General features: G+C 30.2%; 7 protein-coding genes across 7 annotated transcripts; 4 read left to right on the forward strand and 3 right to left on the reverse strand.

Moving 5' to 3' along the window:
- Positions 1-5866: 5866 nt before the first annotated feature.
- LOC107629396 (spermidine copper dependent amine oxidase 2) lies at positions 5867-11497 on the reverse strand. Its single transcript, XM_088509776.1, has 12 exons — positions 10999-11497; positions 10295-10404; positions 9824-10129; positions 9258-9370; positions 8790-9120; positions 8448-8663; positions 8120-8356; positions 7822-8007; positions 7504-7644; positions 6987-7255; positions 6818-6899; positions 5867-6238 (listed from the first exon to the last, which is right to left on the reverse strand). The coding sequence occupies exons 1-12, from the start codon at positions 11231-11233 to the stop codon at positions 6101-6103; spliced, it is 2364 nt and encodes a 787-aa protein (XP_088365902.1). The 5' UTR covers positions 11234-11497; the 3' UTR covers positions 5867-6100.
- Positions 11498-27436: 15939 nt separating this feature from the next.
- Positions 27437-28544, forward strand: LOC107629395 (Octicosapeptide/Phox/Bem1p family protein). The gene is made up of 2 exons (XM_016332175.3): positions 27437-27736; positions 27833-28544. Exons 1-2 carry the CDS (start codon positions 27595-27597, stop codon positions 28285-28287), a joined length of 597 nt encoding a protein of 198 aa, XP_016187661.1. The 5' UTR covers positions 27437-27594; the 3' UTR covers positions 28288-28544.
- Positions 28545-31551: 3007 nt separating this feature from the next.
- LOC148569646 (transcription termination factor) lies at positions 31552-33488 on the reverse strand. The gene is made up of 2 exons (XM_088509432.1): positions 33296-33488; positions 31552-32082 (listed from the first exon to the last, which is right to left on the reverse strand). The coding sequence occupies exons 1-2, from the start codon at positions 33437-33439 to the stop codon at positions 31927-31929; spliced, it is 300 nt and encodes a 99-aa protein (XP_088365558.1). The 5' UTR covers positions 33440-33488; the 3' UTR covers positions 31552-31926.
- Positions 33489-35422: 1934 nt separating this feature from the next.
- Positions 35423-41682, forward strand: LOC107629392 (C2 calcium/lipid-binding and GRAM domain containing protein). The gene is made up of 9 exons (XM_016332173.3): positions 35423-36481; positions 37092-38264; positions 38410-38592; positions 38698-38981; positions 39074-39190; positions 39390-39652; positions 39743-39911; positions 40127-40399; positions 41166-41682. The coding sequence occupies exons 1-9, from the start codon at positions 36106-36108 to the stop codon at positions 41376-41378; spliced, it is 3051 nt and encodes a 1016-aa protein (XP_016187659.1). The 5' UTR covers positions 35423-36105; the 3' UTR covers positions 41379-41682.
- A 1177-nt stretch (positions 41683-42859) lies between these two features.
- Positions 42860-46376, forward strand: LOC107629394 (plant intracellular Ras-group-related LRR protein 9). The gene is made up of 3 exons (XM_016332174.2): positions 42860-43800; positions 44872-45038; positions 45234-46376. Exons 1-3 carry the CDS (start codon positions 43039-43041, stop codon positions 45883-45885), a joined length of 1581 nt encoding a protein of 526 aa, XP_016187660.1. The 5' UTR covers positions 42860-43038; the 3' UTR covers positions 45886-46376.
- Positions 46377-51621: 5245 nt separating this feature from the next.
- Positions 51622-54497, forward strand: LOC107629391 (serine/threonine-protein kinase STY13). Its single transcript, XM_016332172.3, has 6 exons — positions 51622-52318; positions 52646-52778; positions 52921-53116; positions 53546-53670; positions 53758-53916; positions 54023-54497. The coding sequence occupies exons 1-6, from the start codon at positions 52179-52181 to the stop codon at positions 54335-54337; spliced, it is 1068 nt and encodes a 355-aa protein (XP_016187658.1). The 5' UTR covers positions 51622-52178; the 3' UTR covers positions 54338-54497.
- Positions 54498-54790: 293 nt separating this feature from the next.
- On the reverse strand, positions 54791-57368 carry LOC107629390 (pentatricopeptide repeat-containing protein At1g08070, chloroplastic). Its single transcript, XM_016332171.3, has 3 exons — positions 56896-57368; positions 56295-56603; positions 54791-56223 (listed from the first exon to the last, which is right to left on the reverse strand). The coding sequence occupies exons 1-3, from the start codon at positions 57306-57308 to the stop codon at positions 54837-54839; spliced, it is 2109 nt and encodes a 702-aa protein (XP_016187657.1). The 5' UTR covers positions 57309-57368; the 3' UTR covers positions 54791-54836.
- Between the last annotated feature and the right edge of the window lie 14721 nt (positions 57369-72089).

Below are 72089 nucleotides of genomic sequence, written 5' to 3' on the forward strand. Positions count from 1 at the left end.
AATCTAATGACTCTCAATTATCAACTTCACGTGAAGTCGACTGCACCTAAGTTTCTATCATAAATTAATTCAACTAAACAATCACACAATAAACAACATTCCATAAACATTGTCATTATATTTGCTACTGTAGGTAGTGTGTCTAATCGACTAAAATGATTGGACTAGATTTTAATTTCTAAGATATTATTATAGACAAGAAACAAAGATGCTTAAGACAGCTATGATAACATGCATGTTCACACTTCAAAGCATATTATTATTATTCTCTAATTATCACAAAGGTTCTGCCGCCAAAACCTTTATATATATAGTAGTGTATAGTCATTAGTCAAAATCATTAATAATTGGATTTGTAAGCAAGATTAGAGGCAAGAACACATTGGTATTATGTTAAAAGAAGATTCAAGGCAATATCATGATGATGATTATTAAACCACTACTACTAAACCCTTAATTATGGAGAATGTGGAATATTCTTAGCTTCTTCCTACTTTTTATTATTATGTTGTGTGGAAACTGAATTAAATCATAACTCTACCTAGCATATATGTAGGAAGATAATCATACTCCATGAATGTTGCTTATAATAAGTATCATCTATCAATGCCGACGTACCACCAATTTTTTTTTTTAATTCTTATTCAAATCTTATTACCATTAGAAAATTAATTTTAATGAATTAATATTAGTTAATTTTTTGTAAAATTATTTTTTAAGTTTTGTTTTTTGAGAATTGAGAACCTAGGATTAGAATTTAAAATTTAAAATTTAAAATTTAAAATAAAAAATAATTTTAAAAATTTAGCTTTGTTAATTAATTTTCTAGTTGAATTCATTAAAATATATATAAACAAATATTTTTCTCTTTAATTAGAGTAAAACACTTCATTAAACTAAGTACCAACCTATATTACACAAGCCAACAAGTTATAGTTCAAATGGCATAGTCCCCCCATACTCATCTAAGAGATTGTGGGTTCGAGTCTCCCTATCTTTGGTAAAAAAAAAATTATATTTTACACAAAAATCTCAAAACGAATAACATTATGTCTTTATTTATATTTCTATATAAATTGAATTCAATTTATATATTCTAATACTAAATCAAACAACATGATTCAAATTAGTAAGGTTTTATATAAATCAATGTTAATAGATTGTTTATCTAGGAATGAAATTCGGAATGTATTAAATCAATAATAAATCGAATCAAGTTGATTCGATTTATTGAATATGCTATCTCAATAATAAATTAAATCTACGATTTACTATTCCACAGCAAGTATGGCTTTCTCTTAATCTTTTTTTTTTTTTTTTTTTTTGGTTCCTACACAATTTAAAAACTATTTAACTAAATTCAAAGCTACAAAGAAAAAAAAAAAAAAAAAAGAAGAGGAATTTACTTATCACATTAACAAACATGCATTGGGTATAACAAGCACCACTTTGATTCATCATCATAAAAAGCAAAAGTATGGGATTGAAAACGTAAAACGTGGGGAGAAAAGAGTAAGAAAGATATGAAAAATCAACCATATATTATATTATATAATATATAGTTTACACCAAAAGAAAAGAGTTGAAGTTGAATATGTAATACATGAGGTTTCTTGGTCAACTAAAAGTGCATAGCCGACAAGTGATATTGGAATACTTTTGCCGAAATAGTCTTTGAAATTGAAATTTTAAGTTTCTGACTAATGTATGTATCATTACAAAGGAACACTAAAAGGACATTGTCTGTTTCATTGTCTCATACTTGAAATAATAATGAAATCAACTGAGAAAAAAAATAAAATAAAATAAATAATGATCATGATAATGTTGTAATAAATTATAATATCTTAAAAAAGGTTATCACTATAAAAACTAGTGTTATTAGATAGAAAAATCCAAGATTTGATTTTTTTTTCTCTAAATATTGATCTTTTAATATATGTTAGAGATATAACCATTAATATTGCCTTCTCCCATCGGTTTAAACTTTTGGGATGAATTGTTTTATAACATGGTATCAGAGCTCTATGTCTAAAAAGTCAATAGTTCGATCCTTGGTAAACCCCAAAAATAAAAAAAATAGCATAAGGCAAATACAAGAAAAAAAAAAAGGCCTATCCAAAATTAAACAAATCCAAAAAGTTTAAGATTTTGGAATGAGTGATTTATAACTATATATATATACTTGAAACTCATAATAAATATGTATTATGATTTTAATTAAAGTTGTTCTTTTTTCCTTGGATATAGTGGTCAAATCCTTTTCAAAGAGATTCCTCTATGATGTTCAGAGGTGAAATTAAAAAAGCAAGGCTTCTTTAGTTGGAACTTTGCAGCCTCAAAGTTAAATTCTGATGGCACTGCCAATAGTGAAAAAGCTAAGGTAATAAAATAAAATTTGGGTAGAAATAATTTATATATGCATTCTCTTTTGTCGGAAAAAATTAGCATATCAAATACTGTGCGTCTCATTGGAACTTCTACTTTATTGGTTATGCTCATGTTGGAAGAAAAATACTTGAGAAATAATAATAATAATAATAATAATAATAATAATAATAATAATAATAATAATAATAATAATAATAATAACAACAACAACGCATGGTGATTGACCTTAAATCTTTGAGAAATAATTTTTGAACAAATTTTTATATACAATGTTAGTTAATATTCACTTCATTAACTTTAGATTGTAATATGATTCTCATTTTAACACCTTAATTAGTTCTTTTCCTTTTGGAAAAGTATATGGAACCAACTCCAAATCAGTCAAGAATAGAACAACTTAATTAATTATAAGTATAGTAATTAATTTTATTTATTTATGATTTAAAATATTAGTTATTAAATATTTCACCACATTCAAATTAGGAGAAGATACATTCAGTATCATTGCAACGTGATTCACGGAACTGATTCAATTAGCTTCTGTCTCTTCACCCTCATTCCTTCTCCAAATGCCTAAAACATGATAAATCAAAAAATAGATTCAGAACCATCCAATTTACAAAGAAAAGAAACATCCTAATACCTAGCATAAACACCATCTACGTAGAAGTTTTAGATTCATCCAGAGACATTTTGCTGGTTTTTGGCTGAAACCATCTTAGTTCCTAGCATTATTGTTTCCTTTTTTGTTCTTCATACTTATACTTATATTAATTTATTAATGAACTAATATATGATCACTATTTCAATAATTTTGGATGTGCAAATAATACAAATTAAATTTAAAACCTTTTAATTTGTTTCTAGAAGCAATGTAGATGGAACCCTACAAAGGGATATGATGGGAATGGAAGGCAATGTCAAAAAGAATTATTCTAATTGTCATTGGGAATGATGGATCTTTAGGCCAAAGACCTAAAATAATATAATTGCTACAACAAGGTCTTTAGACATTTGATGATATAGATTGCAATGAAATTAAAAAAAAAAAAAAAAAAAAGAATAGAAAACACATTTATCATATAGTCCCTAGAATCATTGCAAAATATCTCTATAACGATTGTGTTTGACATTTTGTGACTCTTTAACATGGTGAAAATCTTGAATGAAGGCTACTTTTACCGAATGAAAAATGGCTTTTTTCGTTCAAAAGTGTGAAACTCCCAATAAGGAAAAAAGGCATATATTCCATCAATTCTTTTGTCTCTGACAGATTAATTCTTAGTTTGTCGGGTTAGAGGATACAGTGAAAAACAAAAAAAAAAGTTTTATTCTAAATTTCTAATAAATAACATAAGAATTAAAAAAATTCAGTGTAAAAAAGTATTATATGATAAAGATATTTATTACATTATGAACCAAGTGAATTAATTTCTTCCTCTGTTTCAAAATTATGTGAATGAAATACACATTTTTCTTTAAAAAATGGAGTAACAAAATGGTATTTATAACATTATTAAAAAAAAGGAGCAAAATTATCCATAACTAAGAAAAATGCACATTTCGTTAATCATTATTTAATCATTATGTTTAAGTTAATGATATTATTGAAAAAAAAAAGCTAATTAACAATGTCTTAATAAGAATAATAAAAGTTCCACACAAAGATGATAACATTATTCATAATGAAATAAAATATTTTTAATATATTAATTTTACTATTGGAGTTGTAATTTTAATGTTTTAGAATTCAATTTAATAGGGCATTCCCTCTAAATAAAAATCCACCAAATAAAAAATTAGACCCCTGAAAGATAAAGAACTTTAATATTTCTATTTCTTCTGTTTTTATCATTTTGGGGGGTCAAAAACTTGAAAGTACATAAAGCATTTCTTAATTTGAAAGTCTTAATAATGTCTTCTCATAAAAGATAAGTTACCTGTTTGACATCCTTAGAAAATGTGTTTTTCATTGATTGCGCTTTCTTATTACCATAATTCATCACGAAACTATTCTAATAACAATTTAGTGAGTTATTATTATTATTATATATATATTATATATATAGGAAGAGTTTCAAGTATACTGAAAATATTGGTGTTTCAGTTGTTTTAACTGTTGATCTTTATTATAAAAAATATATATAATATATATTAATTAAAATCAACGGTTAAAACAACTAGAACACCAGTATTCTCAGTACACTTGAAATTTTTCCATATATATATGATATAAACAATTCAGTGAGTTGACAAGAGTGCCTATCTAGTTTCACCAAACTCTTCTTAATGATTTCCTTGTTTTACAAAGTCAAATGGAAGTTGAATGTTATAGAGGGTACATGTTTGAATTACCAACGAAATCCAAATTATTTAATAATTAAACATTTTTATGATCCATCATGATAAAATCTAATTTAATATCAAGGTGTATTATATCAATTGAAAAACGATTTGAATAAGGATATGACTTGGTTCACACAATATGAACAAAAATATAACATGTGAAATAATAAATTTAATTTTGATGTACTAATAGCGTGATGATTTACAAAGTCATTTAATCTGATTTATGCATTAGATGACTTTTTAAGTAGTGAGTTTGAAAATTAGTTAATTTTGTTGATGTAACAATACATGATTAATTATTTGTATAAAAACCCTTTTACATTAATAGTCCATAAAAATTAATTTCTTAAAATAATTATTTATAGTGTAACATTTCATATGTAAGATAATTTTGGTATCCTTTCTCTTCTTTTTCTTCTTATATTTTTCTTTTCTTTTCTTTTTTTTTTTTCCGTTGCTCACGATATTTTTCAACCCGACAGGTTAAGGACTAATCCGTCGCGAATCTAAACTATATCTAAGGATCTACCGCTAGCCAATGAATTACTGTATACACAAGACGTGGTTCGATCTTCCGGTATTTTTTTAATCTTTTGACTTTGATACTTTTTCAATGTTTGGTTTTGGACTGGATACCCAAAGCTTAAAACCTTTCATTTCTGTTTGGTCTTTATGATTTTGGTCCAATTATATTTTTGGGAGGTGGTGTTCGGGTTTTGGGCTTACATATTTTTCCTAAGGTCTAGATAATTATGGAAGTTAAGAACCTCAAAGACCAGGTCCAAAAAAAAAACCTCAAAGACCCAAGCCCCAAAAATCCTCAAAAACCCAAAATTAAACCCATTTCATTATTTTAATTCAGCACATCTAAACAACCCAAGACAAAAATAAAATAAAAGACACATCTAATCAACTATAAAAAATTTTGACAAAAAAAAAAAACAATTATAAAAATTCAAAAGAACTCTAACACAAAAGCATTAGAAGTTTAGAAATTAGAACGCAAGTCCAAAAAAAAAAAAAAAGAAGAGAGAAATTAGAACCTAAATTTTGGAATCTTAATCAAATTTCCCAATTTTTCCCAGTTCGAATCTCAGCAGAGGCATAGATTTGAGCATCTTATCTATACAGCCTTAAAAACATGAAATTTATTTTAGATTCAAAGGTATCATTTGTTTTTTCAACCAAATTAGAACTTCAAATATCTACTTTCATTTTCAACCCACATAGCTTTTAATACTGTTCTAAGTTCAAATATATATAATCTGCTCAACCTGAAGTTTCAAGGTTTCAGTATATGGCAAAATTACAACACCTTGTGTTTCTCTATTTTCAGCAGCACAAAGAGGCATAACTTTCATCACAACTTTGAAGCTAAGCCACTCTGAATTGGCTTGGTAGCACCACTACTATCCTTGATGTCATTATCTTTAGAATCCAATTCACAGGGACTTGGAGGCACATCCACTGCTGGTGAACAATTGAAGAATCCATGAGGCTGCACACAAAACAAAAAAGGACATTAAATACTCAAGTGTATTAATAAACACTAGGGTGCCTACTGATTCACTCTTTTATTCAATAAATATATGTAAAAGTAATAAAAATGGAGTTAGTTGAGATAACAAGTTGTTTATAACTTAGCTAAGAAGTCTTAGGTTGACGAAAAAAATTATAAATTATATATAATGAATGGTATTTTAAGAAAGAAAATTGTTCACCAACCCCTTTTATATTCCCATTATATATAGTATAGATATAGATGATTTACTCTTTTATTCAATAAATATATGTAAAAAATAATAAAACCGAGTTAGTTGAGATAACAAGTTGTTTATATAACTTTACTAAGAGGTCTTAGGTTGAAATAACAAAAAACATTAAAAAGTTATATATAATGAAAGGTATTTTAGAAAAGAAAGTTGTACATCAACCCGTTTCATATTCTCATTATATATAGTATAGAGTAGAAGTATAGATAACATTAACAATATTTATATGATGGAAAACTCTTTCTATATCAAGCATTGTCCCCAGATAAATAATAACTATGCCGAATTGACAATGAGATAATTACCATGAGCATAAAACCAATGCGCTCCACTGGCATAACAGGCCAATCTTCTAAACGAGGAACATGTGTGACTCCAAATACATACCTGATGATCAAAGACAAAACGTGAAATTAGATAGCTTGACAAACTATCTTATTTTTAACCAACATAAGTGAGAGAGAGAGAGAGGACCAGAGAACTATGTCAGCTTCTTCCAAAGGTCTGTTCTGCTGAACCCATGTAGCTAGCCCTTCGCCGATGCGCGGATTTTGGTTCGGAAATTCTCCTCCAGGAAACATTTCGTCGCGTGAGTATGTTGTTACCCAAAGATTATGCTTCAAGAAGGCAGCTCTTCTTAAAAACATGGCCTCAGGACCTCCTAATGGTAAGCAGTTTGTGCCGGGTACTAGCTTGAATCCTGTCAACTGTCCAGTTCTATTGCCTGTTCTTGTGTTCCTTACCTGAATGAATATCAAAAAAGGTAAAACAGTTAGAACCATGCTTAATGCAATAATAAAGTCCAAGTCTTGTGTTATAAGCAAAGCTCATAACAAGATAGAGCCATGGTAAATATTTTTAAGATTATTGAAATTTCCAGTGGCAAGTTTGCAGATAACCATGGCAATTTGATACGAACCGGTAATTTGATAAAGCATTAAATAATTAGCATTACTAGTAAGGAGTTGGCAGTGAAAGAGTGACGGCTTACAATCCAATGTCGAGCAGTCAAAGGCTCACAATCACGCATCGCTTCCAGCTCAGATTTGAGCAACGTTTCTTCAGCAAAAAATGCATTATTATGAACATTATGGTCACCAACTTCCTCAACTTTCATGTTGACCTCCACTACCTACCAAACAAATTGACAGAGTAACAACGTGAACTTGGAAATGAAATTTTATGCTACAAAGTGGTAAACTTGGCATCTTTAGACTCAAGGGATGGCCAATGCAGATTACGTATAAGAGTTTCAACATTGTTAACCAAATCCCAAGATAGGTAAAATTAGTAATTCTATTGAAATTACTTGATTCAAAGCTTCACCAGGTTTAGAATCAACAGCCATGTCCATGCGAGCAACAAAGAAGTGTTGATGAACCGGAGCATATAGACCTGGAGCAATCATGGTTCCATATTTTCGAAGCTCTCCAGGCATCAATGCTCCTAAGCTGAGAATTCCAGTAAGCTTAACTTCGGCTTCAATCTTTCCATCCTAGAGCAACAAAAACCATCACTTTCAACAATGTTTAAAGAGTGATCACTTGATATTAGTGAATTTGTGCAACAAGAAAAAGGCAAATCAAACTATGTGATATTCTACTTGCCTGATAAAAATGCCAAAAAAATGCATACTCATAGTTAGCCACCGTGCATATAAACGATACTGAAAGCCTTCTAGACCTTCGAACTTCTGCTAAGCCAGTTCTCCAGTCTTGATGCTTCCAAAGAATTCCATGATCCTCTTCATGCAAACATATACAATTTTCAATTGTCTCCACTCCACCAGTGAAATTTGTGAAGTGAGCATCAAAATATTTGATGTAGCCCAAACAATCACAACCCTGAAACAACAAACTTAGACTTCAGAAAAATGGGAATACAATGGGAAAGTGTAAGACGTCAAATAATAAGAACAAATATGCGATCTGAAACCTTCTTGAGAGAATGTGCATTTTTCCCCAAGCCATCTTCCCCAGCATCAAAAGCATTTTTTCTGTAGTGTGGATCGTTCGGATCTCCATAGGGTACAACCATCTCTACAAAGCTCAGCCTATGTGCTACAGGCCTTCGCCCTCGACTACCATCAACATATGCAACAGAATATATAACCAAACCCTCTTTGGGTGTGAATCCAACACGGAAATTCCACTGTTAATGGGAAAAGAACAAGAGACTAGTTATGTACTTAGTTGTACCTTCTGTAATTAATGTTTAAGATAATAAAACCCTATTGATATTCTCAAGGTAATTAAAATAATGCAATTCAATATCTACCTTCTGCCACTCTACATATTGTCCATTGACACGAAAGCTTGGACCTTCAGGTTGACTAATTTGCAAGGGCTTGACATCACTTCTATCAGAGCCACCTCGTGTTTCACCAGGAGTATAGTTCCTCAAGGGATCAACAGGTGGCAGAGGAACAAGTTTGCGGTCTTCAAACTCTATCACCACCATATTTCGCAGATCAACTAGAACATGAATTCCCTCAACTGGGCGAGCATAGCCATTTTCCATAGGGCAGTCACTCTCGGATCGACAAAATATAAGTGGTTTGGCAAGTCTTCTGCTTGGAGCATCAACTTCACTGTGATAACCAGTGCACCTGCAACAGAATTATGTAGAATAAAGTTTCAACAGTATTTTCATAAATAAAAATAAGACAGAGAAACTTCAAAGATAAACAACTGCAATTTCTCCAAAAAGGAGTTCTGCAAACAATAGACATGCAAGTAAAATTACCAGGGATCAACCATTACAAGCTCCATGTCTTCAATACCCCTTTTCTTCATAGCTTCTATAAATGGAGGATAATCTTTAACAACAGCCTCACATTCTGCATATTCCACAGCATCCTGAAAAGAGAGAGTTAAATATCATGAAATTTTAAACTGTATGGTAACAACTTAACAAACTTACATAGATAATTAAAGTGCAGATATATGCATGTAATGGCAACTATGATCGAGATGATTTGCACCATATTCTTCTCCTGACTAATATACCCACCAAAATTTTAAAAGGCTAATAAAAATAATAATTTTTTTATTAAACAAGTTTTTTTAAAAAATATATTAAAATGGTAGCAGGCACTACCATCATATGATGGTAAAAAGTCCTCTATTATGATCTGCTATCCAATAAAGCTACAGAAGATGAAGCAAGGTAAAAGCATGACATCTCACTAAAGGGAATTCTTTCATTCATAAAGTATTTCCTGTGCTTGTTTCGCAAAGTACCTTGGCCAAAATTCACAAGTGCAACTCAAATGATACAAAGGGAGCAATTTATTTTTAAGGCGTACATACCATTGGAGGCTGAACATCAGGAATAACATGTGAAGAAATGACTTTTCCTCGATGATGACCACCTCGAGTTACAGCATGTACTTGTGATAATTCAACGATCCATATACTCGTTTCATTTGATTTCCTATTGTAAACAACAAGTCTAGCACATCTTGGAGGGAGTTTGGTAGGAATCACAGGGCCTCCTTTGGTTCTAGGAAGTAATGATGGCTGGAAAGGTGGAAAGAAATAAGCATCTGCCAGTGCAACAATGTGTTTATCCGGTTCCCTCAAAACTGCTTCAATGAAGCGCATACTGTCCCTAACCTGTAAGAAACAAATTCAATTTTTTGGAGATAGTAGGGGTTCATCGGCAATCATAATCACTACTTCAAGATGCACAGAGAGGAATTTAATTTCCCAATAATGCAAAAACAACACTAAGATATCCTCTTCCACAAACAATTCAAACAAACTAATTCGGTTGATAACCTCGGGAGTGGCTCCAGCAGCCCTCACAGTTGCCACAGCCACAGAGATTTCGGCAGCAGATAAAGGGTCCAAAGGGTGGCTTGACTGTGCCCTTGGCATTGCCGTGATTCCTGTGCAACATTAAAGAAAATAGAATACAAGAAACACTGTCAACTAATTATTCTTTTCTGAATGAAAGAAATCAGAAACATTTTACAATAAGCTGCACTATCAGTATATGAAACAGCACTGTTATACAAACAAAGTTGCGTGATAACAAATAAGAAATGTTTTACAAAACATTATCAACTAACTGGAAAAAAAAATCATGAAAATCGATCATGAGCAAGTCCAATCAATCAATAGGAACATCACCCGTCAATGCAAACATTTCCATAAACCCAAGCACACTACGTAGATAGAGACACATGCAAGCACATATAAAACAATCCTCGATCACATGAATAAAATCTAAAGCAGAAAATAAAGATCCCAGTAGATACAGTAAGACCATACTTAACTCAATTACTATGTATTTAGATTACTTGCTTCTATTCAAGACAAGAACAGCTTAATTTAACTTAATTTAATTCAAAAACTTATAAGTTCTACAAAGTATAAATCATCTACCACTAAGAGCTATATACGATTATACGATCTGATTCTAGGAGAATAAATCCAAAATAAATAAATAAATATTTAAAATATAAAAAAAAGGACGGCACCTTTGGCAGTAGGGGCATTGGTGGAAGTTGATTCAGGGAGAGAATCCATTGAGCGAATCAACGAGACCTTGTTAGTGGTGGTGGTGTTGTTACTGTTGCGGCGGCGATCGTCCTGAGGTGGCGGCGCAGTCCATTCCGGCGCGGCGGCGGAGGAGGCGGCGGCGGAGGGAGGACAGCATGGCGGTGGTGAGAGTGAGAGTGATAGTGGCGTCGCCTTTTGCGAAGCTGGGGCCATTGAAGAGGGTTGGCGAGCTGTCCGACGATTCCAGCGGAGTAGTGTTCCAGTGACATACAGCACAGGAACCGCTTCTTCTGCTCTCTCTTCTTCTTCTTCTCCACCGCGCCACCCACTCACTGATCCAGTGATAGCAATCAACTACGGAGAAGCTTCTTGCTGAGCTGTAATTTCCAAAGGGATGCTGGAACAACCGTGGAAATGGAACCACAACCTCCTCCTTTCTCTCTCTATATATATAAACCGTGCCAATTGGATCCACGTGCCTTCTTTATTATTTTTTAGAGAGAAAGTCTAGGGCTAATATTTTTGTTGAAATTTGGCCAGTACTTAATTATTAAAAAAAATGATTAATTCTACACCATTAGATATCATCTCATACATTAAAAATATTGATGATGATTAATTGATGGTTAAATATAATAAATTCTGCTACCCCTGACATTCCTCTTTTATATTTTTAATATCTATTTTATACCAATAATTAATTTAATATATATATATATACACACACGACTATGTGACATATACACTAAAATTAGCTACTAAAATCAATCATTAGTATTAAATCTATTCTAAAATATAAATAAATATTAAAAATAAATTAAACTATATATATATATAGTATAGTTAAAATATTTTATATTATTTGAATTATAATCATGTTATATGTTATATATACATAAAAAAAATAAATAATTAAATAAATTATTATAAATTTGTATAAGCATTTATATTTATATTTTAATATATATTTTATAAATATAATTAATTTAATTAATTTGATGACTGGTTTTTTATAAGCACCTTGCATGAAACATTCGAGTTATAATAATATTACATGGTTTTGTATGAAAATATGTATCTAATATTTTATAAAAAGTATAATATTATAAATAAATTTATTATTTATTATTTTTATGATATATTTAATTATAAAATATGTGAGTGAATATATATAACTCTACACAATACATAATTGATGGATTTAATTTTTATTATGTGTAATTTTATATTAATTTAAAATTAATTAAATTCTCAATTTTTTTATTTTATCAACCTTCTTTAATTCAGAGAAATCTGATGAATGATAAAAAGATTAAAAAAAAAAAGAAAAAAAAAACTCCTATTTCATTATTATTGTTAATTTGATATATGAATTAAAAATACTCAAAGAAATTGAAAATATATTTCAATTTAAACTATTCTCTATTTAATTATTCACTTTAACTTAATAGTTATTATTCCTAATAAATTATGTAGACAAATAATATATTTATAAATTAATTTAGACTAATTAAATAATCAATTTATTTGTCTGTATATATAATAATTTATTAATACGATGAATTAATTTTTGATTTATCGAACTAAAAATATCGTAAACAAAATGTGAAGAGAAAAATTCAAAATAGTCCCTAACAATTACCTCAAAAGACGAGGCCCTTGACAAAAAAAAATTCAATTCGATCCCTGAATAATTATTTCGAAAGGACAACGAGGTCTTTGTGTCAAAAAAAATTAATGTTGTTTTTTTGGCACAAGGACTAATCAATTCCCAAAAAAATATTAAAAACCGAATTGGATGGATTTTTTTTTTTTTTTGAGACTTCGTTGTCTTTTCAAGATAATTATTAGAAACCGGATGGAATATTCAATCAAATGTGAACGATCACATGAAGTATGGGGGTAATGGATAAGGGTAAGATTGGAATAGTGATTTGGAGATCGAGAAAAGTAGGTGGATGGTGGCTTATCAGTGGGGCCCAATACGATAAGTAGGTGCATGTTGTTTTTTGATAGGAGCTTCTACTTTTGATACTAAGCCCACATCAGTTACAGCAAAAATATTCATAATTAAATCACATTTTCTATTTAATGATTTTGACCCAATTAACTTTTCTGTTAATGAGAATATCAATGATGGCTTGAAGAATCAAGTCATTCTAATGATGATTTTGATATCAATGTTTAATAATAAGTTTCCTAATAACATATTATTTTGATACACATCTTAAAGCTTATTATAATGCAACTAGCAGGGTGGGTCACAACTAAACTAATTTATACTTCAACCTGATTTTGATGCAATTATTGGTATTGAAAATCTGTATATATCATACCCCAAATGTACAAGACATTTGTGAAAGTGATTAAGCAAAGTTGGATGGATACAAATGATATTGTTTAGTGACATCATTAATTAATTGTTTAATTATGGGGCATTAATTAAGATAGTATTCTTTGCATTTGCAAGCAAGCTTGTCCCACCATATGAGTCACCATGAAAAATATTACGTGAGGCACTAAGCTAGAAGGTGGTGGAACCTGATAGAAGTATCCGAGAGATATTTAATTATTTCATTAAAAAACTATACAATAATTTTTCTTGGCAGAGTCTCATTATTATTTGAAAGTGAGTCATCATGGCCCATTTCACTGTCCTACCCAGTGCCAGTGTTCCACCCCCACTTTTTATGTGGGGCATTTATCTGGGGTAATTAAATAGAGTAACTGTTAACCAACTTGGAATGATCGAGTGGTCAGTTCATTCGTTTGTCTAAATAAGTGTCGGAGATTCGAATATCGCCTGCTACTAAGGGTGAAAACAGGTCAGGTCAGGCCAGACTTTGTTTTTAACAGGTCTAATCTGTCACCTACTAATTTTTTTTTACAAAAATAAAAATATTATTTAAAAAAATATTTTTTAATAAACATATTTATATATATTCATTCGTTTGTCTAAATAAATGTTAGGAGTTTGAATCTCGCCTGTTACATGTAGTAATTCTCAAAAACCACTCTGACTTTCAAGTTAGTTTATAATATCAAAAAACAGCGAAATTCACGTTATGCTTCCGAGATTCACGCGGCAAGTATGAAGGTGTATGACGGATCTTTTTTTTGGATCAGTTACGCCGATTTTGACCAAGTGGTTCCGAAGTATAACGTTGCGTCTGAGTTATTTAGGTACAAATCAGTAACCATAATTTTAATAGGAATTTTCCTTATTTGTATTAATTCATTTTTAATTTAAATAAAATTAAAAATATATACATTTCTCAGCCAATCTCACGCTATATAAGTGTTTGTCTCTTAGTAACCACTTCAATTTTAAAAAGCATGTACATACACTTGAAGTTAGATCTTTATTTTTTGAGTTTATAAATAGAAAGAAATTTTATATTGTACATATACCTTCTCATTATCAAATAGTTAATACATTAAGAAAGTCTCTGTCTTTTACTTTTATTTCATAAATACAACGATAAATTGAGGATACAAGATAATTTGTATCTCAGATTGAGGTGGTGTTAAGAATTTAATAAATCAATTAAGATTAATAGCTAAAAGAGATAAGTTAGTTATTTAATCAGGTGAAACATGGCACTACACTACTTATGCATACATGTATGTGTGCGCAGGTACCCATACACATTCTTGAAATAATGTATTTATTTTTATGAACAGAATATAGAAATATGGGAACAGTGAATATTTAAAAAGTGTTTGATCAAAGAGACATCAACATTGAATATGGTGTTTCTGGAACAGTTAATTTCTTCATTTGTGTGTCTACTTTTAAACGAAGGACAATGATAGACACAGAATTAGAGAACGTGAATACGGATTTTCAAATAATTTTTATTCTTTTTGTTTATGGATATTTTTTATTATTCTATTATTATCTTTTTTATTCTCTTACGAAAAAACTCTAATTTCAATAATTTGAGCTTTTTTTTTACATTGGTCATTCTCAAAGAGGTATTCTTTTCTCTCTGTTCTTTCTCTTTCTGTGTGTTCTTTTTTTTTTTTGGCTTCTTTTTCTTTTAATTAGGATAAAAAGACCAAATTCAGTACCTGTTAAATATTCTAATTTACATAATAAAAAATAAAAAATATAAAATTAAGGAAATATAAAAATAAATTATACCAAAAAAATTTTAAATGTTGGTTGACTTCGGTGGACTTGATAAGCAACGAAGAAGACATATATGACAACATATTCCTCTAATCCCTTGATTGATGGAGAAGAAAGTGAACCTATGAGATCAGAATTTCAGGTTTTAGATGTTAGAAGATGAGAAAGAAGATAAACTAAATTGGTAGAAGTATAATTTAGCAAGTATAGCAGTATCATTTTTTCACCGTCCTTCAACAACTGCAAAAGGGTTATGTGGTAAGGAAGGAATGAGAAACAGAGACATAGATAAAGAGGGTACGAGAGATATGTCTATTTTAGTCATTTTTCATAATATTTTTGTCTTGTCCATATGTATTTAAATATAATATTAGAATGTATATTATATTTAAATACGATACACAAAAAATAATTTTAAGTAATTCTATTCTATTATCTCTATTTAGTGTTATGTTCTGTCCTGTTTACAAAACTCGACGGGACTTACAAGAAACTCTAACATTTAAATTAGTCTAAGTTCAAGAGATATAAGAATTAGGTTAGATATCATATATTTACGATAAAATATTACCCCTATTTATAGTGTTAGATGAGTAAATCTGAATAAATTGAAAAGATTTATGTTATCTCATTCTAAATTTGTGTTAAATCTTTAATGAACATTATTTAAATGAATTTCTTTCTATATCAGGATGTTTCTCTAAAGGTGTCTTTGAACTAAAAATAACACCTAAATTCAATTTTAAAATTGGATTATTAGATACTACAAATAATCTTCATCGAAAAAATCTAAACTCTCTTACAAAATATTTATTAATTAATTAACCAAGGTGGATTAGTGACTTGTTAAGCCAATGGTTTTAAATTTATTTTCTTAAAAGAAAAAAAAAAGGAAAAAAAACTTATTATTCCACCAAAGGTATGTGTTAGTACACAACTGGGCAGGTTATTTATGCAATTTTAAAGACAATAACTCCAAATTGCTTTTGTTACATGTCAAGTGACAACTCAGAAAGAGTCAAAGAAGGGAAGTGGGTATCTTTTTCCAAAGGGAAAGGGATATCCACAAGTATGAAACGTGAATGGCTTCTTTTCATTAAGTGTTGGTAGTTGATAACCCATTTGAGCTATATTCACAAAAGTTGAAAACTTTGAAGCATCACGATCCATTTTCCCCTTTTCATTTGCATAAAGGACCCTACCATTAAAGTTACATTGTGCTTCTTATCGTACTATCAAGCTTCTTTGGAGTAAAAATGTTGGTAAAATTATAAAAAAAAAAAAATCTAACCACTTTTGAATTAAAATAATAAGTTTATACTTAATAAAAATGATAAAATTAATGATAATTAAATTTTTATTTTATTATTTTATTTACTTTAAAAGATTTTTTTAATATTATAAATTATGTAATTGATCTATTTTTTTAATCTTCCACAATCATTATTTAATTTTAAAAAGAAAATTAATCTCCGTAAGTTCTATTTTAGGGTAAACTATATCTTTTGTCCTTGAAGTTTAACAAAGGTTTTAAAAATATCTATAAATTTTATTTTGTTTTAATTTTGTTTTAAAAGTTTTCGATTTGCATCAAATATACTCCTGACGGCTAATTTTTCAAAAAAATTTAAAATGGATTTAACAACAATTTCATAAGAACAACCCCCAACACAAGCAAATCAAGTATAATTTTCATGCATTATTGTTAGATTAGTCTTAAATTTTTTGAAAATTTAGGCGTCAAGAGTATATTTGATGCAAATCGAAAGCTTTTAGAAAAAAATTAAAACAAAATAAAATTTAGAAATGTTTTTAAAACTTTTGCCAAATTTTAAGGACAAAAAATATACTTTACCATTTATTTTAATTTAAACATTTTTTGTGTTATCACATTATAATTATGTTTTGAATGCCATTTTATAAATTTTTTTTTTACTTATTTGTTATAATAGTTTTCTTATATATCACATATAATTATACTCGATTCATTTTTTATAAATTTTTTTCTTGGGTTAATAGTTAAATAAATTCATAAAAAATGGAACATTCTTTAAATTGTTCTTTGAAATATTTTTTTTCAATCACATTGCTCTTTTAAAAATTATAAATTAATCATATTTGTCATTCGGTCACTTCATTAACAATTTCTGTGAACAATTAATGATATAGAATGTTAATTGATAATGAATGTAATATTTGACATATCTAATTGAATGTTGACTAGATAGTAGATATATTTATAAAAATATATTAATTTAGTACATTTTTTCAATTACATATATAAATCATATTCCTAATATAACCTAACAACTAAATTGATGGATTTTCATAAATATATTTAGTCAGCGTTCAATTAAACATGTTAGGTGTTATGTATATTTTCAATTAGCATTTCACATTATTAATTATTGACGAAAACTGTTAGTGGAATAATTGAAGAACAAATATGATTAAGTCGTAATTTTTGAAGGACCAATTTAATTGAAAAAATCTTTCAAAAACAAATTTAAAAAATATCTATCTTTCATGGACTAATTTAACTATTAGCCCTTATTTTTTTAACCTTCCATTATTATTTTTACAATGTTAAAATCATAGACAAAAGTTGATTTATATGCAAACCTACAAAGAGATATAGGTAAAAATATGTGCCCTTTTTATTTTTTAAAAAATTGAAAACTATATGAAAAAATGTAAAAGTTCCATATATGTCAATTTATTGAATTAGTTTAAAATTATTCTGTTTTAGTGTTACATTAACCATCACTTAAGATAATCTCGCATTATACTTAACACATGAACATAAATTGAGACAAATTCAATAATAACTAATACACTACCCCTATCACTATATTATTTTACAACTCCATGCATTAAATTGGATTTTAAATTTTAAAAATTAAAATACTCATGCTTGCATCTTCAAATACTAAAGCACAATTAATATTCAATGGACTCAAATTGGATTCCAAAATTTATAATCATAACTTACATTAATCTTTGAGCTAATTTCTGTTAAAAATGTATTAATTTAATACATTAACTTATTATTATTTAGATTCCTCAGACAAATTTTATATGATCAAAGATTTATTAGAATTCTGGAAGTTTGATTGTTACTCTCATAGTTGTAGAATTTTTAAATTAAACTTGTTATTATCGTTGTTGTGAGGATATTAGGAAGACAATCAAATTTTTAGGAGGTCTAATAAGTCTTAGTCATATGAAATCTAGGTAAATAGTATAAATCTTAGCAAATTAATGCGCAAAATTAATACATTATTTACAAAAATCAGTTCAGAAGCATAAATTATTATTATAAATTTTAAAGACCGAATTGAGTTAATTATAATTTTAGGAATCAATTTAAGTAAGATTTTAAATTTTAAAAGTCAAATTAAGTATTAATTCACTAAAGGCTGCGTTTGTTTTTGAGAACAGGACAGGACAAGACACTGATGGACAGAGACACAAAATTTTGTGTTCTTGTATTCTATTTGGTGATAAACTAGAACAAATTATGAAAATCTAATTTATTTACATTTTTTTTCATTCAAAAAATTTGAGATGAAAAATATAATTATGAAAAATTAACAAAAATAATAAAAAATAAGTTATGTTCCTTGTTAGTGTCTCCGTGTCCTTTCTATCGGATGAACACAAAATATATTAATTCATTGTCTCTGGATACACTGTCTTTATTCATACCTTCTTTATCAAATATGATTTTGTGTCTTAATGTCCTGTCTTTATAAACAAACACAGTCTTAAAAGTGTGACATTTTTTTGTACTTAAACAAACCACGATATATCTTTTTAATTTCATTTCGAATCATTTAAAAAGGCAATCATAGGACCTTGCTGTGGTCACTAAAAAGTAGAACAAGAAACATGTAACGACAAATCTGACGATGGCATGGCATTCTTATCCAATAAGAGAATTATAACTTAAATTATTATTTAAAAAAAAAAGAAAAAAGAAAAGGAAAAGAGAAAAAGAACTTGCTCTATAGTGTACTTGTAAGGTTATATAATTACGGCATTATTATCATATAAAAATTGCATGGCGTTATATAATAATTGTTATATGCGTTGTCCTCAACTAACTTTGAATAAAAAAATTCTAAAATGGCTCAACAATTCCATTACGCAATTTAATTAGTGATTTGATTACATATACAATTCAAAGATGTCTGACAAGTTGACCTTATAATAATATTAATAATTCATGTCAAGAAAATATATAATATTAATATTAGGGGGTCTACATGGCCCCGGCCCGATCTAAAGACCCGGTTCGATCTCGAACACTTTAGGGACTAATTTAGTGTGATTTTATCGGGTCTAAGATCGGATAAGAGTCTCAAAAATAGATCCGGTTATTATTTCGGGTCGGGTCCGGGCTATAGCTCGCGGCACCCGAACTCGGCCCGGTGGTCCGTCATCATACACAATTAATATTTTGTGTTATTAGTGATGGATGATGGCTATTCTTATGTGGAATTTAAATATTGTAAACCTTAATATTTTGTGTTATTAGTCATTATAAGATTATAAGTTAATTTTTATGTTTAAAATGAATAAGACTTTAGACTAATGCATAATATTGCGTTATTTGTATTGATTTAAATATTTGGTGTTATTAGACAATATTAGTATTGATTATGGTTATGCTTTAATTTTAGAGAAATGTTAGTTCTTGTTATATCTTTTTAAGTGAATTTTACTATGTGAATTGTGAAATAATGGTTGAAAATTAGGTGATTTTTATATGCTAAAGACCCGATTTTCATCCGGTTTTCACCCGATCCGAAGATACGTATGTTTCATTGGGTGTAGGATCGAGTTAAGATCTAAAAATTAGGCCCGATCTATATTTTGGGTCGAGTCTAGATTAAGCCAAACCCGATATAGTCCGGTCCATGTACATCCCTAATTATTTAATACGATTATTAATGGTAAGGTCAATCACCAAAACATTTTTAACTCGTGGCAGTATAACTGATCGGTTAATTATAAAGCAGGTTATTAACTAAACAGAACTTGCTTATTTATTTTATTTATTCGAAAAATAATATTATATATTCAAATTTTTTTGTTAATTAAATTTAATTAAACTGATCTAATAATTATAACTAATATTATTTTAAATATTATTGTTTAACTTGGTTGAATTTCATAAAAAAAACTTGAATGTCATTACTCTTTTTTTGAAAAATCTATTGTCAACAATAATGAGGAAGAGTGAGTTTTGGTTTCACAATTTGGGCCCAGAGAGGAATGGGATGTGAGTGTTATGGGCTTTTATGATTGGTCTTTTTAGTAATCGGTAATTTCATTAATTTGATATATGAGTGTATTTTTAATGGGCCATTCTGGGCCTATTAACATACTATTTGATTATACTCTCAAATCTAAATTACATATTGGCCCAAGGTCCATCAACATGCATTATGCTCTTCTCACCGTTGAAGAACTTGCCTAAGAACTACTAACGAACAAACTTGATTTGAGTTTGTTCCAATTTCTACCAAGCCCAAGATGAAGGAGGCCCAAGTCCCCCCTTGCTACATTACCCAAGAGATTTTGGGCTGACTTCGGGTCTGAACAAGTTGCCAAAGACATCTACAAAAATCGAGTATAATTTAACAGACTTGAGTCAGGGGAGTGGTCACCTCATTCATTCGCTTAAACAATTATAGAATTCGAAAGATGAGTGTTAGGGGTCAGTAATTTTTGTGTTTTGTAACCATTAATTGGCCATCAATAATGTTTTTAATGGTGTGAGATTACATCAATTAGCCATCCAATGATGAAAAATCACTCACTTTTCTTTTGATGGTTAAGTGCTGGCCACAAAACATAAAAGTTGCTAGCCCCCTAGACTTTCTCACCATACCATCTTATGCATGCAATAACTCATTGGTCAACGACGAATTCTTTTAAGTCCATTTATTTTTATCCATCTAAAGTAACGTCTCGAAATAAGTACATACAAAAACTATTTTAGCATATTAAAACTTACAAGAAATACAATATTTTTTATACCTGAAATGAAATTCAAACTTTCAGCAAGACTAACCACATAGTTATTGATAAGTTATTTTTATTATTGAAGAGTATAATACTTTTCTCTTACACATACATTATTGTCTCTCATGTCGTTTTCAACAGAGTTTGTGTCTGATTCATGCATGTCCATGGGCGATCAAAATGGGAAATCAATGTCTTTTCATCAAATACATTGGCAAATAGCAAGTGAAATCTTTAGCCCTTGTACAAAATCACTGAAGTGGATAAGATTAAACACAAAATCCAAAACCAGACTATTTAATTATTCATGATTATTTGTATACTTGATTTGCTTCTCGGATGTGTCCCATTCCATCCAATTTCAATTCCAAACATAAGATGTGATGTATTATTATATTGCTTACACATCATTATATTAAACCATACTTTATCTAAATAGAAATTATATTAACACAAACAAAAGATACAAGATATTTCCAAGTATCCTTCATAAACTAACACAAACCATAATTCTGATTCAGTGGTAGTATTCAATTCTTACACTAAAATGTTAGTGACCGCTATGAATACAAACAAAATCTTGAAAGTAATGTCAATAAGCAACAAATAAATATCTTATATTATATATATTATATTCTCCTTGTTGTGGCACAAAGTTAAAAGCTCTCAGCCTGTCACTTTTTTATTCCCTTGATTCAATTATATTTTGGATAAGAAGTTAGAAGTTAAGAGCTTTTGGGATAATGTTTTTGGATAAGGGGTTTGAAACCTTATAGTTAGCAAAATGAACAAATTAAATATATAAAAGTGAATACCTCATTGGACTCTGATAATTATCTCGAAAGGACAACGAAATCCCTAAAAAAAAATATCCAATCCATTTTTTGATATTTTTTTGGGATTGATTAGCTTTTGTGTCAAAAAAAAACAACATTGATTTTTTTTTTGTACAGAGACCTTATTATCCTTTCGAGGTAATTATCAATGATCAAATTAAAATTTTTTGTCAAAAATCTCCTTGTATTTGAAAGTAATTGTCGGGTTATTTTAATTTTTTTTTCAATATATAACCACCTTTGTCCTAGGATTTAACAACAGTATAGAGAATGAGACAACATTATGGGAGTTTCAGATACAGTTTCCTAGGTCACAAATAATTTTAGATCTTGGGAAAATGTATGTATATATCTTCACATAAATTGTGGGTTGTGCAAGTGCAATGCACATAATTTTACACGTGGCATATGCATGCGTGGCAAATCCTATGCTCTCCACTTGCTCACCACTATAGGAACAAATCATTGCAACAATAGTACAATTTAACAATAATGTATATTTTTTAAAAATATAAGATAAGAACATTTTAATTTTTTTAAGGATAAAATATTTTTATCTTTAATATTTGTTAAAAATTTTAAATTTGATTTTATTTTAATTTTGTTCTAAAAATTTTTATTTTTATTAAATATATTTTTGACAACTAATTTTTAAAAAAAAATTGAAGATGAATTTAGCAACAAATTTATAAAAATAATCTTTAAGACAAATAAATTAGACATAAGTATTATATATTACTTCTTGATTAGTTCTAAACTTTTTAAAAATTTATCTGTTAGCAGTATATTTAATACAAATAAAAAATTTTAAATGTAAAATTGAAATAAAAGAAAATTTAAGAATATTTTTTAAAATTTTTAATAAATTTCAGAAATAAAAAATATATTTTATCTTTTTTTAATATATTAAATGTATAAAAATTTTTAAAAATAAATGTTAGTTTAATTTGTATTCTATTCTAAAAATTTTATTTATACTAGTATTCTAATATTATTAACCAATATCCTTAACATCATGACCCAGTAGCTTTCTAATTAATATTGAATTATTCTATTACTTATTATAATTCCACAAAATCTTTAATTAAATATTTATAATTTAAAATTTATAATAAAATTCTTCTATTAAATAAAAAATTAGTTAGAATCTAATTAACTACCTGTTTTAATTGTTAGTGCAGAATTAGCCTAATATTAATGGCAGTGTCTTGGTCTTGGGATGTGAAACTGAAATTGAGTGAGGGGCTGGACAACCTTAGACGGCGGAATGTGGGGCCCAGCCAGTTACACGTGTTGCAATTTCCAACTTGCAAGTTTCTTATTTTTATTTTTATTAAGGAAAAGTATAGGGTACCAACATATTATCTGCCAATTTCTGCCAACTCTTATTTATAATTGTGTTTCATGGAAGTGTGTTCGTGAATGTGTCTAATAATTAATATATTTTAAATACATATATAAAAAGACACATTCAGAAAATATATCTATAAAGACACTTCTATTAAACACAGTTATAAAAAAGACATTTTTATTATACACATCCACGAACACACTTCCATGAAATACAATTATAAATAAGAGTTGGCAGATATGCTGTTGGTAACGTAGCGGAACTGTTTTATTAAATATAACTTTGACAATTAATTTTTAAAAAATTTAAGATCAATTCAGCAATAATTTTACAAAAATAATTTTATATACAAACAAAACAGATATAATTATTATGTATTATTACTGAATTAGTCTGTTAAAAATATATTTTAAACAAATAAAAAAAATTTGAAATAAAATTTAAATAAAATAAAACGTAAAAATATTTTTAAAATTTTTAATAAATTTAAAAAATAAAAAATATATTTTATTCTTTAAAATATTTATAATATTTAAAAATATTAATATTTTTAGTGATAATTATATAATTACACTCAAAATACATATAAAATCACAATAATATAATGGTGGCTAATTTTTTTATTTATAAAAAAATTTATTATTATATTATAAAAATACTCAAATAGTATTTGTTGAAGTTGTTTTTTATTTATAAAATGTTAAACATAATGATAGACATGTATCATTGACTTTTTCAATTATTGAAGGTTTAATTTGAATTTTCAAATGCATCTAATCTAACCTAATTGTTTATACGAATATATGGAGTTATATATAGGGGATATATATACCATTAAAATAACATCCTTATATTAAAGGAAAGGAATATTGTTGTTACTCTTAAATAGATAATATAACTTATTTAAAAGGTTTTTGGTTTTTCCTTTTAAAAAAGTACAAGAACTCAACACAATGCAACTAGATAAAAAAAAAAAAAGAGTTTTTGTTTTTAATATAAATTGTATTTATAATAAAATTTTATCAAATCAAAAATAAATATTATAAAAAATAAAGTTAAATTAACTATATTTTTTATATATTAAGCAAATGTTAGTGTAATATTCAATTATTAAATTTTATGATATTTTAAAAATTTTTGAAAGCATGATAATATAATTTTTGTGTATTAACATTATGTTCTTTGCGTATTGTATATTTAAATATTAAAAATACACTATGTTTTTTGTAAGAATTTCGCTAGGGAGCCAACGGTGTATTTGTACAATGTGTACAGTGGATTATTTATTTGGCTTAATATAAATTAAAAAATAAATAAAATACTACTAATTTCTTAAGCACAATACACCCATACTATCCAGAATAACCATCCAGTACCAGGGATAATAAACATCTGATATCCTACTAAATCAAATATCCCTAAACCTCCATTGTACGTATTGTATTGTACAGATACTCCATTAACTCCCTATACTTTCTCTTTTTGTAAATTGTTATCTCAAAATTTAAAAAAATATCATAAAATTTAATAATTAAGTATTATACTAAAATTCGGTTAACATCTAAAAAGATTAGTGGTAGAATTATCCACTCCATATATCACATGTTCTGCTGGAGGAAAACACACCTGTAAAATTCACATTATTTTCTTTTTCAGAAAGGAAATAGAATGTGGTGATTATATTCTTTCAAGCAGAATCATTTTCAACCTAACGTGCCAATAGAATATTGCCTAATAATCATGTTTTTGTAAAGAATTTGTCGTAAGTCATAGGTTTTATAGGACATTTGTGGTCACAAAACCAAGTCTAATTGTTGTTTTATATATATATATATATATATATATATATATATATATATATGGAATTTATAGTTACTATCATGATGATAGTTACAGTGGTTACACAAATTTTATAATACTTAAAAAATATTGTTAAATTAAAATTAAAATTGTAAATTAAAATAATATTTTTTTATATTTTTAAATACTCTTTACTTTTATCTTTTAAATTTAAAAGTATTTTTAAATATTAAATAATATTTTTAAATGTTACTAAAATTATATAGTCATAACAACTATAATAATAACCACTATAATGTGATATATATATATGTGGGTAATAAAGAGAAATTGATCAAAATATTTTTTCCGATAAAAATATAAATGTTTAGCTTATAAACTATAATATTGCACACTATTAAATGGCTCCACTTTATTTCTGTAATAATGAAATTTTTATTAATTTATTTAAATTTTTAATATTTTCAAAAAAATCACATGTACATTTTTTGAGCTCAAATTAAAGAAGAAAACTAAATTCCAATAAGATTTGGATTGTGTTTGGAAATATTCAAAAGATTACAATCATTTTAATAATCACTTAAATTTATAACTATTTTTATACAACGAATTGTGTATGTAAGAATTAATTGATATTTAAGCTAAAAAAGTGATTCTAAATTTAGGGTTAATTATTTTCCTTCATAGAGACAAAGACCTCTATTTAATTAGTTGTTTGTTTTCGGCCTTGATGTCCCGCATTTAATCCATTAAAAAAAAAAAAAAATCCAAATCGGGTTCTGAGATTATCTAAATTACTTTTTCATACCCCTACATAAGAGATATAAAAAAAAAAAAAAAAAAACAAGTAAAAATTAAGGGAAAATATATATATATTGAAATGTAGGAGAAAATCTATGTGTGTCTGATCTAGTTGTGTAGCAAATATTGGCTAAAAAAGAAAATAATAAATGGCTGTTTTCGAAAAGGTTGACATAATTAAACAAATACTATACGTTTTCAATTATGATTTATATTTTAGGTTAAATCATAATTATGTTACTTCTTTATGAATTTCACGTTGAATTATTTAATTAATTATTTATTTTTAAATGGTGTGTTGAATTTAGTCTTTATGTTAGGAAACTTTTATATTATTAGTTAGAAAAAAAAAAGCTTGAAAAATTGAACATTATATAAAATATTTATGAATATATTTTAGTAAGAAAGAATACAAAAGGTAGATATCTTTAAAAGATATTCTAATATTTAAATTAGTAAGTATTTTAAGATATATAACAATTTTATGAGTATAAAATGTTAATGAATAATTTATAAAAATATAGATATTAATATATAAAAAATGTTTTTTATATGTATAAGATTGATGAATAATATTGATGATGTTATGATTGTTTGGTTATTAAGATATAAATAATAATTATTAAACTTGTTGATTACAAAATTAAAGTCAATAGAAATAAAATTAAGTTATGACTTATAACGATAAATTAAGATCAAATTATAGCGTAATAGATCATATTTTTAAAATTTTGAATAAATTTTAAAAATAAAAAATATTTTATTCTGAAATAAAATAAAATGTTAGATGATTGTCTACAAATTAGTACAAAATTATAATTAAGATAGTAAAATTTTATAATAAAACTTATAAATTCAATGGTAATTATTTTAATATTTTGTCAATGAGTAATAGCTCAAATGACATAGTCTCTCCATACTCAATTAAAAAATTGCGAGTTCGAGTCTCATATCTTTGGTAAAAAAAAAAATATTTTGTTATTTTACTAATTTTTTGATAATTTGTTTCTGGAAATTTCGACATAATAATAGTAGGCAGTTTAGGGTGTAAATAAGCTGAGTATCAATTTGTGGGCGCCACATGGCGGGCCTCAACAAGCATAACGCCAAAACGGGCCACCCCCTCCCAACTTCTTCGGTTACCCACCCCATCCCTTAAGACTTAGACCATTTTTTTTTATTTTGCATTATTTTATTTTTTCTATTTTTTATTTTCTATTTTCTTTTTTGACTGAATTTCTGGCCTTCTTTCTAGGAAAGCAAAAAAGAAAAAGAATATCCGCATATAACCACGCTTAACAAGCACTCCAAGTCTCCAAGTCTCCAATGACCAAGGCGGTTTTATTATTTATTTTAAATTTTTAATTATTATTAATTATTGTAATAAATAAATAAATAATATTAGCGCGTGGGCTTCCCTCGCTTTCCTGGCCCTATAAATTAACCTCAAAATCACTTCCCAGGGTTTTCAAGCACCAAGCCTCCAACCCTCTAAAGCCAGAGGAACACAAAAGCTTCCTTCTCTTCCTCTCTTCTCTTCTAAAAAGGTTCTTCTCAGTTTTCTGTTTCTAGAATCTTCTAAGCTTCTTCTGTTTCCCAACTAACTGAGTAGCAAGCCATGGAAACGAGTCCTGGCCGTACGATTAAGCTCCTCTGCAGCTACGGCGGCAAGATCCTCCCACGCGCTACCGACGGCGAGCTCCGTTACATCGGTGGCCACACCAGAGTCCTCACCGTGGACCGTTCCATTTGCTTCTCAGGTTCGTTTTCTAGCGTTGTTTCTCTCTCAAATTTCAGTGTTCGTCTTTTTTTTTTCTATGATTGTTAGTTAACTGTTTCTGTTTCGCGTTGTGCAGACTTGTTGGTAAAGCTAGGAGAGTTGTGCGGTTCGTCTGTGACGTTACGGTGTCAATTGCCGAACGGAGACTTAGAAACCTTGATCTCCGTCACCAACGACGAAGATCTGACGCACATAATCGAAGAATATGACCGCGCTTCGTCGAAACTACCTCATCCGTTGAAGATCAGAGCCGTGCTGTTTCCGCCAAAATCGTCTAAGAAGGTTTCTCCGGCGACGTCGTCTCCGTCGTTGTCTTCCTCTGCTTCATCCAGCGCCAGTCACTCGCCAGCAAGATCTCCGTACACCTCCGCAGAATCGCTGCCGCATGTGGCGGCGTATCGCGTCGTCCGCCAAAGCCGTCCTGTCCCGATCCGTAACGGATCGGCGAAAGCGTGTTGCTACAACGGCCAGCTAGAAGGAAGCCCTAGGTTTCTTTATTACGGATCTCGCTTCAGTAATTACTGCCATTGAAGCGGAAGCTTTAGAGTTATGCACAGTAAATACAAGGATTAAGGAACAATATCCAAATACGAACCTGATTCTTCAATATATATGACGATGATGATGAAAAATACCAAAGGACTCGAGAAAAATTAGGGAAAAAAATGAATGAAAAGAGGAAAACATAGAGAGAGATGAGTTAAGAAGAATTTTATTTAGTTTTAAGTTTGATAAAATTTTGGATCTGGTTGAGGTTCTAATTTTTTAAACGAGCTTCAGTTCTTTTCTTCCTTGGGCTTCATTGGCTTTGGAACTATTATTTGTCCCTGAACCAGTCAGGGGTCCGTTACCGTAACCGTAAACAGCCATCTAATTCGGACACAATTTTTTGTGACGTGTCCTATGCGTTCCGCTTTTGGTGGTTTTCCTTCCGTTTAACGACGCTCGTTGATGTGAATTCATTATTTGATTATTTACCGGTAAGCTTTTCCTCAACTAAATGCAATTATTCCGTTCGTTTAATCATGTGATTTTTGTTTGCTTTTGTTTAGTTTATTTGTTTCAAGTATTTAATTTATTGTTTCTGTGATTATCGTTGTTTGTGAACTGATTATGTTAATATTCGTTGCAATTTGCAGGTCAATAATCGCGTTTGGTGTGTTTGAAGGGGCGGATATTGATGCTTGTGGCGTTTGGGAAGAGGACAAAAGAGGATTGAACCTTCAAGAAATTGTTAGGGCAACTTGTCCCACAGCTGCAAGCTTAGTAGATTATGGAACTTTAAAAAAATGCATAAAAAGACACACAGGGAATCAATGTGGACACCACACCAGCCATCAAGATACCATAAGCTTATAATTTTGGATTAGAATAAGATATAAATTTTGTGAGATAATAAATTAAAAAAATTGGTATTAGTTAATGATGAAATTGATGAACGAAATGAATAGTGGAGGTGGTGCCCGGTGGAGTAAGTCAGCAAGGGTGGGTTACTTGACAACTTGACCTCAACTGCATTATCATTGCTGGGGCATATTCCTTTGGTGGGTTCACACTTAAATAGTTAAATCTACCCCTACTCTTTTATAAAGATTGGACTATAAATAAATCAAATCATGGAGAAAGCATTGAAGAAGGAACATGAACATAACCCCTCCATGTTTTCCGGATAAAGAAAGATATCGGAATTGACGAAAGTAACCAAGCTATTGGGATTCAGAGGCTCCAAAATAAGCTTTTGTTATAAATTACACATTGAGTTTTGCTAAGGCCCAACAAGCCAACAATTCAAGGGAGAGCGGTGAAAGAAAATATACTATTTCTTTCCACAAGGGATCTCAAGGACCAAGTACCTAAAATAAATAAAATAAAAAAAAAACACAAGGGCACATGTGGGAATACATTATTTTTACTTTCCACGAAGAGGGGAGGATTTTTGGCTTAGTTATTCTTCCGTGCAGGACTTTCGGATAAATTTATTAAATATTTTAATGATGTGATTAGAATACTCTGTACATAAAGGTATTTACTTAATTATTTAATACTCTTCTAATATATTAATTTTAAAGAGACGTCTATGATCGCTATGGTCATCATACTTAGATTATCTATTAAATCGTCTTCCTTTTGCTACTCATGACAACACCCTCAAGGAGCTACTATTATTCATTGTGTTCAATTTTTCTTTTAATTAATAATAATACCATATCTCACTATTTAAATTTTAAAGAATAATTGGATATATATTTTTATTAAGATTTTAATTGAGTTTATGAATAATAATTTATTCTAGTTATTAATATTTAGTATAAAATTAATTTTAATGGCTAAATTAGTAAGCTAAATATTGATACTTACACACATAAAATTATGTCATATGTGTATGTTTATTTGAGATAAGAATTTAGTTATTTTTATAAGTATAGCAAGCATTATAATGAAAGGCACGTCAATAGAGGTGACCAAATTTTAAATCATTTTTATGAAATTCATATGACTATTACTTTTCAAATTTATTATTATTATTATTATTATTATTATTATTATTATTGAATCTACTCTTCTAAGAATGGGATTGGTTATGGAGATGAAGGAAAAATGTGAGTGAGGGGACAAAACTAAATAAAATTAAATATTAAGAATATTTTAAAAAAAATTATAAATTTTAAAAACAAAAAATATATTTTATCCTAATATTAAAAATTTGAAATGAGAAAAAAAAAAAGTTGGCTTGTGGAGTCAAATGGATATATTGGATATTTCTCTCAATGTGAAACTATTATTGATCTTGAGGCTATTGTTTACAATGGAGGAGATATATCCTTTTGTGTGGAGATGTTGATCCTTTCAGTTTTTGAGTTAATACGTGGAAGCATGGGTGCCTGAACCCTTATGGGAAGGCCTAATAAGTTAAACCCAAGTCTATTCAGCATTGCTTCATAGTTCATATCCAAAATGTCAAATGTGTGTTCACAAATCACATTTAACGATTGAATTGTCTTCTCCATGTTTTATTTAGTATTTATTTATTTATTTAGTCTTGATTAAATTGACATCTAAATTCTACTATCACTAGTAGATTAATAGGTATTAACATACTTATTTATTTTTATTATTGTTCATGTGTGAGAAAATAATCAATATAAAATTAGTCAAGTTGACAAGTCTTTTTAATTTTGTATATATATAAGATGAATTTTTTTTTCTTTTGAAGAAAAAGACCAAAACATGAATGAGATACCAAAGGGAACAATTAAGTGTTTCTTTTGATTTCGTTCTTACCCGAAAGGATTCTTGTCAAATAAATAAAAATAACAAAAATCATAGCAACTCCATCATAGTAAGGACAACAATGGCAAAAGGATTAGTTTGAAATATCAAATATTCAAAACAAGGAGCTTCCCTCAAAACAACCTTCTCAGTTTGTTTTTGCACCATTCCATTTTAAAATTACGAAATGGACTAGTATGGGAAGATGGTTTGGTTTTAAAAAAGCGCAAACTTATCCAAACAAGGTAGGGTGAAGTAAGCCTACACAGCCGTGTAGTTTAGGTACTTTGATTTTTCGAGTAATCCCCAAAGTGACAGATCAATGACTAATAGATTGCAGTATGCATAAGGCAGAATTTGAATCTCTAGCACTTGCTTAAGCGAACTAGTAAACTAACCATTAGACTAATCAAATTTTATAGGATTACTTTTCTTTTATAAGTGAGAAAATTGATAAAAAAAAAAAAAAAAAAAAGAATTTAATCAACTTTGACTCAGATAGCAAAATTTCACACATCTTAAAAATTATAAACTCAATGGGAATTAATCTTTTATTTTATTACTTTAATCAATAGTAGAACAAGTATGCTACTTCAGTATTCTCAGTTCATTGGTGTTTGATTAAGCATAAGAAAGAGCATATAAATATAGACAATGCTATGATGCATGCACCAAGATAATTCTAAGGGCTTAAATCTTAACATAATCTAATATCAAAAACCCCAATTAAATCTACACTGAACTTCTTACTCTTAGTGCATCAAACAAGAAGTCCAACTTGGTAAATTTTTAACCCATTCTCTAAAAACATAGCAGAAAGTATGATATGAATGTGATCCACTTCTTGGTACAATGATTTGTTCGGGTCCAATCAACATTGATGAAATGCAAACATGATCTTCAACCGGTTTCTTGCTCGAATTCTTCACCCTCTGATTCGTCAGCATTGTCCGCGTCATCATCATCAGCATCATTGTCAAAGTCTTCTTTATCGTTCTCGTTAGTTGTCTTCCCAATCACAACCAGGTTGCTGTTCATCTTCCTGATTTCATTGCACTGAACATTGATATGAATGATGAGTAAGACGACAAATGCTAATCCATTTTGGAGAAAATCAGAAGCGTAGCGCTCAATGAAAATTTACTTGCTATTAAAGATAAAACAAAAATAAAACACCCTAAAGCCTAAATCCTAAGCTATAAACCTAAACTCTAAATCATAACCCTAAATCCTAAATTCTAAATTTGAACTATTGATATAAATTATAATAAATGAAGAGCTAAGATTTGTTTAATAAACAAGAAGTGCATCACTCTTTGCTTAGTAAAGTGCGTTTAAGGATGAGTCGTCGAGTAAGACACCAGAGAGAAAAAACAAAAAGAAGAAACTCCCCTGTACCTTGATGCCCATTTAACCTCAGAACATGTCATTTATCTTTTCAAGGAAAAGATCTATCAATTATGGAAGCACGAGATTCTTATTTCAAATTCTGGCATATACGTATGATATGCGGAATACAGATAAGATACCCAATAGATATTATCTCTGTAACAATTCTCCGCAAATGCAATGTAAGCATTGGGTTAGGCAATAATGATATGGCCCAACATGCCGAAACCGGCGGTCACCCCATCAGTAGTAGGAGATGTAAGGATGGATACATAGAATTAATATTCTCAAAATTGGCATTCTATTTGTGTTAATATACAACTAACAAAAATCGATTGCATTACCAGACTTAACACATTCATGAATACTTGGCAGTATAGTATGCACTGCATTGGTTCATACCATACTTAAATTGATAATACACAATGAGTGTGGGTGACTTACCACTAATACTACACATATCTAAGAACTAATTCAAATATCAAAATAATCAAAACTAAAGCATAGTCTATAGGTAAATAAAAGAGCCAAATTGAAGCAAATAGGTAAATGCTAATGTGGCAAAAGAGCATCATAATTCATAGCATACAATCAGACATAAATTTCATATATAAATAAATAATCTTCAGAAGTCAGAACCTAAAGCATACATGTAATTCCTATTGCACCCTAATTTATGAATTAACAACCAAATCATCCAAATTCCTAATTCAAATGCAGAATCATACAAATCTAATTGCTTCCGTTATCACTTATCATTGACATTGTCAACAATTTAGAATCTAAAAACTATTCATTTACGAAATTAATCCGCCAAATGGAAAAAACCCTAAAAGAAGGGGGGGGGGGTTTAGGGTAAATAGAAGGAGGGAGAAAACACCTTCTCTTCAAAATCGGATTCTTCCATGGTGAGGAGGAGCTCCTCGTTGTGGGGGAGAGGCCATTGAGAGGGAAGGAGATACGACGTCGGAATATTCCTCGTCGATAACGGATACTGAGTCATATACGCCGGAAACTGCATCATCCTCTCTCTCTCTCTCTCTTCTTTTTATTATTATTTTTAAAAATATTTTCTTTTGGTCTCTTTTTTTTGGATAAAATGTTTTCTTCTCTTTCTTTTTGGACATTGGCCCATTTCTAATATAAAAACTTCAGACTAAAAGTTTCCGCTTAAGAAATTTTTTGTGTTGGGCTTTTAAGCCCTGTTCTAATACCAAAAAGACCAGCATTTTTTGGTGTTATTTTCACTCTAATATTATATATTTTTTTTAAGCAACACCAATCCGTTTGAAATTATTTTTATTTTATTAAAATTTTTAATTTTAAATTAAAAAATTAAACATATAAAATATAATTAATGTAACTAATTTTTTGTGTGTCATATGATAGTTGATGTATTTATTATAATACAGAATATTAAACTAATGTACCTTTGGTAATAGCTAAACTACATATTTTGGTACCTCTACACTATTTCTATATATTTATACTTAAGCCAAAGGACTACTTTCATCACCCTTTTGTTAACTAACTGATCTAATTAGGACTGTACACGAATCAGATAAGATCGAATCGGATTGGATATAATCTAAAATTCTATCCGATTCGCACTGTACTCATTGAATCGGATCGGATATGATATCCGCATTTTTTCAGGTCAGATCTGATCCGATCCGATATGCGGATCAGATCGGATCGGATATCGGGTATATCTGCATAATTAAAAAAAAACTATTTTAAGATTCTATTTGGCTATTTTTACAAAAAAATATCCATAAAATTCATTTTTCACCTGTTTGAGTATATTTACTCCTAAAATATTATCAATAAAAGTTTTCTTGAATAAAAAAAAAGGAGTGCTAGGGAGACAGTAACTTTTGTGATTTATAGACATCAAATAGCCATCAATGATGATATCAATGGTGTGAGATTTCATCCAATGACTCACTTTTTTCTACTGGTTACATGCTGGCCAAAATTTAATAAAATTGCTGGCCCTCTAGACTTTTCTTTAAAATAATAACACAAGATTTAAGTTTAATTATTCTAAGTTGAAGTACAATATAAAAAATTAAAACAAGATATCATAAAATTCATAAAATAACATACTAAAATTCATATTACATGAGGGTTTACTTTTTTAAACTATGCTATTTATATGAAACATGCAGATATGCGGATTTGCAGATCGAATTCGCGAATATCACTGCTAAATCCGCAATTCGATCCTATCATAGTGTGGATCGGATAATATCCGCAAAATTCGAATCGGATGCGGATAATTACCGCGGTTATGCGAATATTATCTGATCCATGTACAACTCTAGATTTAATATCAATTTAGAGGAATAGACTAATCTTTATAGAAAATATTTAGTTTGCCACTTTTCTACTATTTAGACAGAAACTTAATTAAAATGTCAAATTAAAAAAAAAAACAACTCATATATACAAATTATTAAAATAGTTATGTCTATAAATACATATTAAAATATAAAATAATATATACGAAAAAACGTAAATATATAAAATTTATTTGATAATTAATTTTTAGTATATATTTTTGAAAAAAAGAAGAGAAGAATAATTTTATCACAAATATGGTTAAAATCAAGAGAATAAACTAAAAAAAATATTGTGTAGATTCAAATTATATATGATGATATAATATATAAGAGTATTTATAAGTGTTAAAAAATCGAAATAATAAAAGCGTAATATTATATAATAAATATTTAAATATATTAAATAATTATAATAAATACTAGTTTTTTTTTTTATCAAAGATAGGAGATTCGAACCCGCAACCTCTTAATTAAGTATGGAAAAACTATGTCATTTGAACTATAATTCATTGGCATAATAAATACTAGTTGATTATAATATATTTTAACAAATATAATAAATTATTTATTAAAAAAGTATTGCTTTTTGAACAAAGGGTATGGTTAGAAGTTAGCACTTAGCAGTTACTTATTCAAAAGCAATTAATTTAGATTTGAATTTTGAAGCATACCCAAAAATTCTCTTTCTTCCATCTAGAAAAAACACAAGGTTGCCTCAGATCTTTCTCAACTCTTCTGGTTTTGGAATTTTGAATGTTCCTCACCTGAGAAAGTTCTTGCTTTCCAACCCTTTATTTTTATTTTTATTTTTATTTTTTTTGTGTACTTTGATGAATGATGATCAAAGCAATTAGAAATTAGAATCTATGACAAGACTTGCACTTATCCCATTTTGTCTTCTATCTACTTCATCTTTTGTGACACCCACCGCAACCCCATCAAACCAAAACCTTATTTAAGCAACATTTGTCTTAACAAGTAACGAGGAAACCATCTTACATAAGTAAATGTCTAACAAGGAGCTTCCATTTTTTGGCCTAAACTTGAAGTAACTCACTTTCTCAATTCTCAAACAAAACGTGTCATTTCCCTTCATTGTACACGAGTTCTTCTCTCTCATGGCTTCCACCCCAAGATTCCCTCCTTCCTTCCCACCACTTCACCGAATCAAAAAACCAATCTTTTTTACAAACACTGAAACCCCATCAAACCCTTTTGTCCAATTAAGCTTCCCTATGCTATTTGCTTTATGGTTTATATGCCTTGCAAGTTGTAAAGTTTCAAGCTTTTGAATTTTGATGTATACAATACAATACAATATGATAATATAATATAATAAGATATTATGGGGAGGTTGTGTGTTTGTGTATTGGAAGCAAAAGATCTTCCAGTGAATGAGTCTTATGTGAAGCTCAAGCTTGGGAAGTTGAAGTCTAAGACTACAAGGATAGTGAGGAACACTTGCAACCCAATTTGGAATGAGGAGTTTGCTTTGAAGGTGCATGATTTGGAGCAAGTGCTTCTTGTCTCTGTTGTTAGTAATACTCATCATGGTGGTGGTGATGAATCAAGGGTCATCAATGGTGGTTCTGTGGAACTTGTGGTTGGTGAAGTGAGGGTTCTTGTTGGTTCTATTGCTTCTGCTGATAAACAAACCTTGCCCCCAACTTGGTTCAATCTTCAAAGTCCTAATAGTGGGAAATTTTTCAACAAATATTGCGGTTTGTTCCCTTCACAATATATGTTACTTGCATAGACATTGATATGTTCATAACTTATTATAACTCCGTGTAACTTATTATGTTAGTTATGAATAGATTAAGTTATGAATGTGCCAAATTTTGTTTCTCTACATTGAGTTATAAGACTGCATTTAGATACTGTATTTGAGACAGAAACAACAAAACTTCTGTTTCTGTGCTTCAAATATCTTTGAAAAACTAAGGCATGGAAGCAATGGGGTGGAGATTGTAAACTATCTGCAATTTTCTTATGCATTTGGTTTATGCGAATTTTCTTATGTATTTGGAGATTGTAAGTATGTTGAAGCTATATTACTGTAGTGTTAAACAAAACTAGAGCAGTGATCTTTGTTAACTTTCACCCTGTGCTCCCTTTTAGTCTTATGGTTCATATTTTTCATGCCATGTCTAGAATTTCAACTATTGGAATTGTATTGGAGAAGAGATAATGACATATATCTGCATGAAAAAACCATGAGCTGCATTTCACATTCTTATCTTATTTTAATTTTTATATTGTTTATTGTTTTGGTTCCTCACAGATTAAACATATCAAACTGATTTTCAGCTTAATGTGTTATATAATCAGGGAAAATTCTACTTACCATATCTCTTCATAGTAAAAGCCATTTCAACCACACACATTCACAAAACTTGAGTGTTGCAACTGAAGACTCAAAAGACTTGGAATCTCCACAAATTTCATCTAACAAAATGGGTGAAACTAAAAAGTTGCTGAAGGTTATTGCTAACCGTTTAGATAGGATCTTCAACAAGAAAGATGGAAGTTCATCAAAAGCTGAGGATTCTCCCGAAACATCCACTATTTTATCTGATTCTGAAGATTTTGTAGAAGGTTTATCTTCTCCTTGTAGCTTTGAAGAGGCAATTGCACTAATGGAATCCGGAGATAACAAACAGGAGATGCCAGATAACTTGCCGGGCGGTGTTCTGGTGGATCAGGTTTATGTAGTATCTCCATATGATCTCAATGCATTTCTTTTCGCACCGAATTCACAGTTTAGGAAAGATTTGGCAGAACTGCAGGGGACAACAAATATGCAAGAAGGGCCTTGGACATGGAAACATGGGGACACATCTTGTTTAATGCGAGTTGTTTCGTATACAAAAGCAGCTTCGAAGCTAGTTAAGGCTGTTAATGCCACTGAAGAGCAAAGCTATGTTAGAGTGAGTAAGGATGAATTTGCAGTACTTGTTAGTGTAAGCACACCTGAGGTTCCATATGGGAGCACATTTCGGGTTGAATTGCTTTACAAGATAATGCCGGGTGGCGAATTATCTTCTGGAGAGAAATCGTCACATCTTGTGATATCATGGGGCATGATGTTCCTGCAGAGCACAATGATGAAAGGAATGATAGAAGGGGGAACTAGACAAGGATTGAAGGAGAGTTTTGATCAGTTCTCCGACCTACTCGCTCGAAATTTCAAGGTGCTAGATTTGGCAGACTTATCAGACAAGGAACATGTGTTGGCAACTTTGCAGACAGAGGACCCTTGGAATTGGTGGATGGCAATCAAATACTTTTTGAATTTCACGGTAGTTTCCACTTTGTTTATGTTGTTATATGTTTTGCTGCATATTTCGCGGTGCAGTCCGAGGGAACCTCGCGGCTTGGAATTCAAGGGACTTGAATTGCCAGATAGCTTTGGAGAGCTTGTTACAAGTGCAATTTTGATCATTCAGTTGCATCGCGTTTACAATATGGTTGTTCACTTTGTGCAGGCTAGATTTCAGATGGGTAAGCACATTGTTTGAAACTACTTTTATGAAGTATAGGAGTTAACTCGAGAGTTTGATAACCTTGTTGTCATGCTTGTTATCAGTTATCACTACTAATTGATTTGCTATGAAGGTTTAACTATTGATCTAATTTGTTGTAACAGGAACTGATCATGGCCTAAAAGCCAATGGGGATGGTTGGGTTGTTACAGTGGCTTTAATTGAGGCGGTCGACTTGGCATCCTTGGAGTCCACAGGGTTGTCGGACCCCTATGTAATTTTAACCTGCAATGGACAAACAAGGTCAAGCTCAGTGAAGCTTCAAACATCTGATCCTCAATGGAATGGTTTGCATTAACTTGGTACTTATTACATGCATGAAATTTTTCCTTTCTAGATGAGTATATTTTTACCAGTGTTTCTCTATTGGTTTTTTGTTCAAATTTATGCAGAGATATTAGAGTTTGATGCTATGGAAGAACCACCATCGGTTTTAGATGTGGAAGTTTTCGATTTTGATGGTCCATTTGACCAGGATGTTTCGCTAGGACATGCCGAGATCAATTTTCTAAAGCACACATCGACAGAATTGGCCGACATGTGGATTGTGCTTGAAGGAAAGCTCGCTAAGTCCGCACAATCGAAGTTGCATCTGAGGATTTTCTTGGACAATAATAAAGGAGTCGAAACGATTAAGGAATATTTGGAGAAAATGGAAAAGGAAGTAGGAAGAAAGGTATAAGAACTAGGAATTGGTTTCTCATTTTTGGTGTTATGGATCATGAGAATCCTTTCTTGTATGTGTGACTAATAATGGATGGATTGCAGTTGAATCTTCAATCGCCTCAACGAAATTCTACATTCCAGAAACTGTTTGGTTTGCCTCCAGAAGAATTTCTAATCAAAGAATTCACATGTTACCTGAAGAGAAAAATGCCTTTACAGGTATGTAGTTAGCATAAGAGCATGCTTTTAGAGTTTTAGTAACGCTTTCCAAATATGTAATACCTCAAACTGAAGAATTGTTAGAATAATCGTGTGCCGATGAACTAACATATTACTATACTCCTTGATATTATAATAAGTGGAAATCTTTAGAGTTAGTTTCTCTGGATTTGTACATGTAATACTTTTGTAACTGCAGGGAAGGATGTTTCTTTCAGCTAGGATTCTTGGGTTTTATGCCAATCTTTTTGGACATAAAACCAAATTTTTCTTCCTTTGGGAAGACATAGAGGACATACAAGTTCATCCTCCAACATGGGCATCAGTAGGAAGCCCTATACTGGTCATAATTCTGCGGAAAGGTCGAGGAATCGATGCAAGGCATGGCGCAAAGTCTATAGACGAAGAAGGAAGGCTTAGGTTCCATTTTCAGTCATTTGCATCGTTCGGTGTGGCCTCCAGGTATTATTGACATGAAACTGTTTCTAGTAATGTAGACTGAACTTAGGGAAGTTATCCAATAACATTTCTTTTTCCGTTCCTTGTTAAAAGAACGATTCGAGCCTTGTGGAGAGCAAGAACACTGCCCTACCAGAAAGAACAAGTTATGGAAGAGCATGAAGAACAAGAAGAACGCTTTGTAATTCCTGAAGACTCTGAATATGTCATGGACAATGAAGGAAAAGGATCCAAGATATATTCTGCAGAATTTCCAATCAAGGTAAGCATCAATTGCTTGTGCCACAAACAATACCATATAACTTGCATGGTATTTTGATTTGATGAAATTGAAGGATGATAGAGAAGATTTTGTTCTTATGACTTCAAACTTGATCCAATATCAGTATATAATTGTAATAATCAAAGTTTCTTTTTGATGATTTGGCATTACATGATTGGATGATACTTCGAATTGTTGTGTTACTCTTTGCACAGATGAGATCAATGATGGGAATTTTTGATGGAGGAAGCTTGGAACATAGAATTATGCAGAGAGCAGGTTGTATGAACTATGAAACTACTTCGTGGGAGCCGATAAAGCCGGACGTCTTTGAAAGGCGCGTTTCGTACAGATTCAATCGTCAAATGTCGGTTTTCGGCGGCGATGTCACATGCACACAACAGAAGTTTCCAAATGCAGACACTGGAGGTTGGATTGTGAATGAGGTTATGACTCTTCATGGTGTCCCATTTGCTGATCACTTCCATGTATGTATTCTAAACTTGGAAACAATTGTATTACATGAATTTAATTTTGATGCATTGTTAGCCGATTAGATATCGCTACGTAGACAAATAGTTAATCATCACATCTATGATCTTAAAAAGCAACTACTTCTATCTACGTGACAACACCTGATTGAATTACATTAGCAACCAATCAGATGTTGTCACGTAAGTAGGATATTTAATTTTCACATTTATTATCTCAAATAGAACATTTGATTGAATGTTAAGAAAGTTTTAGGCTAAGAATGTATAGAAATTAAGACTCGGTTTGGTAAAACATTTTAGAGAAGTAAAAAGTACAAACTCTTCATTTTGTGTTTTTGGTAAATAAAAAAGATCGTGTGCTTCTGCATGTAATTTTTAAGAGTTAAAGTGGGTTTCGAAAGCATCTAAAAGGAGGTAATTTTTAAAGTTTGTTTATGTTTATTAAAATTAAAAAAAGTCTAATATAATATTAATAAATATTAAAATTTACCTTTATTTATGTCTATTATGTTTTTTCTTTTTAATTTTAGAAGTCATTTTACCAAAATATAATTATTGTTGCTTGTGCGTATTGAATAATGTTTTTAGTTTGATTTACCAAATATAGATGTTACCGTTTTCAAAAAGCTCTTTTCAAAAACTATAAGTTTTACTAAACCGATCCTAAGTTCTAACTGTATTCATCTTTTTGTACATATTTTTAATTGTTCCATAAAGGATACCTGATTACAATTATCTTTTTTTCCCCTCTCTTTTGTAGATAAATTTTAGGTACGAAATTGAGAAATGTGGTATTGATGAAAGTGGTTGCAAGTGTGATATATACATTGGAATTGTGTGGCTCAAGAGCTCTGATTTTCAGCAAAGGATAGATAGGAACATATCAACCAAGTTTACCATTAGAATGAAGGAAATATTTGAACAGGTTCAGAAAGAGATCTTGTTAATGTCTCAGAATTTTAATGGACATTAGCACTCCCTAATTAAATATATGATGCTAACACTGAAAAAATAATAATAATAATAATAAAGGCTAACGAGTTTAATATATAAAGTTTAGAGTTTAATTTTGATGCACTGAGATTGTAAAATATTTAATAACATTGTACAATCACATCTGTTTACTTTTGCTGATGTGACATACGTAATTTGATGCACGTAAAATTATTTTACGGTGTATCAAGATTAAATTCTAATATATAAGGGATACAAAATTGTGAATATATCAAAGATATTGACAATCTGTATTATTGTATTATCTTATTCTCTTTGGATCAGAATTATGTTTAAAATTATCAAGGGGGCGTATTATGAAAGAAGCTTGTTCCCACGGCCAAAAAGATAAGCTTGTTTCAAATCATATTATTTTCATTCTATGCTCTTTAAATAATCGCATCTCATTCAATTATCCATTTATCTTGGATGTGTTTGGTTTTCGTCCTAGCACAAAAAAGAATAGGAATATCAGAAAGTGAAGTCTATATTGTGTTTATGTAGCTGTTGTTTTAAGATACTGAGACACAGAGATCGAGAGATTGAGAATCATTATTTTGTTTGTTGGTTCAGAGACTGGTACTAAAATTTCTGTCTCTGTCTCCAAAATTTCAGTATCTCCAAAAAATAAAGACACATGAGACTAAAATTTTTAGAGGTGGAGATGGGACTAAAATTTGTAGAGATGGAAATTGAAACTTTAATAACATTTTATATATAAAATATCCTAATTTCAATTAATTAATTCTAATTTTACTCTTTATGCAAATTAAATTAGAGTTTCATTTTTGTTTTAATTTCTATCTTCTATTTTGCACCAAATAGAATACTGAGATTTATTTCAATTTCTGTCTCTTAGTCTCAGTCTTTTCGTCTCTATCTCTCCACCAAACGCTTTACAGAATAGTAAGGCGAATATATCTCTAAAAAAAAGATTATAGTCCTTAGGTTTGGCCGTAATTCTGTTTTGGTCCTTAAGTTTTAAAGTGTTTTATTTGAAGTCAAAATTAAATAATTAACAAAATGTCCTACATAACAACAGTACAAGAACAAAATCGATAATCTGGAGAACAAGTACAAGCTCTAGAGACATAAAATCAATCATTGATATATCAATACATTTATTTATTATTTTATTATAATATAAATAAAATATTTTCTATAAAACTAAAGAAAATGATAAATAAATGTATTGATGCATCAATGGTTGATTTTGTGCCTCTGGAGCTTGTACTTGTTCTCCAGATTATCGATTTTGTTTTTGAACTGTTGTTATGTAGGACATTTTGTTAATTATTTAATTTTCACCTCACTGTGGGACTAAATTGATACTAAATAAAACTTTTTTGGATTCAAATAGAACACTTTAAACCTTAAGGACCAAAACAGAATTACGCCCAAACCTAGGACCAATTTAGTACTTTACCCATGAATTTATAATTTTTAAAAGAATAAATTATTAAAGAAGCGTGAGAAGGCAGCCATTAAGTAATTTAAATAATAAAAAAGAAAACAATTATAATAAGAGAAGAAAACGAAGGGGAAGCGGAATTCCCAATTCACAACACAGTAAACACACTGGACTCAACTCACTTCTTCAAACTCAGAAACTGAGAGAAAAGAATTGAAGAAGAAAATCGATGGATCCAAATCCAACTAACTTCCCAATCCTCTCTTACGTCATGTCTCGTCTCCCTTCTCTGACTCCCAAAACCGCCGCAGATTCCAATAACAACCTTGACGACCTCGAGCAGCCGCCTCCACTCTCCGATGCTGCTGCTGCTTCTTCTGTGGGCCCACTCGGCACACAATTATTGGGCCAGATGCCCAACCTTGACGACGCTAACCTCCTCGCCTCCATGGGCCGTGCAATCTCCGACGTCGCTCAGGCCCGATCGGTTCTCAATCTAATTGGCGACCGCCCTACTCACGAGGAAGTCGACGCCGCCAGGGCCGACCTTGCTGACCTGGAGGCCAGGCTGTCACGCCAGCTGGAGGAGATCGTTCTGGAGCCCAGGCCCGCTGACGTGGATATCCACACTTGGCGGGCCCGGCAGGCCGAGAGGGAGCTCAAGTGCAGGGAGGAAGCGGAGAAGGAGAGGCGTGTCGTCAAGTCGGTCATACAGCTCGATGAGATGCACGATGCGTACGAGAGGCTTCTTGCTGACGCCGAGAAGCGACTCGTTAGGATCTACGGCGGTGCCGGAGATGCCGCCGATGACGCCGGTGTTGCTGCTGCTGGTGATGAGCTGAACGAAGAGGTTGCGGAAATACTGCAGGAAGCTTACGGGAAAGGGATGGAGAGGGTGGATCTTTCTGGCCGGCGGTTGCGGTTGTTGCCGGAGGCGTTTGGGAGGATTTCCGGCCTTGTGGTGCTTGATGCATCCGCCAATCAGCTTTCGGTAAGATTCATACGATTGAATGAATTTATTTATTTATTTATTTTGTTTCAATATTTGATTCTTTTGTGTATGATCAAGAAAGTTAGATGAAGGCCAGTGCAATAGATAACATGAAATTCAAAGGGGGAAGAAGAAGAATAAAATTAATTAAGAGTGCAATATTCGTATTGACACGACATGGCAATACATAATTGGATGGTGGAGACTCAGAAGCAGAGTTGATAGTTGAGAACTCGTAGATGATTTAATATATTTGACTAAATTGTCATCTACGGTCTCCTAACTATCATCTTCACTGACAACGGCATGAGATTTTCCACCTAATTGGTATTCTAGACTAGAATGCATTCTGTGAAATTCTACTGAGTTTTATGAATTTGATTTTGATGAGGTGTGGTAGTATGCTTTTATTGATGAAAATAATGTGCATTATGCGATGGATGTACTGTGTGAGAGCTTCATTTGAATCATTTCGATTTGGAGTGGGCGTAAGATCAATGAGAGAGTAAGCAGAGGTGATGTTGAATGAGCTTTATTGCTTCTTTGGTAAAGTCCGGAGAGTGAAGCCTTTCAATGTGAACCTTAAGCTAAGTTGCAAAGAGAAATAGTTTGGTTTGGTAGTTGTTGACTTCTGAATTACTAGATATGCACATAACTAGTGATTGATAAATGATGAGGTAGTTAAGAAAATGAATTACTTAATACTTATGCAAGCAAATATTGTATCATTTTGCATAGAAATGTGACCTGTCTTTAGCATATATTTAGCTCAAGCATTAAAATGGATGATGAACACTGATGTTCATTTCCACTGTTATTTCCCAAACCTACAGACTTAAATCTTAATTGCAACTTACAGGTTCTTATTTACTTTAGTTGTGTATAGCTTTTCTTATGATTTCTCTTTCTTCTCTTTCTATTAAGAATGTATTGGATTTAAACAGCTGTTTTATAGACATGATTTATAACAGTACATAATGGCATCGTTTGAAGTGTATGCACGACACTCGGTGTAAAAAGTCTTGATTGCGACTGTTATTTTACACTAACATGTTCTGGGAAACTAAACAGACAATTCCCGACTCGATAGCTGGATTGCAAAACCTGGAGGAGCTTAACCTATCTTCAAACCTTTTGACATCACTTCCAGATTCAATCGGATTATTGCAAAAACTGAAATTTCTCAATATCTCTGGAAATAAACTGAGTGCCCTTCCTGATCCCATCTGTCAATGCAGGTATCTGAAAATTTCAAAAGAGCAATCTTTTCAATTGTTATTGAATGTCACCAGTTTTGAGCAATTGCAGAATCTCATCATTTTTGTGATTCCCTTTAAAATCCTTATACAATCTCATCCAAGTGTTATAAAAACTTACCCCATAAGCATGCTATAGATCTTGTTGATCAAATCTGTTCTTCATTGCACAATCAGGTCATTGGTGGAGCTGGATGTGAGCTTTAACAGTCTGACATATTTGCCAACGAACATTGGATATGAATTGCCAAACTTAAAGAAACTCATGATTCAACTGAACAAGATTCGATCTCTACCCTCATCTATCTGTGAGTTGAAGTCGCTGCGCTATCTGGATGCTCACTTTAATGAGCTACATGGACTTCCCATTGCAATCGGGAGACTCACCAATCTGGAAGTTCTCAACCTGAGCAGTAACTTCAGTGACCTCAAAGAACTACCCGAGACATTTGGTGATTTGACTAACCTCAAAGAATTAGATCTCAGCAACAATCAGATTCATGCACTTCCTGATACATTTGGTCGCCTTGAAAATTTGACGAAGCTTAACTTGGATCAGAATCCTATTGAATTACCACCAATGGAGATTGTAAATCAAGGCGTCGAGGCTGTGAAAACCTTTATGGCGAAGAGATGGATTGATATATTGCTAGAGGAAGAAAGGAAAAGCAACCAAGAAATGCAAGAGCAAGCACAGAATGGATGGTTAACACGAAGCACATCGTGGTTGAAGAATGTTTCCGGGAATGTAATTGGGTATCTTGGAACAGTTGGATCACCCATGGCACCCAAATTACCCAGAGATGCTTATCTTGATCAGCAGCTATGAGATGATGATCCAGGATGTGTTGGAGGTTCTCAAAACATGTATGTCAAATGAAGATGATAGATACTATATCTACTACTCCGCAATTGCTCCCTATTGCTTAATTTGCAATTCTTCCGTAGGGATGGATGCTCTGATGAAAGAACTTTTGTCTTTCTTTAATCTTCGTTGATAATCAACTCCACTAATGTTTGATGAAAGATTAGTGTGTGTCAATTTAGTCTCTGAATAAAATCAAATGTTTCAAATTGGTCCTTGAAAAATATAACTATGAATCAGACTGGTCCTTTCATAAGTTAGGTGATGATACATGATATATTCATTTTACAACATGTTATCATCTAGTTAGCTTAAGAACCAATTTGATTTAATATTGCATTTTTCAAGGACCAAGATGTAGCATTTGATCTTTCGAGGTTCAAGTTGATGAACACGTAATCTTTTTAGGGACCATTTTAACTGTTAATCCAATGTTTTAGGTAATGTTTTGATCACGAGGTTGTTTCAGATGTCAGTTACATGTGGGAACTACCAAGCAAATCCTATACTACGTTTTTCTTTTATGGTTTTGGAAAGTTTAACCAGGCATACTACAAAAGTCAATGCATGGTTTCAGAGTTCCGGGCTCAAAAGGCCTTGCAGGATACTTGTAAAGGGGAGAAGTGGAACTTATGTTCTTATAGAATATGGTTCGAGCTTTTGATTTTATTTTATTTTATATTAAAGATAGGAGACTCAAATCCGAAACCTCTTAATTGAGTATGGAGAGATTATGCCATTTGAGTTATAACTCACTGGCGAGCTTTTGACTCTTTGTTTACAAAAGTAAATTATATTATATCAAAAGCATGATTGTTGATTATCATGTGAATTTTCTAAAGGGAGCCGCATGTAACAATTGCTACATTGACCAAAATTTGCTTGGGAAACTGTTAGAAACACAAATTGGTTGGAAAGACATCTCCTTCAATTAATAGTCAACTAGAGAGAGAAAAATAGGTTGAAATATGTTGATCTGATTTTTTTTTTTTTTTGGGTTCTTATCTAGAGTATCCACCATCGAACATAATGATACATCCCTATTTGGTTTGAGGATAGCTGGCTCAAAATTTTAAAGGATTTTCATGTCCAAAGGTGAGGATTTGACAATTGGTTGGGTCTTAATTTGAGTTGCAAAGAATTAATTTGGTTAAATTAAGCTTGAATTTGATATAGCTAAGTTGGGTTAGTCTAGTAATTAATTCACTAGTCTTGCTTAAATAAGTGTTAGAGATTCAAATTTTACTTTGTGTATGCAGCAACTAATTAAATAAATCTCAAATATGTAATGAATTAAGAATTACTTGCCGGGTTGTTGGGAAATAACATAAAAAAAAAACTTAAATTTAATGAAATTTAAGAAAAGCGAGTTTTAAACTCATTGGACTCTAATAAACTTTGAAAATTTTATATACTGCTTTGTATTATAATTTTGCGCAAAATAAAATAAAATAACATTATCATCTCTGCAATTATTAACTTCTTTATTCTATTGTTTTTGATAAATTTTTACTAAACATGTGCATGCTTACACAAGAATTAACAACTTCAATTTTTCTAAAAAAAATTTACTAATATAAGATTATCCCATAACTATCTGAATTAGTTACATGTGAAATTCTATCTCATATATCAATGTAACATAAATATTGTTAGCTATTAAGTTTTGTTATCTTTTTTCTTGCATGAGTGATTATTATTTTTTTTCTTTAATCATAAACTTTGATATTTAAACTTTTATAAATTTGTTATGTATTATTTTTTCAAAAATGCCTTCTTTACTGATTGGTCACTGATTGAAAAGACCAAGATGATATCCTATTCGATTCCACTAATGGAATATCTTTGAATGATGAAAAGTCACCATAGGCGTGTTTGACACCATCTAAAAAAATTGAAATATATGACTTCTCCTTTTTGACAAGTTATTTTATCGGGGTAAGTACAATTTTGGTCCCTTAAGTTTAGTGTCAGAATCGAATTCGTCCCTCTTATTATTTTGCCATTAAAATCGTCCTTAATGTTTTTTTTCGTATTAAAATCGTCCTTTTTAATAAAATTTTTTATTTTATTCCTAAACTACCCCTATTCCTATTTTAATAATAATAATTATAAAATTAAAAAAAAAAACGAAAACCCAGTGTTGGGGGAGGGGAAGAAAACGCGTTGGGGGAGGGGAGGGAAGGGGAGGGGAAAGGAAGAGGGGGGAGGGGGAAGGGGGGGAGGGGGACGGCGCCGGGAAGCCTCCGTCGTCGCCGCCATGACCTCGTCGTCGCCGTGACCTCTGTTTCTGTTTCTGTTTCTCTTGAATTTCTGTTTCTCTGTTTCTGTTTCTGTTTGGGGGTGGGGGAGAAGGGAGGCGGAAAGGGGAAAGGGGAGACGGGGAGGGGGAGGGGACGCGTGGGGGTGGGGGTGGGGACAGTGGGGGTGGGGGGGAGGGGGAAGGGGACAGTGGAGACGGGGAGGGGGAGGGGACGCGTGGGAGTGGGGGTGGGGGGAAGGGGACAGTGGAGACGGGGAGGGGGAGGGGACGCGTGGGGGTGGGGGGAAGGGGGAATGGAAGGCAGGGAGGGGGAAGGGACAGTGGGGGTGGGGCGAAGGGGGAAGGGGACAGTGGAGACGGGGAGGGGGAAGGGACAATGGGGGTGGGGGGAAGGGGAATGGGAGGCGGGGAGGGGACAGTGGGGGTGGGGGGAAGGGGGAAGGGTAGAATTGTCATTAAAAAAATTTTAATTACAAAGGACGAAGTTAAATACAAATGCAACATTAAGGACGATTTTAATTGCAAAATAACAAGAGGGACGAATTCGATTCTGGCACTAAACTTAAGGGACCAAAATCGTACTTACCCCTTATTTTATCACTTTTCAGAAAAAAAATTGACTTTCATTTTTGGCTCTGTAAAAATGTTTTCTGTTTTTGCTAGAAATACTGACCCTTCACTGCCATTTTCATGCAATGTTCCATCTATTAGAAGTATTGGCTTTCCACCATCATTTTCACGCAATGTTTCATCTGCAGGAAGTCACCCTCCACCACCATTTTCACGTAATGATTCATCTGCAAAAAGTATTGACACTCCACCACTATTTTAAAACAATATTCCATCTGAATCACCTATTACATATATTCCTTTCAGTTTTTTTATCATTTTATCACTCTATTTTTATTATTAAATTTGTATTTAACATTGTGTGTGATATGAAATCTCAGTTTTAATTTTATTTTTTCACATATGATTTTATTTTTATATAACTTGCTATTATTTTTATAGGTAATTATAAAAGTTCTTGACTCCAATAAAGGAAGAGGCTAATAGGAGTAAAAAAAAATAGCAACAAAATATACATTGACACACATTTTATATTTATTTTTTATTTTCACCTATTATATCATACACAATAAAACAACAAACACTAACTACACAATAATTTATTTAGCATTGACATCAAGATTATTGTGAATTAAATTGTATTACTATTTACCATATACAAGAACACCGTTACGGGTGAAGATGAAGGGAAAGTAAAAGAATCAATTCCTAACGATATTACGTAGCAAGAACCAATTGTCTTAAAAAATGGAACTAATAAGAGAGTAAATAAAGAATTAATTGCCTAAATAATTATAATCTTAGTGTTAGGTTATGTAAAATCAACATTCAATATTGAAAAGTATTTGTTATCATTGTGTTAGGTTATGTAAAATCAACATTCAATATTGAAAAGTATTTGTTATCATCGTTATTTTAATTTTTATTTTCTTGTGTAAAAAAAAATTGTATTTTTTGAGTTATTTATTCAAACGCTATAACTTTAAAATAAGTACTTCAATAACTAAAAATCCAAATACAAAATAACTTATTTATAAGTTACTATTAATAAAAGTTCTAACACTTTAATCTCTCTTTTGAGCAAAAGAGCTTATTTAAGTGGTTTACCTAATAATCAAATCAATACATGATAGAATTGTGCAAAATACACTCGTATATATAACAAAGATGAAAATTTCGCGGATCTATTTTTTTTTGCGAGAAACTATTGAGAATCAGTAATTTTTAGTATTTTCTGTTATTATTTGACTAATATAAATATTGAATTATCTTTAACAAATAAATTTTATTTATTCATATATGCAAACTCTGAAAAATATAAGTATAAATTGTATTAATTCATGTGTGTAAATTATTATTGTATTTTTTTTATATTTTCTTTTAAGCTTTCTAAAATACATGAACTCTAATACTTAGTGCTTATTTGGACGCTATTATCTTGATGAAAAAAATCTTTTTTTATTAAAAAAGATCTTGTTTTTATTTTTTAGCATGTTTGTCAAATTTCTAATAGTAAAAACAAAAACACTAGAAAAATTAAAAAAAATATCTTTTTTGAGAAGTTGTAATTTACATCTTTTTTTTAAAAGATATTTTTTTCTTAAAAAAAATATGTTTTTCATATAATAAATAAACAAAAAGTTACTTTTATATTATTATACCCAAACATAATTGATAAATAAAAAAATCTTTTTATATGAGATATCCAAATATAAAATTATTTTTACTTTTTCAGAAGATCTCTTAAAAGGAGATAACTCAAAGATCAACCCACCTAAACAAGCCCTTAAAGTACCTAGGTAAATTGATGTGTTCAATGCCCCAATTTCTTAAGATGATATTGCATAGACATGTGATTTGGGGCATTACTAATAGTCACTAGCTTTTATGAACGTGTTTGCATCTGTTCCAAATTCTGTGCCACAGGAACCAAATTGAGTGGCCATTTTCCTTTCTAAAGGATCACGTTTCCTTGTCTAAATAGAAGCAAGCATAAAGAACCGAATATGCTACATTACATTACATTAGAAAATACAAACGCATCAACAAAAGAAGTTTATTATGCCTCTGCCCATAAGCCTGATCCAATCTTTGCAGTGATCCCATTATTTTGTTATATTAAAATTAAATTAAAGGCCATAATAAGGATACAGCCTCTTTTGCAAATAAACCCACTTGAAGATTTAAAATTGTATGGCCAAAAAATAAATAAATAAATTGTTGGATATTTAGTTTAAATTAAACCCTTCCCAAAGCAATCAAGATTCAAGGGTGCTAGACCAAAAATAAAAAATGTTATGTACAAAACTTTTATGGTTTTTTTCCCCAAGAGTTTAGGTTGTTGGATTAGTTCAAAGAAATTTTATTGGATACTTTAGTTTCTAATAAATTTTAATTAATGATTCAACTTTTAAAATTTTATTTCTTAAACAAATTATTCTATATATTAGATTATTTATCTATATAAAGAACTGGTATAAAAAAATTAAATTTTTTTAGAGAATTTTATATTTTTATTTAGTAATGGTAAATGTTAATTTGCCTAATTTTTTTTAGCAAAATTTAATAGTAGGATTGATTTGCTTATAAAATAAAATATTGAAAACTGATATGATAATAATTGAATTTTAAACTTCTTAAATCTTAATCATAAAAGGTGTATAACATAAGATTTGATCATGTGCATGACTACATAATAATTAGATAAACTGTATTTGAAGGATTCTCCCCATATAATATGTGCATTGATGCAAATTCAAGAGCATTCAAGTTTGTACAAAACATATTTCTTAATCAAATAGAATCTAATTTTCATTGTCATAGCTACTGTAAGAGGTAGTAAGATAAGATAAAGACATAATAAACACACACACAAGTTTTTTTTTTTCATTATATTCTTTTAACCTCTGAGACATTGGTGATTGGTTCTTTTCCATGTTCCCCTTTCCGGGGATTCTTCTCTTTACCCCATGAATTTTCAAAATATCTTTTTGGGCTTTTTTTGCTGCTTCCTTCTTTTGTTCTCTCTCTCTCTCTCTCTCTCTATTCATCAATCTCAAGCCATGTGGGTTCCATGCTTTTGCCTCCCCAAGGAAATGCAACACATCAATCTTCTGCTGCTGAGTTTTGATCTCTGGGCCTTCCACTTTTTGAGATGTGGTTCTGAGCTTCAGAACACACAACACAACAACACTACAACACTGCACACAGAGCATGTTCTTCTTTAGTTTTCTGCTTCATGTCAGCATACCCACCACTCATTTGCTCTTATGCCTATTCAGTTCAATCTTCCAATGCTTCTTCCTTTCTGTTCTCTCTGATTCCACTCTGAAAAAAACCAACTTTGGCAGCTGAAAACTCATCTGGGTCATGTAAAGTTTGAGCCTTTTTTAGGAACTTAAAAAGAAAAAAGGAATAATAGAAAATGGAATCTGGTGGAGCTAATAACTTCTACTCAGTTGATGATGAGTTCAGATTGGATACCAAGTGGCTTATTGATCCTAAGCATCTCTATGTTGGGCCACGGATTGGTGAAGGGGCTCATGCCAAAGTCTATGAGGGAAAGTAAGTTTTTTTTTTTTTAATTTCATTTTGGTGTCATTTGCCTCCTGGATTTGTTATTTTATTAGCTTTTGATTTGTGTGGTTTGTGACGCATCATCATTCTTTGCAGCTTAATTATTATTTCCTAGGAGTTTGCTACTTACTAGAACTTGGTACTTGGTAGTTTCATTTCTGTGATACATTTCTAAAGGGTCAAAGGTGCTGCTACATGAATCATAGTGGAATTGAATTAGAGGCTTGTTTGATCTGTGTAATTGTCTTCGAATTGTGTCTGGTTAAGGTGTTATCTTAATATTGTACCAAATTCTTTTGTTTGGATTCATATCAGATACAAAGACCAGGCTGTTGCTATCAAAATTCTACACAAAGGAGAGACTCCGGAAGATATCGCCAAGCGAGAAGGCCGGTTCGCGAGGGAGGTCGCCATGTTGTCTAGAGTGCAGCATAAGAACTTGGTGAAGGTGGGAATTTAGTTTAGGGTTTCTTTTGATCCTTGTCCATTGATTTGATTGTATAGCATTTTGTTGAGGGACAAAAACAAGGACTAGTTGTTTGATTCTATGGCATTTAGTTACCATTTACCACTGTGTTGTTTCTCAACAGTTTATTGGTGCATGCAAGGAGCCTGTGATGGTGATAGTCACTGAGCTCTTGTTGGGAGGAACACTGCGGAAGTATTTGCTTAACATGCGACCGAAATGTTTGGAAAGACATCTTGCCATTGGTTTTGCGCTTGATATTGCGCGCGCCATGGAGTGCCTGCATTCCCATGGGATCATCCACCGTGATCTTAAACCCGGTAATGTTTTGGTCTGCATTCGGATCAGGAAACTATAAGCTTGTCTGATATGTGATTTACATTGATGTTGTGTTCCTATGGCAGCATTGATCAACAGCTATATTTCTACTTTGAACTATCTGCCATATGACAACATCCTCTAAAATTTCAAACCAGAATGTGTTCTTTCTATAAGCTCAATTGAAACATGACTATTCATTGATGGATCATGATACATCTCAATGTGCATAATTGATCTTGGAGAAAGCTACAGGTTGTAGCGCTCATGTAGTAATTTTCATGCTGATACAAAATGAGTAGTTCTTCGTTTGGGTTATAGTAATAGTTTTTCAGAAATGAAGCTTCCTCTAATTTCAACTGTATAATAACTTGCCAAAGCTTGATGTCTGCATAATTGACATGATTATTCTTTTTTTTTTCTTTATGCAGATAACTTGCTTTTGACCAAAGACCAAAAAATAGTCAAGCTTGCAGATTTCGGCTTAGCAAGAGAAGAATCATTAACTGAGATGATGACTGCAGAAACAGGAACTTACCGTTGGATGGCTCCAGAGGTATATAGACGAATAACTGTGCTTCTTCTCTGTGACTCTTCGTATTTATGCCCATTTACCGACTGATCCGAATGTAAAAAATTGCAGTTGTATAGCACTGTCACACTGAGGCAGGGTGAGAAGAAGCATTACAATCATAAAGTCGATGCGTATAGCTTCGCAATCGTGTTGTGGGAGCTCATACACAACAAAGTTCCTTTTGAAGGCATGTCAAACCTTCAGGCAGCATATGCTGCAGCCTTCAAGGTTAAACAGATCATTCCCATTTTGTCCTCATGAAACTGTTTCTGAAGTCTTATCATGGCACTTATAGCTCATAATTGATTTTTTTTTGTTCGTTTTTTGGTTTCAGAATGTAAGACCAAGTGCAGAGAATCTTCCTGAGCAATTGGCCGAAATCCTAACTTTGTGCTGGCAAGAGGATCCAAACGCCCGACCCAACTTCACTCGGATAATCCAGATGCTCCTGAATTATCTTTACACCATTGCGCCGCCAGAACCCATGATTCCTTCAAGAATATTCACTTCCGAGAACACTGTCTTGCCACCAGAGTCACCCGGTACTAGGTCCTTGATGGCAAAACGCGATGACACTGGGGATACACCAAGAGCAACAGATGAAACCAGGCTTAATAGTTTTCTTTGCTGCTTTAGCCAGTGTTATTAACACCTGAAAAAAAAAGTCTTTAACATAAATATGAGAGGGGGGTGGGGGAAGGGGAGGAATGTTAGATAGAGTCAAGTCCAAATAGATCTTTTTGGTGACAGTAAATGTTCAGATTATTACCTTTTGACAACATTTGAGTACCATTAGTTGGTTTTTCATCTATTCTTCCTTACATATTTTGACACATGCATGCCTAAAATTAGCATTTCTCCTTTAAATTAGACATATATGGAAAGATTTTCAAGTATATCAATGGCTAAAACTATTGTAACACCAATATTCTTGAAATACTTGAAAATTTTCCCAAAGCATGAACTTAGGATTGCAACATGAGCTTGTAAAATGGTGAATTTCATAAACCAAAATTTCCATGTGGCTTTTATTTTAAACACTTATACAGTTTATTTTCATTGTCAAATCATGCTGGATGTTTAATTAACACTATTTTAGATCTTTTTGTTACAAACTAGTGTAAATATTATTCTTCAAGTGCTTTGGTTTACCAAAAATCATTACAAGAGCATGATCCATCTTGGAAATGATGGAACCTGTTCCGGTCCCTAACCACAATTTTTCTATTATAAACCTTGGATATTATCTTTGTGGCATTGTGGCAATCACCACAAACTCTAAGGTTCTTGGAAATTCTAATGGTAGCCCCCGGTTGAGTTTTAATGAGACCAAATGCAATAGCCAGCTTCTCACTATGGTGAGATACAGAAACTACTTTATCTTCCTCCTCTGCATCTATCCTTGCCTCTGAAATATTTGGTTCATACCCATATAACTTAATTCTTTCGACCATCTGTTCATTTGCATTATATATCTCCTTTGAGTAAGAATGTTCATCATCTTCAGAAAAGAACTCATGAACCACACCTTCTAACTCAATCAAGCTACAACCAGGTGATTTCTTGATCCCCAATTCTCTCATTTGAGACCTTATTCTCTTAGCATCCTCGCTTTGACCTGCCAAGGCGTACGTGTTCGATAGCAGTATGTAATCCCCGCTATGAGCAGGCTCCAATTGAGTTATCTTTCTAAAGGATTCTTCACCAATTGGAACATTTTTGTGTGCCCTGCAAGAAGCTAGCAGTGTTCTCCAAACAATTGCATTTGGTTTCATAGGCATGCTCTTGATAAACTCATGAGCTTCTTCAATTAAACCAGCTCGACCAAGAATATCAACCATACAGCCATAGTGCTCCATCCCTGGTTCTATTCTGAAATCTCTAGTCATGCTTTGAAAAAGAGATCGACCTTCCCCAACCAAACCGACATGGCTGCAAGCAGAGAGTGCACCAATGAAAGTCACATCGTTTGGCTCAACATTTGCTTCCTTCATCAAACGAAAGAACTCCAGAGCTCTCTTCCCCTTGCCGTTATTAGCCAGACCATGAATAATTGCGGTCCATGAGAACACATTCTTCTCTGGCATCTTCTCAAATACCTCGATCGCACTCTCTATAGACCCGCATTTCGCATAGAAATCAATGAGTGCTGTCCCAAGAGTGACAGTGAGCTTCATCTTCTTCTTGTTCACATAGAAATGAACCCATTTACCGGTTTCCATAGCTCCAAGAACCCCACAAGAGTAAAGCACACTAACCATAGTAACCTCATTGGGTTCCACATTAGCCTTCTGCATCTCACTGAACAGAGCAAGCGCATCGCTGCATCGTTTCGCTTGACTATATCCTGAAATCATAGCACTCCATGCAACGACATCTCTACATTTCAATTGATCAAACAAGGTTCTTGCCTTGTCAACATGGCCACACTTTGCATACATGTCAATGAGTGAAGTCATCAAACTAAGGTTACCCATCATTCCATTGGCCTCAACATAGTCCCTAACCCACTCTCCCAACTCCAAATTCACCAACCTACATCATATGAACTAAGTGTTAATAATTAATTTCAAATTTTGATGTACAAATAATGTTACTATACTCACCTGCCGCACGCAGTCAAAACAGTAATCATAGTAACATCATCAAAACCTACAACACTTTGTTGTTCCCGCATCATCAAAAACAATCCAACTACCTCGTCCCAGTATCCGTTCTTGGCATAGCCTGCTAACATTGCATTCCAAGCCACACGATCTCTTTGAGGCATTTCATCAAACACCCGGCGAGCAACCCCTACCCCAGCACAAATTGCATACACATGAATCAACGTGTTCTCGATGAATCCATAGGACTGAAACCCCCGCTTGAGAACAAGAGCATGAATCTGCTGCGCTTCAATCATCGCCTTAACCCTACAACACAATATATAATTTACGTGTAACACAGGAATTAAGCTGAACCGAACAGAATAATAACAATTTTAAAGGACTCAATCGATTTAAAAAATATATATACTGAATCAGATTATTTTATTGTTTAAATTTTATTACGTAAAATCTCGATTTTCGAGAACCAATAATGAATTGTTAAGACATGTTCATAGATATAATCTACCACAGCATATAAAAAGAGTGAAAATCATTTTTATTAAATAAAATAACCGTAATAACTTCCTTGGCAGTTAAAAAACTGTTAGTTAGTTACGCGGAGCAGGCTTTGAAGGCGGCGCAGAAGGTGAAATGGTCAGGAGGTACGAGGTTTCGGGACATGTGATTGAAAAGGAGGATGGCATCTCTCGGGGAGTGGTGATAAGTGAGAGCCCTTATCATGATGTTGTAAGCGGAGGTGTGGCAGCGGCGGCGGTGGTGGTGGCGGAAGATTGAGAGAGCGTAGTCGAGGGCATCGGGAACGATGAGTGCGGCGGATTCGAGGAGGGAGAGGGAGAGGGAAGTGGTGTGGATGAGGCGCGTCTTGATGAGGAGCGCGTGGACTTGTGTGAGGTCGGCGCGTGTCTTGCATTGTTGGAGAATGAGTTGTTTTGGATTCTCCGATGGGAAGTGAGGGATTAGGGTTTTGGACGGTGGTGGCCACGTCGGTGCTACCGCTGGCGCCACCATTCTGGAGTGTGCTAATGCTACTTGCTTGATTCACTCTCTTAACTCGTGCTTCTAAGTTTTAAACAGTGAAGTTTTTTTGGTAAGAAATTTAAGTCCGGTCAACTTCGGGTAAAATTAATAATTTAGAGTCGTTACATAAAAATTTAGATAAATTTTTTAAATTATTTAACGGTTAAGTTGATTTCCCTTAAAAAAATTTTTTTTTACAATGATATTCTCCACATGCCAAGAATGAATTCGTGTGGTTCTAAGTTCTATATTACAGCTAGATGTGGTAAATGGGTCTAAATTTATCGGATTGGTCCGCATAACCTGTCAAAAATATGTGGGTTAGACTAAAAAATTGAGTCTACTAAATAGCAAAAATTCGTTTAAACTACTGGTTTTAGCGGGACGGGACGGGACGGGCTTTCTCGTTGGATTTAGTGTTTTTTGGCAAGATGGTATTTTTTTTATTTTTTGTTGCCAAAATCCAATTTTTTCCAACCCAACTTATAAGAGAATAAAGATGAAAATTGAGTGTTTTAAATTATGTTTATTTTATTTTGAAGACAATATTTATAATTATGTTTTGGATGAAAACTTGGTTTATAATTATGTTTATTAGATATTTATAATTACAAAGACTTTAATATTTGTGAATATAACAATTATAATTTTTTTATGCCCTTAGAAATTGTAAATTTATTAAAATGATTGTGAAATTATATATATTATTTAATAGTTAATAATAAATAAAAAAAAGAGATTTACGAAATTTTTCCGCCAACCCGTAGTTAGGCGGGGTGGGATGGGATTTTAGGACCGCCTCACTAGGCGAAACTTTCCCATTTGACACCCCTAATCACAATTATATTTAAAAATTTGTTGTTAGCTAATAGTTATTGCATGTATAAAATAAATTCAAATTCTTAATATTTGTTTTAAACTGACAAGTGAATACTATTCTACCCATCCAAATTGATTTTTTAAACGGTAATGTTAATTGTTTGTTTTATCCAAATAAATTTAAGATTTAATTATTTTATTTGTCTTTATATTTTTACTAAATTTATAATTAAGTTTTTATAATTTTTTTTAATTAAATTTTTATATTATTTTTAATTTTATAATTAAGTTATTTTCAGTATAAAAAATATTAGAAATTAACTGAATACTTTTTTATAAATTAAAAATATTTATAACTAAAAATCTAATTAAATTTTTATATATTTAAAAAAAATATTCTACTAATTTTTAATATAAAAAAATTTATTACAAAATTAAAAATAATATAAAAATTTAATTAAAATAAATATATAAAAATTTAATTAAAATTTTAATAAAATTATAAGACCAATAAAATAATTAAATTTAAATTTAATTTCGTGATTATTATACTTAGTAATTTATGATCAAAATACTAAGAATAAGGATGAAAACAGGAATATTATGCTATTTGATAACATGATGAACTGATTATTTAATTATTATACAATTATAATTTCGATCTCGTCTTCTATTATGTTTTTATAATGAATTGAAGTAGTTTCATATTATTAATAATTAATATTATTCTCATTCTCATTCAATTTATTAAATTATTATTCATCTCCTCCTTCTTCTGTATATTCAAACACCCAATGAGCTATGAACTACCCAGCGCACATTGAAAAAATTGAAAAATTGAGGAATATTGCCAACTGTTTTCTATTACGTAACGCATCATATGCTTTAAAGATATTTTAGTCACATTCATCAATCCAATCCAATAATTGTACAATTATGAAATGAAATTGAGGTTACTCATGTCTATGCATATGAATTACAATATTATCACATAATAAATGTCTCATATATTATTAGAACAAATAAAAAAATACTGGTAAACATTGTATACGTGTGCTAACTTTTTTTCAATTTAATCAATGATGTAATATAATAGTTAATACTATTTGAACTGATCAAACTTGAAAAATATCTGAAAAAATATTCTGCTAGCCAGCAAAGTATATAATATCGTGACCATACGGGGTGAGTGGAGGCCTTAGTCCCCAATTTAAAAAAAAAAATAATAGTAATAAGTTATTAAGTATAGTTTAATTTTTTTTAATTTATTTAATATTTAGTCTAATATAAATAAAAGTTTAGTCTAATTTAAATATTAATAATTTTTAATATCTAAAAAAATAAGTAATAATATTAAAAAAATATAAAAAGATATTATTATTAATATTTTTTAATTAAATAAAATTTTTCAAATTCTATAAAGTGGATTTTTTTCTTCTTGTGAGCGTCCTTCTTGATTCATTTAGTATTAATTCTCTCTGTTTCAACTATTACAACTGAGAGATCTTTTTTAGCGATGAATATTGTGAAGAATAACTCATAAACAAAATGAAAGATTAATTTCTTGCTACTTGTCTTTTAATTATATTGAAAAGAAAATTGCTAAAAAAATTGACACAGATTCTATTATCGATAAATTTTATGATACGAAGAATCGACCACTTCATTAATAAAAAGTACATACATATTTTTTATACTTTAAAATATATTCTCTATCGATATGTTTTTATAATACATTTTACATTATATAATTTTTTGTATAATTTTTTAATATTATATATGTTATTGGCCTCTCCAGTCTCCAGAATAATATTTCTGGATCCGAAGTCTGTATGATGACTATATTTTCCCAAATTCTACGATGAAATTTTTTTCCCAATCAATATTTATGAAGCAATTTTAAAGAATTTTGGGAACTGACATTAGAAAAGAAAAAAACACTAGAATAAATTAAAACAACGACTACTATATAAAAAATTTTCGGTAATATTAACGAGATAAAAATATAAAATTATTTTATATAACATAATATATATCCATAAATTTATACACGTAATATTTATAATTATATATTTATTATATTTAAAATTATATAATTATTCTAGTAATAATTAATTAAAAACTAAATATATACTATAATATATTCATAATATGGTTGAAAATAGTGTTATATTAATATTCAATTATATATTGTTATTATTAAGAGATATTTAATTATTTCTAACAGTTTAGGGTTTGAAATTTGAAGTAAAATCTTATCTAGTATTTATGTATAGTTAAAATCTTATAAGATAAGAAAATATGTTAATAGTCAAATTAGTTTCTAAAAAATAATGTATTTTTTAAATTTATTTTTTAAATATTTTTTAATTAAATTGGTCTTTTAAAGATTACGAATTAATCATATCTATCCTTCAGTTATTTCACTCATAATTTTTATCAACGATTGATAATGTGAAATATTAACTGATAGCATACATGACACATAACATATTCAATTAGATGTTGATTAAATATATTTACGAAAATCTATCAATTTAGTCACTAGGTCATATTAGGAATAGAATTTTTGTAATTGGAAAAAATGATTAAATTAATAAATTTTCATAAACATATTCGGTCAATATCCAATTAGACGTATCAGGTATTATATATGTTATCAATTAACATTTTACAACATCAATCTTTGAAGAAAATTGTTAATGGAGTGACTGGAGGACAAATATGATTGATTCGCAATCTTTGAAAAACCAATTTGACTGAAAAAAAATTTCAGTCATGAATTTGAAGAATGTCTTATCTTTTAGGAACTAATTTGACTATTAACCCATAAAAAAATTATTCACTTGTAAGAGCTTTACTAACATAATATTCAAAATTAGAGATAGTAATGGGTTTTTATACGGGTGGGGAGTCTCTGCCAACCGTTTCTGCATTATTTAGTAAAATATCTTTTGTTTTTGTCTCATTTCTAACATAAGTTTTTATTTATTTTTTTTCTAGGGAGAGACGGATACTCGCTAATATTTATGGATACGAAGTTCACTAAAGTTCTACATCCAAATTATTTAACTAACTAAATTGCTATAACTTAATTTAGCTCTACGCGCCATTATTTCTAACAATTTTTTGATTTAACGTGCGATTATATATAACTATCTTTTCTATGTGGATTTCATTTTTTTTTTCCAAATTTTCTTAACGTTTTATGCGTTCGTTCGAACTTCGTTAATGTATTTCGTTAGTAGTTGATGCTGGTGTAGTTATTTTGTCTACGAGTTGAATAATTTCATTTTTCTTGGTAAAAATCAATGTTCATGGTTGAAGGTTTGAATTTAAATAGAATTAAGTTGGAGTTTTGACTTGTTTTTTCGATGAATTTATTTATGTTACATTTAATGGTAGTTTTGGTGTATTTCGAAATATAATTTGGTGTAATATATAATTGTTTTCAGTGTCGTACTTATAAGTTCTCGGTGTTTTTTGTGTCCGTTTGTCTTAAAGGTTGGGATGACCTTAATTTTAACACACTTGAAGAAGAAGCTATTGCTGTTTTTTCTTCTCCTTCTCCTTTTTTTCATTTTTCTCTTTCATTATCGTTATTAGCATCATCGTTGTCTTCTTTTTATATGTATAACAGTTCAAATTCAAAATGCACCGAAATTTCTTAATGATGACGACACACACATAAACTCGGTTTAAAACAAGTTCTGACTATAATACACCTTATTTAAATCTAAAATGTACCGCAATTACTTAATGATGACGATACACAAATAAACTTAGTTTAAAACAAGTTCAAACCAAAGTGCATATTATTTAAATCTAGAATGCACCGAAATTACTTAATGATGACGACACACAAACAAATTCAATTCAAAAGAAACACATACCAAAACTTTACCTTATTTAAATCCAGAATGCACCAAAATTACTTAATATAACTCAAAATTCTTCTTCTTCTTCTTCCTCCTCCTCCTTCTTCTTCTTCTTCATTATCATCTTCTTCTCCTTCTTTTCTTATTTATTTTTTTCTTCTTATTTTACTTTCTCGTTCACTCTCTTGACAATAATAAAAACAAGAAAAAATTAAACAAAGAAGAAAAAGAAATGCATAATGATGCAAAATTACTAGAAAGAGAAAGAGGAAAAGAAAAAAATCAGCACCAACAATAAAAGAATGATGATGAGAATGAAACACGTGAAGAAGAAGAAGGAACGCAAAGAAGAATGAGAAGAAACCCAAAGAAAAAGGAGGAAAAGAAAAAGAAAGAGGAAAAACGCGAAGAAGAAGAAGAAGCGAGGAAAAAAAGAAGAAAAAGGAGAAACGCAAATAAAAAAAGAGAAGAAGGAGAAAGAGAAGGAGAGAAAGGTGGGAACCGTTTTTACGTAGTTGTGCTTGGGCAAATTTAGCTAGACTTGGTTACTAAAAAAATTTAGACGTGTAATATATCTGTATTAAGTTTTAATTTTTTTAAAAAAACAATTTTGACACAACTATAATAAAATTCAACCAAATGTATCAAATTAAACACAATTCAAATACAAATTTAACATAATAACATATATATATATATATATATATATATATATATATAAAATTTTCAATATATAAATTAGATTTATTCCTCAGCTTTGCACTGCATGTAATTTAAAAAAAAAAAATTAAATAAATCCAACAATTCACACCTCAATTATATGATGCCACGGTTACCTTAAGGTAGAGAAATGGAATCAAAATTTCTAGATGAAGAATCTACTATCTCATGTTTTTCATTGACAAAGGGTATATAGAATTAGATTCATTTCTTATCAATTTTAACTTGTAGTAGTAGTGGAGAATATAAAAACTTATTAATCAAATTAAGAAGCACACATACATAATATCATAGGAATATATGATCCTCTATAAATACCTTCACCTACCAACTTCAACATGCATCAATCTTGTGCTTGTATCTTATATAATTCTTCTTGTATTTGTATTACACATCATATAATCAAAAATGTTTAGGTCTAACTCCCACGAGTACCCCCAATACTCCAATTACTCCAACCCTACCACCTATGAGAGGACCATATATGAGGAGGATTCCTATGGTCGTCACAACCACAACCACCACCATCACCAGCCTGAGACTCGCGAGCGAGTCGAGGTGGTAGAGTACGAGAAGATGCCGGAGTATGGTACTCGCGAAGTCGTCTACGAAGAAGTTGAAACCAACCGAAACTATCCACACAGGCATGGCCACTATGACCTGTAAGCTTGTTACCATGCATGTGACATGGTAATTTTGCTAGGCAGGGCTACATTATAAATATATGGGTGTGCTTTTGTATTTAATAAATAAAATCCTGCTTAGCTAGATCTTTATATGTGTTATTTTGTATCGCTTCTTATTAATTAATAAATCTATCTTACTTTGCATTACTATTATATATACTTTTTAATGTATTTAAATTACCATGCATGCCATTTTTCTTTTTGTTAATTATTTACTTCTAGTGATGATATATATATTAAGATCCTCGTATATACTAACTTATTCTTTGATTCAAATGAAAAATAAATGTTATACATGGTGTGATGTTCTATATCTTCCAATTCCAAACATAATTAATCAACTTGATTCTCATCACATGTCTTGAACATGAAAAATATAGTCAAGTTAGGTTGATAATAGTGGCAAAATATCAAAATATATTTTATAAGTGTTAGAGATATAATTATATATGTTGTTTTTTTTATTAGGTTAAATTTTTAGGAAAAGTGATTTCATGACATAATATTAGATTTTTATATTTAAAAGGTTTAGAGTTCGATTCTTTGTAAATTTTAAAAGTGGAATAAATTAGCATAAAGCAAATAAAAATAGAAAAAAAGACTTATGCAAAAAATCAAACAAACTCAAAAAGAGACGCTTACTTAAGGAGGAGTGTAGAGATATAACAATTTATGTTACCTCTATTATCTTAAACTTTTAAAAGAAGTGATAAAAATTTGAGTTGAAATCCTAAAAATGAATAAATTCGACAAATAAGTCTTTATCGATACATACCTTAGTGGTAAAAAGATAAAAATATTCTATGTATACTGAAAATCAATTATTATATATATATATATATATATATATATTAATGATTTACATATTATAATAATCAAACCTGCTCTAGTTAAATAGTAATTTTAGACAGTCAAACATTTTACATAACAAGGTCCAACCAAGTAATGAATATATGTGTTTTTGGTCATTGTTCGATTTATTTATTTATTTTTTCTTCTCCTCCTTATTTTTTGTTCTTTAAAAGTTAGGAGTATATAATTCAACTTTAGTAAAAAAATTGTTTATATAAATCCTTCATTTTGAAGTAAAACACAAGAAGATGCAGAAAAAATTTTGTATAATAACAAAACATGAAAAAGAAGAAGAAAAACATGTTGGGAGAAAGAAAAAAAAAATAAAATATGAAGAAAGAGTAGAAAAAGAAGAAATTTAGGAAAAAATTTTGGTGCCATGGTTGAAAAATTTCGATACTATTTTTAAGAAATTTTAGTGTTATTTTTGTTTTTAATAACTTCTAATTAGTTAAAAAAATTATGTGTCGTCGTTAATAAATTTTGGTGTCAAAATTAATTTTTTTTGTATCAGGTTTAAATAATTTCGATGTTATTTTTTTGATAAATAATGTATAATTCAAAACTCTTTTGCTCTTCTCCTTCATCACCTTCGTCATTTTTTTTTGTTCTTTATTTTCTCTTTCTTATTTCACCTTATCATAATTTTTCTTGTTTTTATTCTCTTAAGACGAATAAAAATAAGTAAAAAAAAAATCAAATAAAAATAAATAAATAAATAAAAAATATTGTAATAACATCAAGAAGGAGGAGGAAAAGCACGGGTGAACTAGAAATTTTTTTTGAGAAAGACAAACATAAAAAATAAAAAAAATATAAGTTAAGAAATGAAAAAAATTGAAAATTAAAAAAAGACTAAACTGAAAAATTAGAGGTTTGGGAGGGGCAATTGTCCCCCTTTCCCACTAACGTTCTCCGCCATTGAGGAGAAGAAATGAAAAAAACATAGCAACAGCAACAACAATAAAAAAAATGACAAGAAGAAAAAATACATAAAGAAAAAAAAATGTATAATTTATGTACATCTTAAATGATTGATTTTTGTTAGATTTAGACTAATATAATTAAAATTGGTTGATAAAAATATTTGAATATACATAGCAAAACTCATAGTAAAAATAATCAAATTTATCGTAGATAAATAATTAATGAATTAAATACATAGGTAGAATACAAACACTTTAGTGAAACCAACGATCCACATGTATATATGTGTTCGTTAGAGTTTGGACGAAAGAGAAAGAGTAACAAATAAAAGCCTACCTAACATATCTAACATTTTCATGTTTTCATAAACTTACTTGATCGATCCTATTAAATTTTAAAGTATAGAAGGAGACATAAAATTGTTATATTTTTAATATTGTTCTCTTACACAATAACCTCTCTTATAGGTTGCGTAAATTTTACATTGATTTTTTTTATTAGTTTTATGTTGAATTATTTTATTTGATAAACGAAGATCAAATTATAAATCTTTTAATTATAAAAATTTTGATATCATATTATAAAACTGATCGAAAAAGATATATAAATTATTAATATGTTGTGAAAATTAGTAAAACTAATTTTAAAAAATAAATAAATAAATAATAACTAAATAAAATGACTAATTTTTAGTAAAAATGACTAAACCGAAGACAAATTACATATGTCACTAAATCTGTTAGTAAAAATCGATCGCTACGGTTATTTTGTGTTACTAAACAAATTAGATGCTTATAAAGAAAATGATAACTAAGATAGAATATATGACAAGTTTATGCTCTTTTCTTTTCTTCTTTTTGATTTAATAGTTTTTTTTATCATAATTATTAGAGGTGTATGACATTTCCCTTTCAGGAGATGTAATGTCATACTAGTAAAAAATTATTTATTTTTGTAATTAATTACACTTTTAGATTAATAAAAGTTTAAATTATTAACAAAAATAATCTCAAAAAATACCAACAACAGATAAATTGCAAAAAATTTAAAAATATGATTAGATATATATGTTCAAAAAGAACTTTAGAGTCGTTATAAGAATAATTAGAAAAATGAGATCTTTTAATATTTAAAATGTAGTGATTTTATAGTTAGTGATTTTTTTTATCATTTATGTTTTGAAGAATAACCTAAAACTTTCTAAAAAGAATGAAAAATTTATGTGTAGTGATAAAATTTTGTTCTAATTTTTTACATGCACCTTCTAACTAAATAATTATTCAAATATTTTTATAAAAAATTAGATCAAATGCATGAATTATTTATTAAATATAAAATTTATTTGTTACTTACAAAAAAAATAATATTTTTTAGTTATTTATTTTAATCATATTTTTAAATTTTTAAAAAATTTATTTGTCGTTTATATTTTTGAAAATTTTTTTTCTCAACAATATATATACACTTTTGGTTATCATCTTAATAGTTTATAATAATATATATTATTGCAAGGATACTGTTACGGCCTGGCCCAAGACTCGCGCGGGTCAGTCCGACCCGAGACCCCGCCGGCCCAATGGTGCGTCCTCCACCCGACCCGGACACGCGTCCCGTACGGCTCGCTCACAGCCGTGGGACAGCACCTTTGAGGACATGGGCCTGCCCATTCGAAGGGCCCACCACTGACATGTATATAAGGGGGAGACTGGCTCTCCCCCCAAGGTACGTCACATTCACACATCATTCCCTCTCCGCCTGCACATATTCTGACAAGGGCGTCGGAGTGTCTTTGCAGGTGGCACCCCCCCTTTCCCATCAGAAGTACTCGGGACCTCGCTCACCCGGAACCAGGAAACCACGGCCAGACGAGCTCCTCCACCGTCCGAAGCATTGACCTCAGGATCCTAACCCGAACCGTCCGGTACCCGACCTACCGAACAGATACATACTAATAATAATAATAATAATATTCTAAATAAGATATTATTGCAGGATACATGCATATATGGAGGGAAACCAAAATCAATGAACGCCTACTTTAGAATTATTCTTCCGCGTTACATTATGCTATTTTTTTCATCAATTATTCACATCTCCATTTTATATGCATAGTTTTTCCAAAGGTAGAGAAATGGAATCAAAATTCCCTAATTATTAGCAAATATACTACATTATTATACATATTGAGAAAAGCAACGGAATTAGATTCAGTTCTTATCAATTTGAATTGGGGTAGAGAATATAAAGAAATTAATAAAAAAAAAAAAATTAAGCACATATGATATCCTCTATATATAGCCCTAAAAACCAACCTCAACATGCATCAATTATTTTTGTATCTTGTATTGTTCTGTTTTCATATTTTGTGAGTTTGTGATTTTTTAAAATATTGTATCCATGGCCAACTTGTTCCGATCCCACGAATACCCAAACACTTACCAAACTTACGAAAAAACCTATTACGAGGAGGATCGTGTTGTTGAAGGATCCTACGACCGCTTCAACAACCATCACCACCACCACCAGCAGCCAGAGGTTCGCGAGCGAGTCGAGGTGGTAGAATACGAGAGGATGCCTGAATATGGAACTCGCGAAGTGATTTATGAAGAGGTTGAAACTGATCGAGTGTACCCATCACACAGGAACAAGCATGGCCACCACTTTGGCCTCTAAGCTTGTTCAATTGCCACTAATTGCATGTGATTATGGTAATTTGCTAGGCAGGGTTACATAATCATCTTCATAATAATGTTACAAAAATATATTGGTGTGGTGTGTGCTTGTACTAATAATTCCTGCTTGGCTTGATCTTATGTTTAATTTTCATCTTATCAGTTATTAATAAAAGTTTGTTTTATTAATATTGCACTATATATTTTAATTATATACTTATATTGTATTTTATATAACAACCATGCATGATGCATGCCATCTTTTATTATTTGGTATATTTAAAGTTTATTTAATGGGAAATACTACGATAAAGATACTTAAAATGTCTTTTTTTAAGATGTTTGTTATTAACTAAAATTTAATACATATAATTGATTAAATCATATTATTTTTGTCAAAATTAGATCAGACAAATTGATTTGGTCAAAAAATCGATAAACCAAACCTTGAACCGATTTAAATTAATATTATTTTTTATAGAAAATGACTACAATAACCTTATTATAGAAAATGAATAAAATATTTTTACTATATATTTTTTTTAATTTTAAAAATCCTAAATTCTAAGGACACAAAAAAAAAGAAAAAGGGTTAGAATTTAGGATTCTTAATATATATATATATATATATATAAAAGAATATTTTAGTCATTTTTTTATAAAAAAAGATTAATTTATACCGGTTCAAGCTATAATTTATTGATTTTTTTGTCAAATCAATTTATCTAATCTAATTTTGATAAAAATAACATAGTTTAATCAATTATATGTATTGAATTTTAATTACTTAAAAATATCTTTAAAAAAAATTATTTTAAACATCTTTATCCAAGTGGCTCCCTTATTTAATTGGAAAGTGCTTTTAGAGGGACTTAGCATAACAAGGACACAATTAGAAAACATTAAACTATTAATACCCAATTGAAATTTTGATAAAATTAAAGTCCGTTAATAAGAAAACCAACAATTCACATAATTTGCTAATATATATCTGTATAGTATTCGAAATCATCCTAGCTACTAAATAAACAAAAAAAAAAAAAAATCAATAATAAATTAATAACCGTACATTCAAATCTAAACATTGTACGCTTAAAATTTTAAATTCATATATCCAAAAAATATATATTAAAAATTATATTACACATTTAAAGTTTCTAAAATACCATTTTTCATATATTCATAAAATACTTTTACTACTTTTAAGAGAAGAGAGATTTCCAAAATATCATCGAGAAACAACTAACAAGCACCTAAAGAGAAAGATTCAGGCTTGGGTGATGGACTGATGGTGGTGGTGAGAAGTATTTAATAATTTTCAGTGGAATCTTCAGAAAGATTTTCGATATGTTCAATGGAGTAATAATTTTCGTCTTGTTTTGTCTCGTCAAAAATCCGTTATTTGGAGGTTAATCCATTTTATTTTGTTTATTGAAGCGGTTCTAAATTTTTATTTCATTTTGTTTAACAACGGATTAATGGACTAGTGGGCTAAGCTTGTAAATTCTCACTTTTTATAAAAAAAAATATTAAATCATTTAATATTAAAAAAATATATCATTTCATAAACATTTTGATAAATTTATAATTTATAAAGATATAAAAAAATTATAATTTTTAAATTAAAAAATACCAAAATTTTTATAATTTTAAATATTTAATAAATATAATAATCAACAAAATTTTTTAAAATAAAATAATGAAACTAATGTTATCTAAAGTAAAATAAATATTTTTAAAATATATAATTAAATATTGTCTAAATTAATAAATCAATCAAACATAATTTAAATTATAACTTAAAGTAAAACAAACAAACATTATAACTAAATACAAGCATAATAATAACGTTTCAAATTCAATTATCATCTTAAAGCTAAAAATCTGGTAGACAAGTCTGTCCGCTCCATTAAAATCTGCCAAAATTCATAGATTAGTCGATATGAATTAGGTAAACTTTTTTATTATTATGTTGATCTTAAATTTTTAGTCCAACTCTTTTTTTTTTTGCGAATTACGCAAATCGATCCAATAAATTTCGGCTCATTTACCATCCCTAAACATGACATAATCAATTGGAAAAGAATATGAGACTTAAAATAACAATGGGCAATAGAGAAATAGACTATATACATGGAATTAAAATGGAATTTGGCAAGGCTATGTAACAGAATGCTTAATTAACAGTAGTCTCTAATTGATCAACTAATTTCATTTATCCTATAGTTCTCTTATTTCACTACCAATTTATGACTTGTATTATTGACCGTCTAACATTTTTCTTTTGTAAATTCTTTTATTGCCTAACAAAAAAATAGACAATAATAAAAAGAGTTTATCAAAAGAAAAAAAAACTCAGGTTATTTATTCTTTATATGATGGGTATATTTTACTAATTAGTAATTATTATGGTCTGTGTGTGCGTTATATAAATATACTAGTCTCAAATATATAAACAATAATAATAACAACAAAATTTTATTTTATTAAATGAGATTAATTACATAAATTAAACAATATTATTATGTTCTATTATATATTATGTTTGCAGTTAAATAATTTACACATAGTTTTTTTTTTTTTACCTCCTTTTGTTATAATTTTTATTTTTGGGTTTTCCTCTATTTTTCGTCGCCTATCTATTTTATATAGGTATAGTATTTTAATTGAATACTCTGCCAATTTTCAAATATACACGTGCTATCATATAAAACTGTCAAATGTTGGCTAAAAAATATACAGTTGGCCTTTGGAACTTTGGGTTTTATTAATAAAAAAAATGAGGGCTTTTTTAATGAAAAAATAGCTTTCACATATCTGCATAAATTATATAAAACAATATAATATGTAAACACAAGTTTTACTTTTTCTTAAAGGGAAAAAAAAATAGAATACCTTCTGATTAAATTCAGTTTTCGATTTTTTAATTGATAAAATTGTGAAAGAATAAGAAAAAAAAAAGAAGAAGGATATTATACTTTATATTTTTTTATTGAATTAAATTATATTATAAAGGTAAAATAAATATATATAGAATATTGGTTTAAGAAAGATAAAAACAAATAAAAATAAGATAAGAACAACTATAGATAAGATAAGATAAAATAATAAAGACTAAAATTATAACTAAATTTATGTATTCTGTATGTTGGGCTAAATTTATGGACTACAAGACTTCTTTATTATTGCTATGAGTTAAGGTGAGAGAGTAGTTTAATACTAATGAGAAAGTTTAAGGGGCCAGCAGATTTTGTGGTTTTTAGCCATCAATTAGCCATTAATGATGTTTTTAATGGTGTGAGATTGCATCTAATGGTGTAGAATCATTCAATTTTCTTTTGATAATTAAATGCGGGCCAGAATTTAAGAAAAGTACTGACTTCTAGCACTCCTCAATACTAATTTCTTAATTATATAATATAACAAATTGTAAAAATGCATTTGGAACCAAATGCAACTAACCTTTATATATATTGAGAAATGCTACGGAATTAGGTTCAGTTCTTATCAATTTGGAGTGGAGAATATAATGAAAATAATTAAAAAAAAAATTAAGCACATATGAATATATGATCCTCCTCTATATATATATCCCCACATACCAATCTCAACATGCATCAATTATCTTGTATTCATAGTTTCTTTGTTGTGATTTGTGAAACAGAGTATCCAACATGTCTTTTACACCATATCAACTCTATGAATGCTCAAGGTCCGGAGGAAGATATGAAAGAACCCTTGAGGATGAGAACTGCGCCGTCGACACGGCCGAGGACGGCCTTTTCAGCTACCACCACCGTCGCCACCAGCCCCATACTCGCAAGCGAGTAGTCGAAGTGGTAGAGTACCAGAGGACACCGGAATATGGCACTCATGAAGTGATCTATAAAGGAGTTGAAACTGACCCAACTTGCCAACAACAAAGGATAGGGCATGGACATTTTGGCCACTAAAATTGTTCAATTATAACGGAATATTCACATGAAGACATCTTTATCTTAAAAAAAAAAATAATTTGGTAATTTGCTAGGCAGGAACTATAATAAATAATACAAATATATGTATTGGTGTGGTGTGTGCTTGTACTAATTAATAAATTCCTGCTTGCATTGGCTTGATCTTATATGTAATCATCTTATTAATAAAGCTTAATTTATTTGCAGTATACTACTTCTGATGAAGACAACTTTTTTTTTTAGAAGAAGGAAATTAAATCTG

Source organism: Arachis ipaensis, chromosome B3 (assembly GCF_059453495.1).
Source record: "Arachis ipaensis isolate K30076 ecotype BB chromosome B3, ASM5945349v1, whole genome shotgun sequence".
NCBI classification, from domain to species: Eukaryota; Viridiplantae; Streptophyta; class Magnoliopsida; order Fabales; family Fabaceae; genus Arachis; species Arachis ipaensis.

Coding starts and splice junctions, on each gene's coding strand:
- LOC148569646 (XM_088509432.1), bottom strand. CDS start 33,439: ATGATGCAGTTTCCGGCGTATATGACTCAGTATCCGTTATCGACGAGG. Junction 32,083..33,295: donor AATCCGATTTTGAAGAGAAG/GTGTTTTCTCCC, acceptor ATCAATGTTCAG/TGCAATGAAATCAGGAAGAT.
- LOC107629395 (XM_016332175.3), top strand. CDS start 27,595: ATGGAAACGAGTCCTGGCCGTACGATTAAGCTCCTCTGCAGCTACGGC. Junction 27,737..27,832: donor CCGTTCCATTTGCTTCTCAG/GTTCGTTTTCTA, acceptor CGCGTTGTGCAG/ACTTGTTGGTAAAGCTAGGA.
- LOC107629390 (XM_016332171.3), bottom strand. CDS start 57,308: ATGGTGGCGCCAGCGGTAGCACCGACGTGGCCACCACCGTCCAAAACC. Junction 56,604..56,895: donor GCCTTCAAAGCCTGCTCCGC/GTAACTAACTAA, acceptor ATTGTGTTGTAG/GGTTAAGGCGATGATTGAAG. Junction 56,224..56,294: donor GTTTTGACTGCGTGCGGCAG/GTGAGTATAGTA, acceptor CATATGATGTAG/GTTGGTGAATTTGGAGTTGG.
- LOC107629394 (XM_016332174.2), top strand. CDS start 43,039: ATGGATCCAAATCCAACTAACTTCCCAATCCTCTCTTACGTCATGTCT. Junction 43,801..44,871: donor CATCCGCCAATCAGCTTTCG/GTAAGATTCATA, acceptor GAAACTAAACAG/ACAATTCCCGACTCGATAGC. Junction 45,039..45,233: donor GATCCCATCTGTCAATGCAG/GTATCTGAAAAT, acceptor TTGCACAATCAG/GTCATTGGTGGAGCTGGATG.
- LOC107629396 (XM_088509776.1), bottom strand. CDS start 11,233: ATGGCCCCAGCTTCGCAAAAGGCGACGCCACTATCACTCTCACTCTCA. Junction 10,405..10,998: donor CAATGCCCCTACTGCCAAAG/GTGCCGTCCTTT, acceptor AATGTTGCACAG/GAATCACGGCAATGCCAAGG. Junction 9,121..9,257: donor CTTGTAATGGTTGATCCCTG/GTAATTTTACTT, acceptor ATTCTGTTGCAG/GTGCACTGGTTATCACAGTG.
- LOC107629391 (XM_016332172.3), top strand. CDS start 52,179: ATGGAATCTGGTGGAGCTAATAACTTCTACTCAGTTGATGATGAGTTC. Junction 52,779..52,920: donor AGCATAAGAACTTGGTGAAG/GTGGGAATTTAG, acceptor GTTTCTCAACAG/TTTATTGGTGCATGCAAGGA. Junction 53,671..53,757: donor ACCGTTGGATGGCTCCAGAG/GTATATAGACGA, acceptor AAAAAATTGCAG/TTGTATAGCACTGTCACACT.
- LOC107629392 (XM_016332173.3), top strand. CDS start 36,106: ATGGGGAGGTTGTGTGTTTGTGTATTGGAAGCAAAAGATCTTCCAGTG. Junction 39,191..39,389: donor AGAGAAAAATGCCTTTACAG/GTATGTAGTTAG, acceptor TTGTAACTGCAG/GGAAGGATGTTTCTTTCAGC. Junction 39,653..39,742: donor TCGTTCGGTGTGGCCTCCAG/GTATTATTGACA, acceptor CCTTGTTAAAAG/AACGATTCGAGCCTTGTGGA.